Source organism: Abramis brama (assembly GCF_963993115.1).
Source record: "Abramis brama genome assembly, chromosome: 13".
Lineage (NCBI taxonomy): Eukaryota > Metazoa > Chordata > Actinopteri > Cypriniformes > Leuciscidae > Abramis > Abramis brama.
Window position 1 is genome coordinate 6,759,117 of NC_139975.1, and position 65,138 is coordinate 6,824,254.

Here is a 65,138-nt window from a genome sequence, read left to right on the forward strand (position 1 = left end):
TATAACGTGTATTTTATCAAAGTCACTTTCAAGCTAGTTTTTGGAGATATTTCACTCAGCGGCCATCTTTGAAACGCCTTTTGAGTTGGGCGGCCAAATCAGTCATGCAAGTACAGCTTCTATCTCTTTGAATGGGGAAATTCTCCAATGCTGTTCACCACGATTACAATTAAACATCATATCTGAAATCACCAATTAATTCTGACAACAACTGTCTCATAAATGTTGTTTCTAAACACTCAAATCATGTTAGCTTGACGGCAGCTGCAGTGATGCAAGGACGATTGTCGACTGTCTCTTATATCTAGAAGAATACACCATTATTCCGCCATAACTTTCTCCAATTCATAGTAATATGATTGCACTGTCTTTGTATACCTGAAGTCTTTACTTGTATGTAGCTAGTTATTGCCGTGTAGCTTGTTTGTATAATAGTTTCTCTACAGCATTTTCAGCTAAGTTTGAGCACATTTTTCTGTAGGCTAGTGTGTAACTTCTACATATATTACAATACATTTGTCCAGCCTGTTTTAACGAACGAAAACTATATGTATAGGCTAAATAAATATAAAATGCTACTGAATAATTACTTTATATATGAATATTTACATGGTAGCTACTCCAACCCTTTTCTGATAATACCATGGTGCCGGTACTAAGTGAAAATTTCTTTAAATTTATTCTAGGCCGTACTTTAAATTTTTGTCCTTTCTTGAATGATGCATTGAGGCAGTTTGATATGATTGACACCTGTTAAAGGCCTTAAGTTAAGGCAACCTTGCACTGAAATACCTGTCCTTTTTCAAAAAGTGTCCTCCCATGCTGCCTCAAACCTTATAAAACAGTTTGACAAGTCATACTGACGACACCTTTCCTCCTCATTCATCTCACTGTGAAGTGTGATTGCTATTCTACAGAAACAGCGGTGTAGCACCGCCACCGCAGCAAGTTGTCTCACCCCAGCCCGTAATTTAACTGCGAACGGGTGGGTGTTGGGGGCCAGCGGCATGCAGCGGCCTCTCTGATCGGCTTGTCTTCATTCCCCTCACACCACCAAGGGAAAAGCAAGTCTGTGATAAAGTGCTGTCATTTGCTGCTGCCAGTCACTGTTCAGCTTTCTATACACACCTCTTCATGCCCTGAGATTTCTCTTGCTCTTCAGTGTTTATTTATTGAAAGCTATTGGTACAATTAGTTTGAGCTGCTTCAAAAAAATTATTGCGCTGAATAATTACTGTGTTATAAGAGCCACTAGGACACACAGTAAACCGCTCAAGACGGAACTAGATTTTTGCCTTTTCTGAAAAAATGTGAGTGATCTTTACCCATGCAAAGCTTTTCAACACAATGCTAGGTTGGTGTGGATTGCCTGGGCATTTCTATGCAGTTGCTAGTGTGTTCTGAGTGGTTACTAGTCGTGTAAAGCCACCTTTATTTATATAGCGCTTTATACAATACAGATTGCAGACAGAGGTTATACAGCAGCTCTAAAAGAAAATGGTGTCATTGTTCAACTGAAATCAGTTCAGTGTTGATTCAGTTTTGTTTTAAAGATCATCAATTATTAAATTAGTAAATTTTATCTATAAAGTAGTTCTGCAGAAAACAGTGATGCCATCGCTCATCTCAGTTCAGATATCTAATAGTGTCAGTGCAGTCAAATCAATAATATTGTTGAATATGAAGGGTGTTGCTTACTGGACTGAGTGAAAAGCTATATTTGTTTTATTGTTATTCAGCAGCAGTATTATTATACTATTATTGTATAATACTATACGGAGCCCCTAAGGGACATGGTGAAGGAAAAAAATACGTGATGGAGGAAAAAATGCTTCTCTAGCAAATGTTTTGCTTTCCCCCAAGAAACTTTGCATTCCCTCGCAAAAAAAAAAATTGTGTTCCGCCGAGAAACTCCGCCGAAAAACGTTTTGCAAGTGAATGCAAAGTTTCTCGGGGGAACAAAAAGGTTTTGCGAGCAAGCACAAAATTTCTCAGGGGAACGCAAAACATTTGCAAGAGAACTCAAAAGCATTGACTTTTTATTTTTCCTCCCATATCATATTTCTTTCCCCACCACTATGTTAGTGTTAGGCATTTGATATTGTGTAACCATGTCTAACTGTGAGTGACTTCATATGTTTGTGTTTGGTTGCATTTGATTGATGAGAATTGTTAAAATTCTGAATTTGTAGTCGGCATCATATTAAATATGTTGTGCTGTCAAAAAAAAGAAAAGAAATTATATTTCACTCTCAGCACTGAAAACACATTTTTAAAAGAGACCAGATCAGGAAAACGTCATTATTCAAGCACATCTTCATATAAATGTGCGGTGGTGGTGCTCTTCCTCTGGTTGATAAAGCACTACATGCTGAATATGACATTGAGTGTGTCATTCACATGTACTGTGCTGCATAGTTAACAGGTGCTTTACATCATAAGTGTTTATTTGAGAGGGAAGGTCAATGTCACTTCTGTGCCATCCACCATAAAATCAGCCATGCATGCTGCTATAAATGGCTGATGAACAGCTCTGTGTGCAGGTCTGGCTGCTGTCTATCTGAGTGTAATCAAGGAGGGGAGTGTGGCCGTGGAGTCTCAGTGGAGTGCGATGGGCTGATGGAGTCGGAATAAAAAAAAAGAGGATGGACGGTGTCATGGAGCGACACTGAGTCACTTGACAGGAAGGTGAAGAGGTGAAGTCACACAAGGAGAGACATTTTCTGAAGAAAAGGTGAGTGGTTGCCAGGGTGATTCTATGCAGTTGCTAAAGTGTTCTGAGTTTTTTTTTTTTACATGTTGCTATGTGGTTGCTAGGGTGTTTTGGATGGTTGCTTACTGAACCAAGTCAAAAGGGCACATCCTCAAGTTTCTATGATGTTCTGGCCTCTAGATAGATGGCTCGGTGTAACTTGCATCTCAATGCAAGTCTGTGTGTTTTTTTTTTAGTCTGTGTGTTTGCCTATTTTATCATCCGCCAAACCTGATTGGTGTCATATTGTGAATTGTCATAATGAAAAGCCATAGTGATGCTTGCCTTAGCCAACAAAATACTGAGCATTTTCCAAAGAAACAAAGATGAAAAGGCAGATTGAGGAAGATAAATAGGAAAATCATGTGTAATATCTACTGTTATTCCCACTTTCAGTGTTTTTTTTGTTGTTGTTGTTGTTTTTTAAACCTGTGATTTCCAGCTTACTATACAATTACACAGATAGAGGCAAGCTGCAGCATTATAATTTACACCACCATGCCGCAATTACACCATCCTTCATCCTCTTTGTCTGTGTACAGGTAAATATCTCCCCATACACTGTCAGAAGTACACCTTACATGGGAATCACATGCAAATGCTAAAAAAAAATGACTGCAGATCAATTGGTCCATTCATCAACAGCAGGTAGTGTTTAGACACCGCCGAGGATGCAGTCCTCAGGATCACAGTAATTACTCATTGTCAGCTCTCAGCAAGGTGATTAGCACCAAGAAACAATGGCCCTGCTTTTCAGTTTATCCCTTGAGGAAGCCTATTGTTCCTCAGGAGGGACAGTTTTTCCAGAATGACAGTGATAAATAGTACGGCACTGACATTATCGTCATCCAGATCTCCTAAAAGTCTTGTGTGCTGCTGTCCTTCTAGAAAGTGTCACCTCATGCTGGATGGGTTGCTTTCGAGTCTTCTGACTCATTTAGAACTTTGGTGCTGCAACCCTTTAATGACCATATTGTGGTTAAAAATTTTACTTTTCTTCCAAATTGTCATTGAATCTGAGTCTCTAACCAACCAATAAAAATAAATATCTTATTCCCCTTAAATGTCACATTTCAAGTTTCAGGAGTTGAATAATGTGGAGTAGCTGTTGGTATTTGGATATACTATGCACTGGTGAAGAAAGATAATTTTTTTAGATTATTTGTATGACTAATAAAAAAAGAAGATGACTGTGTCCCCCTTTACGTTAACCACATTACAAGCTAGTTGTAACTGCACCCATAATGCATTGTGATTGGATCGCTGAAAATGCAATTGTGATTTTAACTGCCCTTACAACTTCATATAATGGAATCTCCTTTCTCTCCTCAAAGAAAGTGCTTTAAAACCTTTTTCTCTTTTCATCCACTTCCAATCATTATTAATTTCTTTGAGCAAGAAAAAACAGAAGGCATGTTGAATTATCCGTCAGTGTTTTACAAATTCTCTAAATGATGGAAATGTGTCAGTTAACAGAACCTCTCAGCTAATTTGTAAAATCAAGATTTGCATTTTGTGGGGATAAGTGCAATCTGATCTCTATCCAATTACAATAGACATTGGAATGAAGGTGTAAAATGCATTCTGCTAAAAAAAACAACAATGTACCATGTGCATAGGGGTGTAAAGGTAAGAGGTCGCCACCATTTGGAATATTTTCTATTTGCTAGTTAAGTTTAGATTGTCTGACCTGGTTGACAGTCTGAATCATACTAATCTGAGGAACAGAGTATGAATCACTGATAACCAAATGCAATGAGGAAAATTCTGAATTATGTTCAAAAAAAGTTAATAAATTTAGCATTTCTATCAAGATTTTACTACAAAATATTACCAAGTAACCTTTAAAAATTGATCATTAAAAAACTCACTCTGAATTGCAATCTGTTGTTTATTCAGGAATACAAACCAATTTAATTTGAAAAAGAATTGGATATTGTTTTACTTTTTCACTTTCAATGACAAACCTGACTGACTGTACATTGATATGGCCTCTAGGTGGCGATATAGTCTTCTGGGTGATTAACATAGTGCTTCTCTCTCTGGCTCTCTCTTTCTCCCTCCGTTTTAATGGTTTGGCAGAGATAATGTGAGAATTACAGCTAATCTGTGTTTATTCCCATGTGACAATCACATTGTGTGCCTGTTCATTATCCACTGTGCCACAACATGCAGACATTGGAGTCCAACTCAATTACACCAGATAGTCATTTAGAGAAACCATTATTCCACACAACAGCATACATATGCACATAGCTGAAAGAACAAACCAAAATCTTTTATATTTTTATATGGGTTTATACCATATTCTTGATCATATCCTTTGATGGTAATTAATATTCTTGCTCTTTTAGTATGTGAATTATTGTGCAGCTGTCTCTTTAAAAGGCAGGACCGTGTGGTTACACCTCCACTCCCTCTCTCACTCTGTAGATGATGTCACTGTGGCTTCCCTTAGACCTTGGACAAATGATGTGGGTCTCTGTTTGGCGTTCCTCCTCTTTCCCACCTCCTCTCTCTCACTCTCTCTCCCCCACCTCAGTGTCTCCATCTCGCACTCCACTGCTCTCTTCATCAACAGAGGGACAGCAGCTGAGGAAACTTGATAGCACTCCATCCCCTTCTCTTCTCCTCTTCCCTTTTTCTTAATATCCCTCTTCTTCTCTCTATCCCTCTCTCATTCTCCAGCAGCGATGTAGTCCTTTCTCAAACTTTAACAACTGTTTGGCAGTGAAGCCTTGACTGACATCCATCATTCCTGGACCTCTATGGATTCGTTGCCTGCTTCTTTTTGAGATCTTTCCAGAGTCGCCTCTCTTCATTCGTCTTGTGTTTACCTTGTCGCTTTGGTGTGTTTGGATCATGGCCATGAAGGAAACTATACTCCCTATCAGCGAGGTGTCAAGTCCGTACCCGGAGGTCGTGGAACTCAATGTGGGCGGCCAGGTGTATGTCACCAAGCGCTCCACTCTGGTCAGCATACCTGACACCACCCTTCACACCATGTTCACACGGTGCAACCCGCACGAGTTGCCCCGCGACAGCAGAGGACGCTTCTTCATCGACCGCGATGGCTTCTTGTTCCGATACGTGCTGGACTTTCTACGGGACCGCCAGCTAGTGCTACCTGATCACTTCCCGGAGCGGGAACGTCTTCAACGAGAGGCCGAGCACTTCCAGTTGGGGGAACTTCTGAGACTTCTGAGCCCGCGTGTAGCCAAGCAAGGCTCGCTCAACGACGAAGGCTGCCAGAGTGACATTGAGGAAAGTTCACAGAGTAGCGAGTTGGTGACTCGAACTGGAAACAGCGCCACCAACTATGCAACTTCCTCTTCCACCCTGGACAAGAGGTCAGGGTTCATTACGATTGGTTATCGGGGATCCTACACGATGGTGAGGGATAACCAAGCCGATGCTAAGTTTAGGCGTGTGGCACGGATCATGGTCTGTGGGCGTATCGCTTTGGCGAAGGAGGTGTTCGGGGACACTCTAAATGAAAGTCGGGATCCTGACCGTCCACCAGAGAAATACACCTCGCGCTTCTACCTGAAGTTCACCTACCTTGAGCAAGCGTTCGACAGATTGAGCGAGGCTGGGTTCCAGATGGTGGCCTGCAACTCAACCGGAACAGCTGCGTTTGTTAACCAGTACAGAGACGACAAGATCTGGAGCAGCTATACGGAGTACATTTTCTTCAGTAAGTGACAGAGCAGCTCTTGCAAACCTGCCTTCGCTGCACTCTAATTTCCTTTTCATGTATCCGAGTGTTCCCAACCTTATTCCCAAGAGATAGAAGGACATATTTCACAGCTCAATCCTCAGCCCTCACCCCCCAACCACCAAAAAAAAAAAGGAAAACATGCACTTCATTTTATGTGTGCATGCAAGAATGCATTTTTATTTATTTCTTTATTGTTTTTAAATCAAACCTTTGTAAAAACAGGTGTGACTTGGGTGCATTTCTCTTTCTGCTCACGGCATGCAAAGTAAATCTAAGTGTACTTGAAGATAAATTTGAAGTACTTGGCATCTGTGCACAGTTTGTTTATTATTTTTTATCTTTATTGAAGAAATGCAGACCTTGTAGGGTCCTCAAGAAGGAATGATTCCAGTCTTTTGCATGGCTTCATTTTAATCAATTTCCAAGATTTTTTTTTTAAAGCTATTTAGTTTTGACAGATATTGACCCTGTCATTTTTTATTATTTTTTTTACTGCAGCAAGAAAGATAACGGCTTTAAAATCAAGTATACTTGATGACCCCCAGGTTGGGAAATCTTTCTTTCTTTTCTTTCCCACTCTTTCCTTCTCTTTCGCTGCTCTTCTGCAATCTGCACTCTGCAATCCAATGTCGTTCCTTTAGCTTGTCTCACAATCACATGCTTTTTTTCTCTCTCTCGCTCTCTTTCAAACACCTAACTACCCATACACACACTCTTTCTCCTGCTCGCTCCTCTTCAATATGTAGTGACTTTGATGCTGTAATTCATTACAGTTCATGTAAATGTGTGTCATAACTGGGACAGCAAGAGCCTCGGGCCTGAAGTACTGAATAGAGAGGATAGTACACACTATGCAATCCCACGCACCACTTGTGTCCAATCATAAAGAAGCCAAGCAGATCAAAGCTTCCTCATTAGCCAATGTAAATCAGAGTTGGATTAAATGATTGCTGATTAGTTCATTCTTATTGGCCACCTCAGGTTTGTCATTCTTAAGTTGTACGGACAAGCGCTAATCCACTGCAGGCTGATGCTTTCACACTGCAGTAGCTGCGAGTTCACTCTTACAAGGTCTTAACATGCAGGGCAGTCTCTCACTGAGCTGATGTGATTGTGGTCGGGCCACATCGCTGGCAAGCTGGTTTGATTGATTTGTGATTGATTGGTAGCTGATTAATGGTGTTTCTTTTAAACTGTCTTTTATTGAATTTGTACGGTCCATATAACTGCTTGAAACATTTAAGCATGTTGTAACGGGTTTTGTGCTTGTGCACATTTAAGCTGAGATAAGGCAAAGCTGCGTGGACAGGTATAGAAGTGTGAAAACACGGTGATAAGGAAAAGGACCGTCTAGGTAGGAGGAAGAAAAATCTCACTTTGGTAGACTTAAGTGAGGTAATGGAACTTCAAGAGCTAATCCTACCGCTGCATGTCGCAGATAATGAGGCTGTGTGTGTGAGAGAGTGAGAGAGAGAGAGAGAGAGAGAGAGACAGTGAGTGAGTGAGTGAGTGAGTGAGTGAGTGAGTGAGTGAGTGAGTGTGAGTGAGTGAGTGAGTGAGTGAGTGAGTGAGTGAGTGAGTGTGAGTGTGTGTGTGTGTGTGTGTGTGTGTGTGTGTGTGTGTGTGTGTGTGTCTTTCAATGTGTGTCCGGTTAGGTTTTTAGAAGATACTTGAAGATAATGTCTAGATGTCCTAGAAGAGATGTCCACTCTGTGAAGCTGCCATATACTTTATTTAAGGTTTAAAGGTGATGTGTGTCAGTGTTTCAATGTTAAATACATTATCCTACTCCAGCTTAATATAAAGACACTGCAGGAGACACATTTCTAATATTTAAGTGGGTTTTTTTCCGTGACCAATTCTTAAATTCTTAAACTTTACATTCACTCCCCTCTCATCTTGAATATATGGTTACATTATATTATACAGAGACCAATATAAGTAATAGTTTCTTAGACTTGGGTTGCTTGAGCACTTCAGAGGCGCTGAGAAGCTGTTGTAGTCAATATGTGGATTGTCCTCCAAAACAATGGGTGGCACTGTGGAGAAAATATCAGTTGAATCAGCTAGAAACAGAAGTGAAAAGTAGTTTGCTGAACCAGAGACTGGCTGCATCCAAAATCTCTCTTGAGTATAGTACTTATTTTGAATTACTTCACGACTGCTAAAAAAGTGTGCTCTATATAGTATGAACGTGGGTAGTATAAATGTAATCTGGACGTACTACTGTAATACTGTTTTTCGCCTGCTATATAATAGGGAAGTATGCAATTTTGGATGCAGCCATTGAGTGGTGCAAGTATGACACTTGTCAAGTCACTTGTCAAGTATGACAGCGCATAAGTGAGTTAGCATTTTAGCACGTCCGGTTCTATCGTCCTGAGGTCAATGGGTTTTTGAATGGGGTTTTGGTTAAATGGCTGAAATAAGGTCTGTGGTGAAAACAAGCTCAAGACACTTTCACGTTTTATTCTACGACATAAAATACATCAATATTACCCCACTCTGGATTTTTTGAAGCTGTTACGTGTCTTGAAAAAGAGGTTGCTAACAAGTGTCTAAATGGGACTAAAGAGGCTGTCGGGGACATCCCAGTAAACAATTACCGTCTTTCAACGTTGAAATATGGTTGAAAATCAGTCGTTTCACCTTGGACTGGTTTACGACAGTAGTTTCGGCCGGACTGTTTGACTACGTGTTATCAACTGATCATCTAAGACAGGATAAGTCTGTCTTAGCAACAAACTACCAGACCAAGTCTGTCTGGTAACAAACTACCAAACCATGTTCATTATTATCTCAAATAAATTTAAAGAGTTTTACATATTCCATCAAGACGTTGAAGATTGACCTGTTTTCAACGTTGAAAAGTTGTAATTAGACGTTGAAGATTTATGTATTCAACGTCTAATAGACGACTTTTTGCTAGCTGGGAATAAACGTCATTAGCCGAACAGCTAAACTCAGTCCGATTCTACAGCCTCATTATGCTTATAATTGTGCTCTTCTGGGAATTTTTTTTTTAGATAAAAACTGAAAGAGTTGTCGGAAGCTTAGTGATGGTGACGTTGAATTCGTGGGACCGTGCTGTAGTTCGTTTATGGTCTACCTTTAGCTTTTTACTCCTGGCGACTGCATTTAGGCTTCAAAATTCATAAAAGTTGTGTTCATCTGTGATAATTATCTTGATAGACAAAACGTGCAAGTATCATAAACTTTTGTTGATCACAGTGCTTGTTTTTAGCGATAATCAAAAAGCCTATGGGGAAATCCTTGTATCACGTGTGCCTTGATAACCAATCACGTTACAGCCTTGACATCACTGAATTTCATTCAGAGTTGTGCAACAGTCAGTCAATGTTTGCGGATACCATAGAAGTTAATGAGAAGTGCCGCAACCTCCTACCTGTCGCGCAATTGTCTGTGACTTCTCTTATAAAACAGCATTTTTTTCAGTGTAAATTTATTCAGTTTATTCAGCGTAGTGAAGCCTTTCTTCCATTGAGATCCTTTTTTCAAAAGACCTCTGATCTCCTTCCCTGAGTAGCGAAGCGTTAGCAGGCATTTAGCTTTTTTCGGCTAAAATTGCAGGCTTTGCCTTCAAGTGACTTTAGCTGAACTTTACTTTTACTCTTCTCTACTTCATGTATAATATATTGTTCATTGGGTATTGGTGGACTAAACAACAAAAACACCAGTCATCTAGTATCCAGACTGACTGTGTATCTCTAGTATACTACATGTAGTATACTAAACTGTGCACAAGAACTTAAACCTTATTGATTTTTAGGACTTTGAGACTTTATGGGTTGACTTATGTTAAAAATCATTTATAACTGCAATTACATGCACATTTGGAAAAATGTATTCATTTTATCATCAAACTTTAGTATAGATAGATTTAATAGATAGATTTTTTTAAGTATTTATCTCATTTTATTTTTATTTCAAATGTATTTAGTATAGCAATGGAGAAAGTGTGCCTTTCTCTCTCTGTCTATCTGTCTCTCTTTTTAAATTTTGGACACACTCCTGTCAATTTATAATTTGCGTATATGATTGCAGAGGGAGAAGTGATGGAGAGCCAGAGGAAAGAAGGCGAGAAGTAATAAGTGCGAGAGAATGAGGGTGAGGGGGTGGAACGGTCACCGACGATCCCGACTGTAGCGGGGCTGTCGTTCAAGCTTAGCGTGATGTGTGTCCGCCCCGCAGGAGCATCAACGCCGGCTCCTTATCTCTGTCAGGATGCTAATCACAGCTCTGGAGTCTCCGATGAAGGATGCGGACATGCATCAACGTGCCAGAGGGGCTTACAGTACAATGGTTGCAGTTAACAATATAGCAGACCCCCCACAATTATACATGAGTCTAACACTTGTCATCCAGGGACAATAACACATGATTAGTAATATTTACACAGATAAGCATCACTTTTATTATTGCTCATAGTAGGGGATTTGAACAACCCATTAACCACACACTCTCAGGAAAAAAGGTACAAAAGCTGTCACTGTGGCGGTACCTTTTCAAAAGGTACATCTTTGTACCTAAAGACAAGAGTGCATATAAGTCCCTCAAAGGTACATATTGGTACCAAACGTGTACATATTAGTACTTAAATGGTACATATTAGAACCCTTTTGAAGGGTACTGTCCCAGTGACAGCTTTTGTACCTTTTTTTCTGAGAGTGTAAGTATTAATCTTTGGTGTATAACTTGTGCTGATATGAAGGATTCCTGTGTCTTGTTGAGGAGAGGAGTACTCTTACTTTACTAAATGATCAGACTTAAGATCTTACTTATTTTACTCTTAGACTTTCATTGAACGAAGGTCCAGAGTCATATATTCAGACCAGAAAATTATAGAGGCTTATTTTTTTACAAAATAGTGTATATATAAATAAAATGGTTTTTACTTGTTGGGTATAGAAAAGTTGTTTCAGAGCAAGTTATTGCATTTTGATGAAAGATTATAAAGACATTTTTTTCTTTAATAAAATGCACCAGGACCATGAATATGTAGGAAAGTAAACAGTGTCGATTTTGATTTCAAGTTGACTTTAAGTGAAAGACTTTTACTGTGTTTGTGGACACTGGTACGATTGTGATGATCCATGGTTTAATATAGACCAGTGTTCAGATTAGCTGTGGGCTGAATTTGATCATGCATGTTTGCGCTTGTCAGTATGTTTATGTGTGGGTGTGTTGTGAATGTGTGTGTGTGTTTCTCCACACATCCTAATTCGCTGCTGTTGTGATGCGAGTGTGCGGGTGGTTCACACTCTGTCGAAGGACAAATCAAACCTCTGATTGCATGCCATGATGGCCTTAACTCACTCAGAGGACACAAATAAATCTCTGTCATCTGTCTGCCGTCGATCTCTTGGTGTCCTCCATACCTCTGGATGAAGGAACTAAAGCCAGTCACTCTTCCCATGAACCGCTGCACTCAAGCAAAGTAAACAAGCTCGAAAGAAAATTGCTTGGTCTGTTTTCATCTTTCTCTTTGATTTTTCATTATGGCCAAACTCCCCAGGCCGTCAAAACAAACTGAAATGTAAAATTTTCTTCTGAGTCTTGTAATCTGGTGCCTCCACACAGGAAATTGTGGTAATTTTGACAGTGTTGTGGATGCTGAGTTACATCTCAGGCTCAGACTGGCATCCATGGATGTTTTTTTAAAACTCAGAACAGCGTAACATGGTTAGATCAATGCCTTGTCTGTGTTAGTGAGGGAAGCAAAGAGAAGGGAGAATGAGCAGGTCAAGGTTGAGTATATGGATCTGACACGCATGAATATTTATGCAAATCGATTCACATGTTCAGCAATTATTAACAAGAGTTTAAACAGAGATTGTGAGAGACATATACAGTGAAACCAGAGATGGATACAATAACCAGGGACGTATCTTTACAGTCTGGTGCTCAACACCTCCATAACACGTTGATAGCCTGAATTGCATGAACAGACCACAGACATTTGACACTTAAAGGGTTAGTCACCCAAAAATTTAAATTCTGTCATTAATTACTCCCCCTCATGTCGTTCCAAACCCGTAAAGGTGATGCTACACGGGGCAACTGTTTTGAGCAATTTTGCAGAGCGATGTTGCTTGGGCACTTTCCCTAACATTTTGAATATGCTTCCGAAATAATTTGTTTATAATCGAAATGTGCAAGATCTGAAGTTTAGTTTGGTATAAATGAAATGCACATGTAAACAAATATGTGAATTGGATTGCAATGTTTAGGCTTCATAACCAAATCTTTCAGAATCTGAAATCGGACTGGATTAATTCCATTTGATAAATTAATGCATGTTTTCATATTAGTGTCCAAAAAAGTCCCCACTGACTTTCCTTGTTATGGACAAAAAAAAGACATTTTCCAAATTACTTTTTTTTTGTATTCCACAGAAGAAATAACATCATACAGTTTTAAAAGGATGAGGGTGAGTAAATGACAGAATATTCATTTTGGTGATATATTATCTGTTCGCCCACAGGGAAATGGTATAACAAGCGATTACTCATGTGAGGAAGGAATCTAGATAGGAGACACATAAAAAAATTGCAAAGTGAATTTATCTTAATCTTTTTAATTTTTCAGTTGTTTCTCCAAAAGCAACGAGACTACACTTTAAAAAAGCAAATGGAGGGTTTTGCTTGAGTTTCTTGCAGCTTAGGTTTTTTCTCCTGAGACACATGTATGTTTCTTCTCTGTTGTTTTAGAGGAGATCTAAACAATATCTCTCAGTGCACAAAGACAGCAAAGGTAAGAGTCTGCAATATAAACTCAAATATTTTTCATTCAGTTCTTTAGAGACCAAATGATCTGAGCTAGGTTATCTACATTTAAAGTATTTTGTATTCCTATAATTGTCTCATTTCTTTTGTCTCTGTCTTTTTATTTCAGGTTATTTTAGGTTTTAGGTTTTTTCCCTATCTATCCATTCCAACTCATCCATTACAAAATATTAATACGTTTTGTAAAGACATTCACAAAATTTGTATTTGTGCACTAAAGTAATTTCACACACTTAAGCCTATGCCTTTAGATCTTAAGGTCATGAAAACATAAAATCACTGTGCAATTTTTTTATGTCTCTGAACTAGACTGCTTCCTTACATGATTAATCGCTTATGATATACCATTGCTCACTTACAGTAATAGGTTGATTTGGATAAATTCATCTGCCAAATACATAAATAAATGTAAATGTGAACTTGTCAAACAGACTTGTCTTACAAAATAATCATTCATAATCCCAAACCTGATGTTCACATTTAAAAACCATTTAAAAAAACAGCAGTCACAATGTCCGTCTTGATTTATAGGCAAATAATATAATGTAATTAGAAACCAAGAAAGCTTACCAAAGCTCCATTACGGCTGCTCATTTGTCTTTGTCACAGCACAGGGTTGTTGTGGTGTGTAAACACTGATGATGTTCTGTCAGTGTGTTTGGATGGTTTGAATGGTTTGTCACATTATGTAAACAAATTACTGCTGGGGATGAGAGATTACACTCACTAAATTACTTGAGTATGAATTCATACTGTGAAAGGATGACAAAAGTAAGGAGAACAATAGCTACATTTTCATTATCAGGATGCGACACATCTTTTGATGGGTTCAAGAGCTTAGCGCTGAAATCCTATTGTAATTATTAGGATTTTTGGTTACACTTTATTTTACAGTGCGTGTACTTACAGTGTACTTACCCAAGAAATTACTGGTAATAAAAGGTAAGTAGGGTTAAGGGTAGGTTTAGAGGTTGGTTCAGGGTTAGTAACTAGTTATAACCCAGTTATTGTAATTGCTATAATAAGTACATAGTATGTGCATGCAGAATAGGACTGTAAAATAAAGTGCTACCAGATTTTCAAAGATCAACTTTCTGCCCTAAAAGTGATTGGGCAGGCCAAACCGTAAGTCATAAAGGCTTGAAACTTTGAATGATGGTAGTAGTAGTAGTAGTAGTACCCGCCCCCCACCCCCCCCCCCAAAACGTTCAAAGTGGGTATGGCCACTTTTCCTAAAATGGCTATTACTCTTGAACGGAATGAGATAATTTCACCAAACTCGATACACCAATGTACGGGCTTAGTCTGCGGTCACGTGAATAAGGACGAAGAGACTGGCCACTTGGTGGCATTATAAAATAAAAAATAAAAAAACGAAAACTGCTATAGCTACGCAACAATCATTCTGATTGACTTGAAAACTGATATGTGGTGTCTTGGTACAAGGTGCCGTGAATGTTTATGAGGACATTAGCGTATCTCGATAAACACGGTGGTCGCCGGACAATGAAGTTTGAGCACCTGTCGGACAAGGTTAATGGAGGCCAATCAGAATGAAACTCGCTAGGCCCGTTTGACTCATGGCCCTAGAGGCCTGTAAGAAACTTGAAAGAAATCAATCACCGGGTGGCGCTAATGAGTTTTATGCCTCACGCTAATTTTCACACATACACATGATATTCATATCATATGTTCGATCTCCTCATTCTGAACCACGTTGGCTCAAGAACTACTGCTGTCAATCAAATTGTTCGTTAAATATTTTTGATTATTTTAAAAACCTACTTTTGTGAACAAGTCTGTTTAGGTCTTGACTCTTTAGGTCAATAATTGTCAAAAAAAAAAATGTTACTTTACCCTTTGGACAGCTATAACAGGGTCCTTTAAAAATGGGCTTAGCAAAATATACCCTAAACTAAAGGCTATAAATCCTAAACGAAAATGCAACTTCACGACATCAGGTGAGCATATACAACTTATGATTCTAAACAAGCATGCAGACTTTTATAGAGATCGGACCATAGCTGGCGCTAAAACTGTTAAAAAGCTTTAAAAACCCATATATATTAAATTGCCTGCATTGGCTGTAAATAGTCTTTTCCATCTATGATCTTGGTGGTTACAGACTTGTTAAAGAAAACATTATGCCTTTTTATGCATCTGCTTAAAGGCCTTAAAGCACTTGAACTCCGATAATTGCTGTTTGCAGCTTATTGTTGTTCTTATCTTTATTGCTTGCTTTATTGGTTTTATTGTGTTGCTCTAAGAACTATGAAAGCCATTTTCTGCCTCAAAGTAAAACTGTATACATATATAGCCTATATATATATATATATATATATATATATATATTGTGACTTTATATATCACCATTATGTCTTTTATATATATCACAATTTTAACTATTTCTGTGTAATTGATTTCTCGTAATTGTACTTTTTTATTTTTTTTAATATATTTATATCTTCATATTTCACAACTGTGACTTTTTTGTTATAATTGTGACTTTCATAATTATGACTGTATTTCTTGTAGTTGCAACTTTATATTTTATAATAGGACTTCATAATTTTTAGTTAGTTTCTCATAATTGCCAATTTATTTATCATAATTGCAATGTATATTTCACAATGTATATTTTTATTTTAAATTAAATTTAAATTGTATCTCTCATTAACATTTTATTTTTTACTCTGAGACTAAATCAGGCTTCAATAGAAAATAGACTTCCAGTAAAGTTTTTACAGTTCAAACCTCTGAACCTACAGATAACTGTGACTTTTCATCTAGCAGTTTGAGAAAACCCACTCAAGTTTCATCTATCTGCTGGTGAACTTATAAAAGCTCTCTCCATTTCTAATCCTCAGGGTGAATAAGAATATTCAGAATGAAAGAAATGGAAAAAGAAAGCTCTTTGACAAAATGCAGATGATAAGGTACACCCTGCCGCCCTGCAGGTGATGAACCGTGTTCTTCTCTCAATGGAGGAGCCATAAATGGCCTAAAAAGAACATTGTGCTGTAAAATTCAGCGCTTTCTTAATATATAGTAGGTTTTTCTCACAGTGTGTGTCTGTAGTAATTCTGCTGTACTTCAGAACTGAGTTATGATAATATTTCTGTATTATGATGTTATTAGGTGCATGCGGAGCACTATACGGCTTTAGAAACTGTGTACTGTAAGTAAGGAGAAATGCATTGATGTTGTGTTGATGCATTCTTCAAAAAAATAATAATTAAGAATCCACACCTTTTTGTAAAAAATACAAAACGAATTTTAACACAGACAAAAATTGTTTTTAACATTATTTTTTTAATCATAATGCTGTTGCTGGAATTGTATTAAAGAAAATGTTTTACCACTATGCATCATGCCTAAAATGTTCACTTCCTTTTCTACTTTATTTACTGATTATTTCACATTTAACAGCCACTTAATAAAAACAGCACACACAATATCCACCTTGATTTATAGGCATAAAATAATGTAATAAGAAACTGAGAAAAACCAGCAAAGCTCCATTACAGCTTCTTTGCAAGCATTGATATTTAATTCTGATTATGTAAAAATCTTGATATTTATGTCTTGTTTATATTATATTTCGGCACAACAAAAGTAATGAATGTTTTCCAGACTGGTTTTTCATGCACTTCCCCTTATTCGGACAAAATATTTTACCACTATGCATCATGCCTAACAATAACGCACAACCTTTTGTACTTTACATTAGTGTGGTTCATAGGGACGCAGGTTCGTGTCATGTCCTGATCTCATGCCCCACATCCTCTACTTTCCTGTCTAACTCTACTACCCTTTCAATTATAGGCATAGCCCATAAATTACAATGAGAAAAAGGTTTTATAATAAAGGCAGTCGAGCTCCTCCCGCTGGTTCTAATTAACAGAACAGAGATAAGAAGCACCGCCTCTCTTTCAACCCGCTGGCTAAATTGTAAAAAGCTTCTGGGCAGCAATAAATTTGCTCAATTGAAGTCATTTGGGAAAGAAAAGGAACCTCACACAGAAAAAAGGACAGTCTGCTCCTACCGTTTAGCTCTAATCTGTTTTGTATGTCCACTCCATGAAACATTCACAATCACTTGGTCAGAATGTAAAAACTTTCTCAAAACGATAATGGAATGTCATTCCAGTGGAAGTTACTGCTGCAAATCTCACAAAGGAACATTTTCCCTCGGGGTAGAAGATATGGCAGGACCATCACTCATTTATCTGACTACCGCAGGCCGTTATCTCGTCTCTAAGTAAAGAAGAACCAGGCTGCTGAAACATATGTAATGCTTTCCATTAGATAGGGCCGCACTATCTTTTTCCCTGGAAATGCTCAATCGTTGTATGTTCTTGCCAAGGTGAAGAATGAGATGGAGAGAATCTGCTGCTCCTGCTGTGTATTACTGACTCAACCAGGCCTTGACTTGTTTTGGGTAGTTTGTGGATTTTGCTGGCTATCGAAGGAGGTATCAGGTATGCAAGGTAAAATTTTGCACAGATATTGATCTAAATATATATATACATCTGCGATAATTTTATTTTAAAATGTTTACCTGTTTGAAATCTAGTCTTGTATGCACACTGTCTTGTCAGTTGAGAGAGCAGTAATGAAATGGCTAGAGAGTGAAAGAGTGCAAAAAAACAATAAATAAAAAACATCAAACTGCTCTGCACATTTCCCCAAGCACAGTCTCATCTATGTTTTTCTTTTTTCTCCCTATTCTCTGTGAATCTGTATAAACACGGCTGCAAGCTCTTTGACATGTCAAGAATAAACTCCTCTGTTTCTGTGTGCATGAGTGTGCGTGAGAATGAATTCTGGAATTGTAGCTTCCATCGAGGGTGGCGTTGTTATGAAGTGTTTGCGCTCCGACATGCCACAAAACAAGCCACTGTGAGTCTGAAAGTGACGAGTTTCTGTCTTGTAGAGTTCGCTTGGCTTTAGTGATCATTTCTCAGCCTGGAACTTCAACACAGTTTATATGAAACAAAGTGCTATTATTGCTCAACACTTCCTAATCCCTATCCTCTAACTAACCTGGTTGTGGTCTGCTTGCTCGATTCGAGGCAATTTAAAACAGCGTTTGCTGGCATTTTCACATATTAAATGTTTAAGTATTCATACATTGGGGTCCGAAAGTCTGAAAACACATTGAATCTAATTTAAACCTGGAAATAATACAACAAATGAAATTATATTGGAGAAGACGAAATGGTCTCAAATTGCTGGACTCCCTGTATATGTTGGTAAATTATGTAATTAGGGTTTTCACGGTACTAAATTTCAGTCAGCATCAATACAGTCAAATTTTGTGGTTCTCACTCTAGGTAACTCAAAATAAACAAAAATCGGCACACTGCTACTTCTGCTCCCAAAGATTTATTAAAAAGAGCAACGTTTCGACCCAAAGGGTCTTCGTCAGATTAAATGCCCGTGTGGTTTAGCATACATAGGTAAAACTCAGCGTTGTTTGAAAATGTGCATTGCAGAACATAGAAGCAATATACGTTTGAATGACCAAAATAATCCCATTGCTGTCCATTTCAATGCCTTTAAACACAATCTGTCGACTCTTCACTATTTTGGTATAGAACTAGTAAGAGTACCCAGAAGGGGTGGTGACATTAATAAGATCTTACTACAGAGGGAAGCTTTTTATATACATACACTTAATACTCTTTCTCCAAAAGGTTTAAAGCAACACAAAGGAACTTTTCCTCTTCGGTCGCCCTACAGGTTGGAAGCGGAATTGTCCATTACCGCTGTCGTAAATAATTTCGCCACCCGCAGTCTACTGTCGCACACACGCTCGCTGTTTATCCAGCACCGGCTTTGAATGAATGATGTCCACTGACAAGGTAGAGTATGTTGCATGATTTCATGAAAGTATGATGTATTGCGACATCAGAAACGAAGGAAAACTAAATAATGATTATTGTAACGCTTGCCGTAAAGCAAGTCAAATTTGTAGTTTTCTTATGTCTCATTCGAACTACAGAAACGCGACCTGGTTTGGCAAACTTGCATAGTGTGGTTATAGCAGATATAGGGCTGCAAAGCGAATCCAGAAGTGCCTTTCACCCTGTTACGACTTGATGAACCACTGATACGATTTTGGAAACATTATTTTAAGGTAAAAAATTTTCCTTAGTGTTGCTTTAAATATGGAGTTTGACTTGAAAATTTTCTTGTGAATATCTTTTGTGGGTTTTTTTTTTGTCTGTTTTTTCCTCTTTCTTTCAATATCATGTTGGTTCATGATCATGTATCAAGTGGTTATCTGTGTGTGATTAAGTTGTTACTGCACGGAATGATTGAGTAATTAGTTGGTATGATGGTTCACACTGATATAAATTGTATCTGTCTGTGATTGTTGCTTGCCTGACGAAGACCCTTTGGGTCGAAACGTTGCTCTTTTTAATAAATCTTTGGGAGCAGAAGTAGCAGTGTGCCGATTTTTGTTTATTTTGAGTTTGATGATTCATTTTGATCGAGCACCTGCCAATAAGTGTCTGGATGTGCACACTATCTCTTTATTGATCTCACTCTAGGTAACAAGAACGCTAGGGCAGAACCTGATTACGCAGTTACCTGACTAACGCAATTAGTGAAACAACAATATACCACTACTTGCTCCACACACATAGTCTTAGTTTTTTTCCAGTTTTCTTTTCAAGAGAAGCCATGATCAAAATTAACGCTAGAGATTGTTTTTGTTTGCTAGCCACCATTTCTATACCACATGTAAATGCAGCTGCACATCACTGAATGTGTCGCGGATTGATGATATAATACTCCAGTTGAGTCTTCTTGATTGTGTCCGTTTTTAATGCATTTTGACTGCCATGCAGTCTGACATTGATGACAACATGCTGTAAATAGAAACCTTTGATGCCCAGAGAGTGCTCAAACAAACACGAACAAGCAGTGTCTATTAGCGGGTACCAAATATATCCGGTTCTCTGTACTACCAGGACTGCAGAAATGCTTCTTTTTTTCTTTTTTTTTGTTTGGTAGTACCGATACGTTTGACAACACTAAATGTAATCTGTGTATGTAAAAGTAAAATGTAATGTAAATCTGTTCATTTTATGAAACAGAGTTGAAAAAACTATTGCTTTATTTTGTATCTTGCAGTCTGAGTTTACTTGATAACAATGGTTGTTTGGTCAAAATGATCCTCTGATTAAAAAAAACAACTAATTTTCAAAAACCATTTCAGAGCAAATTCATGATAAATTCCAAGATATATATTGAATGAGATATTGATTATTTTATAGCTCTGTTGCCAAACTCAAACAGGCAAGGAGTGTCTGCTATGGAGTGTTTGCACTTTTTCAATACGTTTCTGGTCTTATTGTGCACAATTATACCAGACAATTATACCAGACATCCCCAACAGCAATTTCAAAGTCCTTCTGTTTCATTTCTTTACTTTCATTAATTGTTGATAGTAAATTTGCTTTACAGACTCTGTAATGTTGTCCAGATGGCTGTCAATTAAATTTGAGTCCTTGTAAATTCCCTCTTCATTTCCGTGCGAAGGCATGGGACGGATCAGATGGATGAGTTGTGTTTCCTGTTTTTCATCTTTCTTGTTTAAGTCTTGCTTGAAGCTGGCATTAAATGATGTTGGCTGCAATCCTTACAATAAGAAAAATGCTTAGGTTATATTTAATGGTTTTGAAAAAGTTAATTTAAATCGGTTTATTGTGGGAACAAGGCATAATATGCCTCATATGCATAATATATATTATTATTAGTCATGTTTACATTAACATTTACGCATTTGCAAAACTGTTGTATCCACAGCGGCTTAGAGAGATGAAAACACTTTTGAATGTGTGTTTCAAACTTTCTCTTGCACTGAATCTAATGTAGTGAATTTTGTGGGGAAATCAGCAGAATTCTGTGGAATGTATTTCAGTATAGCAAAATGTTAAATAACATTGCTTGGTTTAGGGGATTTTTCTGTATTTCTACCAAGTGTTATGAATTTGCACAAAAATATAGTTTGATTGGATGCATTGCCTTTGACATCAACAAAATATATGGAGAGGATTTTTTTTTCTTCCCTTAAAGTTAATGACCATATTTATTCTGGTCTCTTCTCTGTGTACAGTCATATAGTTATCTGCTTTTTATTATTTGCATTTAGCATTGTTTTTTCCCTGCTGACTGATCAGAACCTACAGTATCTGTGTGAGTGAACTCAAACTTCATCATATTATATTCATTTTCAGGCATTAGAGTCGTTGCAATGTCCTGTTATAAAAAGAAAGTGAAAACCAGACGCCATAGTTGTATTATTTACAGTTTGTTCCATCATGCTTAGCGAGTCAAATGAAACTGAAAACCGTAAATCATGGGCATCTGTGTCAACCAAAATATCTCATCAGAAATAAACGCTTCTCTCCTTTGAGGTTTGCAAGAGAAAATGAGAGTAAATGTACAGAGAGGATGTGATTTCTATGACAGTGATTGTGGTGGAAAAATGAGCACACACAATATGTTTACAATGGTTTTATGCTAATTGTTTCAAGGACATGGTTTGGTCCCCAGAGACATTGCATGTGAGGACATCTGCTGCTTCTCAGTGCAGGTTATAATGTAACTTGTAGTGATGTTTGAAAGTACATTTGCATAGAGTTTTTTAATGGGTAACTTTTGGGTAACTTTGTAGCTTATAAATGCATTCAAATTAATCTAAAGTATAGTGTGTGTCCGTGCAAAAGTCACTTCCATGAAGCTAGAATGTTTTGGATGGTTGCCAGGGTGTTACTAAGCAGTTTTTAAAGTGTTCTAAATGGTTTTTAGCCTGTTGCTATTTCAGGAGGTTGCTATGGCATTGTAAAGTTGGTTACAGTCCAATATGTAGTTTTAGAGGGTTGTTTAAATCCCCTATACCCCTTATTACTTTTATATAGTAAATGTGATAGTGATGTTTGCCTTGCCATTATAGTAGAAGAAATTGAGCATTTTATTGCATGGAATTTTAATTACCATATATTTTGTCCCAGTCCCTCTAACATTATCAGCTTCACAATGACATCAAGATAAAGCACAATCTGTTTCCTGCTTCCAGTGGAACAGAGTCTGATTGGATCGTTTTATCATAGTCATCACGATTATATCATAACATACGCCAATCTATTGCATTATCACCACCTAAACATACTTTTATCTGTGTGAGTCATTCCTGAAGGTCACTTTCTGTAGTTCTCATGCCCTGCTGTTTGGCCGTGCAGCTGACGGCTAGACTCCTGTGATCTTGTGTTTCCCCAGTAGGATTATGGCCTTATTGAAATCCCTATCAGATTTTTGCTTCTTTTCAATCCTTCTCTATTCCTTCTGCAGAAATGCTTTGTGCATATCAATGATATATCAGCCATGTGTTCAACTTGTCTGTTTTTTCCCCCTTGTCTCTCTCTCTCTTTCCAATAATCCATTCTCCTCAGGCAAAGGTCAGGGTGCGTTCAGTTGTGGCGTCCGGGTACCGACGAGAAATGCTAAACAGATGCATACAGGGAGGGGTAGAGTTTCATTCCTCGAGTCTGAAATCTTCCAGCAATTGCTAAAAGTTTGTCTGGCATTCCTGGAATGCCTAATAAATGCCTCAGACTAATGAATGCACATTTTCTGTGTGAGTAAACCTCACTCCCATGATCTCAAATGGCGCTTTAGCAATCTTTAGCCTCCTTGTTAGAGCGCCAGCCTCCCACGCCGGAGACCCGGGTTTGAGGCCCGCACAGAGTGGGGCGATTAGGAACCGGAGGGGTGACATTGGTGCCGTGACCCGGATTTGAGTGAGGTTAAGGGGGGTGAGTGTAACGGAGGCTAGCTAGTAAGAGCTGTGCGAGTAAACCTCACTCCCCTGATCTCAGGAGGCGCTCTAGCAACTGATGCTAGAGAATGCGGTCTTTAGCCTTCTTGTTAGAGCACCCGCCTCCCATAATTGAATAATTTAATTGAATACTCGCCAAGATGGGTATTTTGACATAATTCTCTGTGTATTTGACCTTTTAGGCACAATAAGATCCGAGAAAGAACTCAATTCTGTTCACGTGAGCTGTTTGAGAACCAGCTTTATGTACGAAAATCATCTCTCAGAGAGAGATTTCTGAACTGAATTCTCTTTCGCCCAGTAATTCAAGAATGCAACTTCACTCATATTGGAATAACTGTCTATTATGAGAGCTGAATGAGTCGTTAGAATCCTTCTAAAAAGAAAGGATCCTTCTAAAGCGTCTCTGCCAGAGCTAATTGGTCTTTATTTCATGAGGGCAGAATGAGGGATAAACCTGTGTCTCTCTGCCAACAGCATTCTGACAGCTGAGAGGATAATTAACATTTTCAGCAGTCATTATCCAACCTTACTGTGTGTTTTTTTTTACATTAGTACTAGGAGCATTTGGTGTATTTGTTTAGTTTTTAATGATTATTATGTTATTTATATTTATTATGTTATTTATATTTATATGAGTTACGGAGTGACCGAGGCAGGTTGTCATACTTTTTATTCCAATGAATATCCCTCAGAGTTTGTTTACTTTTGAAAGTCAGTTTCTGTATAGACAGAAGTCTTGGCTACAAAAATGAATTAAAATTATTAAAAAATAATAATAATAATAATACATGATGACCTATTGTGGGGCAATTTATAAGACCAGTCACAGGTGAAGTGAAGCGAATATCGTTGATCATCTCCTAACAAGACCACATATATTAGATGGGAGATTAGATGGTAAGCAAACAATCATCTCTGTTACAACATGTTGGATGCAGGAGAAATGGGCAGAAATGAAGATCTGAGCAACTTTGACATAGCCCAAATTTTTAGGGCAAGGCGACCGGACCAGAGTATCTCTGAAACGCCAAGGCTTGTGTGTTGCTTTCGTTCAGCAGTAGTGAGAATTTACCAACTGTGGTCCGAAGAGGGACAAACCACAAACCGGTGAAAGGGTTTTTGGCGCCCAAGGCTCATTGATAGGCTATTTATTATTCGAATTGGCTGCCATACCAAATCACGCATACAGTATGCTTGCTTTTCTGTTTAAAATAGGCTAGTCATGGTTTGTGAACATATTCACTTTAATAACAAATAATTTACCGGGAGCGTTTGTGCTGGGTTGTGTAGGTTGTTGCTAGGCAACACATAAATTGAAACTATTTCATGACATTCTATTTAACACTTTAAAGAGGAAGCACATCTCATTGTAGCCTTAAAGGGGCATTCACACTAAACTTTATGTTCCATTGACTTCCATTCATATGCAAACGAATGTGTCAGACCGCAAACAATGTCCTATCACAACCACTGCAGTGTCCGAAGAAATTTTGCATGCAAGACCGCGGCTTTTACCCTTTTACCCTATTCCATAGTGTGCTATTCCAAATCCAGTGTGTTTGAAGATACTGGGTCTACTGGGTATGCTGGGTATACTGAAAATGAAAAATAATAGGTTTTAAATAAAGTTAGCGATTTCAAACTTAGAAGTTGCATTCTTGAATGCCGGAACTGTTTGTTATGGGTTTTAGTACTTTAACTTCCATTATTTGTAGGTCTGACCTCCATGTGTCACATCTCACTGCCTAGTTTGGAGATGTTTTATGATAGGACGTTTTCCCGCCTGTAGTGCCAGCACAGGTATCACCTCTTATTTAAGTGTTTTTATGCATTTCATTAACCCAATGACAATTTGATATAGACTGTATTTACTCAAAGGAGAGAAGCTATTACTGTTTTCCTTCGAGCCGCACATGTGCTAGACACACCAGTAAGAGCTAATCTGTGGATCTACATGTGTAATTGTTTTGTAAGAGAGATGGGAAGTGTGTGTGCATTTTGAAGCCATTCATTAGCCCGACTAGCTCATTTGCTGGAGGCCCTGATGGTTATTGCTGTTGTAGAGATTATGAAGCAACAGGAGAAATAGGATGAACAGACTGTTAAAATGCCTCCAACTCGCCACATGTGCCTTAATGATCAACTCACCATATGTTATTTAATAGCAGGATATTCTTTTTAAAACCATCCAATCACACAGAATGAGTTCACAAAGGCCGGTGAAACCCGGAATGGCGAAAATTGGAGGACGTTCCAGAACGTTCCAGCACTCAAGCTAATTCAGAACGGCAGGAGAGTGTAGAGGGAACATCTGTTGGGTTTAATAAGGTCATGCTGAGCTCTCTACAGCTGCATCTGAGGCCCCTTGACCTCAGCTAATGGATACGCTGCTGCTTCAGATACGCAGCTATGCAATTTACAGCATGAAGGTTGTATGTGGTCCTCTGACAGTCGATTATTGAGTGGGCTTACTCAACAATTTCAGGTTTTTAACATATCTTTGAAACTTAATCCTATCACCTAAAAAAGTCTAATCACCTACTATAGTAAAGCAATAGCACACGTCTTGACAATCATTCATGCGTTTAGAACAATTGGTGGAGGATGCTTTTTATTTTTCATACTTTACTTGTTTTTAAACTCTACTTAACTCTAAAGCCCCATTCACACCCAGAACCATGACTATAAAGATAACCATAACGATATCTATATTAGCATCCACATCAGCGCAAGATTTCATTCTGTTTATTATAAGTGCGTGCTGCAGTTTTGTTATCTGCCGCTTTAAATGCTTGAGCTCTATAAAGCAGGATGGCTTCTGATTGGCTGTCAATGTTTTCATCGTTCATGAGGGCCTACAAAAGTAAGAGTAATGCTTGGCTTAGATTGCTGGTGATTTACTGTTTTGTTTTGGTTTTTGCCTCCTGTTTCTCACTGTCTCACACTTTTTTTCCTTATGTCTAAAATTTGGTGGGGTTTTATATTAACAAAGTCGCTATTAAAATTGGATATACTTTACAAAAGGCTAGTAAAAAATAGTTAGAAAAGGTTAATAAGCAATTTTGTAAATGTCGATGTTGTTGATTACACTTGAATATTTGCTATTTTAACTATTTTTATTTTTGTCAGTGTGAAATACATACAGTAGTGTATACATTTTAGTTTAACTGTGGTGTGTGTTTAGTTCCCTTTCAAGGGAACTCGCGTTGCGTCGAGTTTGACGCTATGGGAACGCTTTGCGTGATGACGTCTTGAAGCACATGTAAAATCAGTCCAATGGTGTGGCGGAACGTCAGAGGCGGGTGACGTCACGTACCAGGAAGCTATAAAAGCCGGCCCGAAACAGAAAACGAAAGCTTTCTGAGTCTTCAGTTGCGCTCTGTGTGAAATCTGTCTGTATATTTGGTGTTGTCTGTCTATATCATATATATTTATATTCAGTATGGCGAGCGAGCAGCAGTTTAGAGTGTGTGTCCATCCCTGCCCGCGTTATTTAACGGGAGGTGACACACACACTCTTTGTGTTGTTTGTTTGGGAGAGGAGCATGCCCAGTCAGCACTCGAGGGTGGTGACTGTGTGCATTGCTGTGCGCTTCCATTGCGGACGCTCCGATCCCGCTTGGCTCGGTTCAATCCCGACCACGTTCCCCAGGGCTCGGGTCCCGCCGCGGCTGAGGCTCGGCGGCGATCTCAGACCTGGGGTTCGCAAATGGATCTGTCAGTGGATGTTGAGACGGGCTCTGCCTTATCTCAGCCTCTTACTGACAGATCCAGTGCCTCTCATCAGGGTGTGGAAGCACGCGCGGCGGTTTCTTCCCCCCCGATAGAGGCACCAGTACTGCAACTATCCAGCTCTGAGGAGTTGGATGTTGTGAGTATTGAAGCTGAGTCTGAGGATTCGCCACCTCAGTCTCATGCGTTTGAGGAACTGCTCGATGTCATTACTAGAGCTGTTGACAGACTGTCTATTGAGTGGCCAGAAGATAGGCAGGACGTTCGTTCGAAAAGTAAGCTCGACGAACGCTTCCTGCCATCTCGTGCGCAGCCCCAGCGCAGGAGCCTGCCGTTTTTCCCCGATCTCCACACCGAGGTGTCGAGATCGTGGGCGAAACCAGTGTCTCACAGAGTTTATACACCACAAACATCTCACTACTCCTCAATATCTAAATATAAAGAGTATGGTTATGGGGAGATGCCGAAGGTGGAAGAGACGCTTGCGGGCTATCTCTCTCCAGCAACGGCATCTTCTCTGAAAGCTCCTACACTTCCCTCTAAGCCAGTTAAAGTAACATCTTCCCTGGTTCATAAATCGTATGCAGCCGCTGGTCAAGCTGCAGCGTGTCTGCATACGATGTCCATTTTACAAGCCTATCAGGCTGAATTATTGGGGGATTTGGAGGAGGACGGGGGAATTGGACCTGACACTGTGGCCGAACTTCGCAGAGCCACAGATTTGTCTCTCAGGGCCACCAAGGAGACCGCTAAATCTATCGGGCGGTCTATGGCAGCCCTGGTGGCCACTGAGAGGCATCTGTGGCTCAATCTAAGTGATATCAAGGATAAAGAAAAGCATGTTCTCTTAGATGCTCCGGTCTCCACTGTTGGTCTGTTTGGTGATGCAGTTAGTGTTGCGGTAGCAAAATCACAAGAAGCCGCTAAGCAAGCTGCTGCTCTCCAGAAACTTCTCCCCCGCCGTTCTTTCTATGAGGCTGCTGAGCGGGAGCAGCCTCACTCCTCTAGAAAGAGCGCTGAGCACCGCGCCACTCAGAAACAGAGCGTTTCCTCCCGTGCTCCCCCACAAAAATCTCGGGGACACGGAGGGCGCTCTCAAACCCAGCAGTCTTCGAGGGGTAAAACGGATCTGCGGACCGTTATTACCGCCAAGAAGGCTGCTGGGAAAAAGTCCTGATGTCTGAGGGCTCAGGACAAATGAGGGTAGTCCCCCCGAAGCAGAGCGGTTAACACCTCTTTTCACGGTGCCCGTCTCTCTTCGGTGCCCTCAGGGGACCGTTCTGCCAACCCTGCCGCCTCCGGCGTTACAGGGCGCAGCGGTCTCCGGCGAGCACATATCTCAAGGTCCACCCGGAAACGTAGTGGCCTCGGGATGCCCGCCCCCTCTGAGGAGGGTGCTAGAGCAGTCTGTTTGGTCGTTCCCTGCCGGTGCGCCGTTACAGGGCGACGAACCGACTGCTCAACAGCAGGAGAAAAATACGGTGCCGTCTCTCTTCGGTGCCCTCAGGGGACCGTTCTGCTAACCCTGCCGCCTCCGGTGTTACAGGGCGCAGCGGTCTCCGGCGAGCACATATCTCAAGGTCCACCCGGAAACGTAGTGGCCTCGGGATGCCCGCCCCCTCTGAGGAGGGTGCTAGAGCAGTCTGTTTGGTCGTTCCCTGCCGGTGCGCCGTTACAGGGCGACGAACCGACTACTCAACAGCAACAAAATCCAGAAACCAGTCTCGAGAGACTGGTACCTCTAGTAGAATCTTTGACAGCGTGGAAGCTACTGTCAAATGTTTCTCGTTGGGTCCTGCAGACCGTGGAAAAAGGGTATTAGATACAATTCTAGTAATGCCCACCGCGGTTTATGGGGGTCCTGCCCACAATGGTGGGCCCCGAGCAGGTTCTGGTTATGGAACAGGAAGTAAACACTCTGTTAGAGAAAGGGGCCATAGAATATGTACCTCCCTCCAACAGGGAAACCGGGTTTTACAGCCGGTACTTCATAGTTCCAAAGTAGGACGGGGGATTGCGTCCCATTTTAGGTCTTCGAGTTGTCATGCAGCTCAAGTTCAAAATGTTAACATTGAGACAATCGTGCCACAGATTAGTCCGAGGACTGGTTTGTCACGATAGACCTCAAGGACGCATATTTCCATCCGTCCGTGTCATTGGAAGTTCCTGAGGTTTGCTTTCGGGGGCAAAGCATACCAATATCGAGTTCTTCCATTCGGCCTGGCTTTATCACCCCGCACTTTCACCAAATGCGTGGATGCAGCTCTGGCGCCTCTGCGCCTCCGGGGTATTCGCATCACGAACTACATCGACGATTGGTTGATTTTAGCTCAGTCGCATTAGATGGCGGTTCAACATCGAGATGTTGTTCTCGCCCATATGAAAGAGTTGGGGTTACGGCTGAACGCCAAGAAGAGTGTGCTTCTCTATTTTGAGGACCACTTTTTTAGGCGTGGTTTGGGATTCAGTGTCGATGCAGGCGCGCCTGTCATCGCCACGCTTCGATCCTGGCAGCTGTGAGAAGTGTAAAGCTAGGCCAGCTACTCACTGTCAAACAGTTCCAGAGACTGTTGGGTCTCATGGCAGCAGCTTCCAACGGGATACCTTTTGGACTGCTGCACATGAGGCCCCTGCAGTGGTGGCTCAGGACCAGAGGGTTTTTCCCCGAGGGGCAACCCATTTCGCACAATCAAGGTCACGCGGTGATGCCTACGTGCCTTGGTTATGTGGAAGAAACCTTGGTTCCTGTCCCAGGGCCCAGTGCTGGGAGCTCCTTGTCGTCGCAAACTGCTAACGACGGATGCTTCCCTCACGGGTTGGGGAGCGATCCTGAGGGTCGCTCATCTCAAGGTCTGTGGGAAGACCATCATCGTTCCTGGCATTCTATAGCCTAGAGATGTTAGCTGTCTTCCGGGCTCTGAGGAGCTTTATCACAGGTCTCAGGGGACACCATGTGTAGTACATACGGACAACACGTCGGTAGTCGCCTATATCAAGGGGGTTTGCGCTGGCACGCCATATCCTCTTGTGGTCCCAGGGGAAGTTGCTGTCACTCAAGGCAGCCTACATCCCCGGGGTCCAGAATATAGGAGCAGACACTCTGTCGAGACAGGGGCCGAGGCCCGGGGAATGGTGGCTCCACCCCCGAGGTGGTGGAGCTGATATGGAAATTATAAGTGGGTCTGTTTGCGTCTCGAGAGACGTCTCACTGTCCACTTTGGTTCTCCCTCACGCATCCAGCTCCTCTGGGACTGGATGCTATGGTGCAGACGTGGCCGAGGCTACGTCTGTACGCTTTTCCCCCAGTTGCTCTGCTCCCGGGAGTTCTGGAGAGAGTTCGCAGGGACCGGGTTTGCCTGCTTCTTTTAGCCCCGCGCTGGCCGGGCAGAGTATGGTTTCCCGATCTTGTGTCGCTCCTCGACGGGCCTCCTCTGGAGCTACCCGTCAGGAGGGACCTTCTGTCCCAGGCGGAGGGCTCGATATTTCACCCCCGCCCAGAACTGTGGAACCTGTGGGCTTGGCCTCTGAGGGGGCCCAGCTCATAGAGTCAGGTCTCTCAACTGAGGTTGTTGAGACCATTCTACAGTCCAGAGCTCCCTCCACGAGGAAACTTTATGCCCTGAACTGGAGAGTATTCACCTCTTTGTGTAGTGACCGTCGGTTGGATCCAGTCAACTGCCCAATTGGTACAGTTCTGGAGTTCCTGCAGGACCGGTTCACTGCAGGTCTGACCCCGTCCACTTTAAAGGTTTATGTGGCGGCCGTAGGTGCTTACCACAGTCCTTTGGGTGGAATGTCTGTGGGGAAAGACCCCTTTGGTATCTCGTTTCCCTCGTGGCACTTGGAGGTCCTCCTCCCTTTCGAAATCGGACCAGGAGGCTAATAATTTGCTTTGCCCTGTTCGGGCGTTAGACGCGTATGTCCACAGAGCTGCCCTGTGGCGTAAAAGTGACATTTGCTCCCCTAACAAGGGAGGTCCAGTGTCTAAGCAAAGGATGAGCAGTGGGTGGTTGAGACTATCTCACTTGCTTATGAGGCGGCTGGACAGCCTTCTCCTTTGGCTGTCCGGTCGCACTCTACGAGGAGTATGGCGGCCTCTAAGGCCCTTATATCAGGAGTTTCGTTACAGGACGTTTGTGATGCGGCAGGCTGGTCCTCACCGCACACTTTCGTCAGGTTCTACTCTCTGGATCTAGACTCTGCTCCAGGGTCTCATGTTTTGTCTTCCTAGTGCTGCTCACCAGATTTCACACAGGACAGACATTTGTAGCTATGGAGGCGTTGGTATAGACGTTCCCATAGCGTCAAACTCGACGCAACGCGAGTTCCCTTGAAAGGGAACGCCTCGGTTACGACTGTAACCTCGGTTCCCTGAAGAGGGAACGAGCGTTGCGTCACCTTGCCATATCTCCTTCATGCCTGTCAACACGACTTCAGACTTTACGAAGCTTTCGTTTTCTGTTTCGGGCCGGCTTTTATAGCTTCCTGGTACGTGACGTCACCCGCCTCTGACGTTCCGCCACACCATTGGACTGATTTTACATGTGCTTCAAGACGTCATCACGCAAAGCGTTCCCATAGCGTCAAACTCGACGCAACGCTCGTTCCCTCTTCAGGGAACCGAGGTTACAGTCGTAACCGAGGCGTTTTGTGCCTCCTTGTCCCAAAGCTCTGATGGTTAGGGATCTGTGTCCAACCAATGTGTCAGGTGTCCTGTTCTCAGTGGGTCTCCTTCAATGATCTGTGTCCTGAACAGAAACTGATGAAGTCTGTTTTCAGCTACGCCTGCATATCCACGTTTAATCACCAATTAGCAACTCCTCTGCATCACATTAAGAGACTTGCTGAAGCGTGCAGTTACAGCTGGCTCCTGATTCTCTGAAAAAAAACTATTATTTCATCATTATGAGACAATACAGAGATAATAGACAAAAGGTTAGATGTAGTTAGTTGAGTTAGCTGTGTTGGCCAGTTATAAAGCTTCATTTTCAATTTCAATTTTATTTTGCAGAACCAGAAAATCAAAAGCTGTCTCAAAGAACTTTGAAGCCTGGACAGCAAAGACTTCCTATACTTTAAGACTTGTCTTAATCTGTACAGTGTAAAGAACTTTCATATCCTCTGAACATATTTCTTATGCGTGTAATCATCACCGAGGCCTTGATATTGCATTGAAGTGCAGTCAGTTGCCATTTATGGAGCACATTTCCATGTTTTTGACCCAAGTGCTTTGGTGTTTGCTTGAGGCTGAATTATGTAACTGAGAACCCCTCTATCTCAATACATGCATGCCATCCGCTCACAGGCTTTTTAAATCTGTGGTTAAGAGGGAATGCAGCAAGGCTGTGTTGTGAATTACAACATATATCCATATTGAATGACTCAATTTTTGTGGGATGATAAGACATAATGCTTTGAAAAACGAGCCTTTAACAACATTGTATTGAAATGCTACACATTTCCGTAAGAGGATAGCAATCTATTTTTAAAAAGAGTCATATTCTTTTCTGTTTACATATTCTGAGCTGCATTCCTAGACAACATGCCATGGCATCATAATCACAATCCCAACCGTGTGTTTCAAAAAGGAGGCAGCAACGTTTTAAGATATCTTGTTTGGCCGAAGGTAACATCTCATGTATTCTTGTATGGGGAAGGAAAAATCTCAGTGGAAAAAGATAACAAATGAAGCAAAAGCAATGTACATACTTTTAATTCGAATAAAAAATTAAACTGATCAGTCCGTATTGAAACATTAATAAAATCAGTTTAATTTTATCTAATTAAAATGTACCCTTTTTTGTGCGTAGTGTATTTTATGCTTTGTGCATCATGCCATACCTTGCAGCACGTTACATTTCATTTAGTGTGTAGGCAGCTAAGCTTCTCACTAGATTTTGGAACAGAACCATTCGTTCTTTAATTAATTTGAGTAATGGTGCCTTTCTGCTCAAATTTGTACATTTGTTGTTTTACTTGTTTTCCAGAATAAGAGAAAATGTAGATAGACAGACAGATTTTATAGAAAAGATAGATTTTATAGAAAATAGATTTTAAGTTTATTTTTATCCCATTGCCAAACTGTTCCCCCCCCCCCCCCCCCCTGGTTTTAGCCCTAAATCTAACTAAATAATATATATATAATATAAGTCCTTATGCAATTTTTGCTTGTCAAGTAAACATACCTTGTTTTAAGGATGCTTGGATATCTTTACTGCATAAGACATTTTTTAGCAGTGTATGTACAGTATACCAAAACCAATGTAAAGAGTAGAAGCAATGAAACTAGTGTGATTTATTGCATACGCTAACACAAAAGAGCTTAGCATATCATCAATTCAGACTGTGAGACTTTGCCATTGGCCTCTAGAGGTTTCGATTGTTTAATCAGCTAATATTTTTCCTTTATCTATCCACCAGGACCTGCCTGCAAGTCAGCATCCCCCAAACTGGAGCGCGAGGAGCCCAAGTCTGAGAAACTGCTGGATAAGGCTAGTGAGAGCGGGGCCTCGTTGAACGAGCTCTCCACATCCAGCTCTGAGACCCACTCAGAGGCCACGTCTCCCCAGGATGGGGGCCCCATCCTGGTGTCACGTGGTGAGGTCGTGGGGGGCTCCCTGGCCCCATGTGGCGCCCTGCACTCCGTATCTCGGCCTCCAAGCACTCTTACTCTCGGCCGACCGCCCAAGAAAGGTTCCTCCGTGCAGTGGATGGAGCTGCCGGATAAGAGGAGAAACAGTGAGCTGTTTCAGTCCCTCACCAGTGGAGTGGGTCCGCGGGAAGGTGGGGGAAGCGGTCTAACCCGGAGAAAGAATCTGGAGAGGCCCAATGCAGAGGAGGAAATGAAAGAGTGTATCCGAGATTTCCGAAAGATCAAGATCCCCCCGGCGTTCCCAGAGCGCAAACGGCAGTGGCAGTCAGAACTACTTCAAAAATACGGCCTATAAGGGAAATTCAGGATAGGGAACTGTTTTAAACCATCCAACCTATTCTCAATCTCACACAGTAGATTGTCCATCAGACTTTGAAGTCCTTAAAGGTCTTGATTCACATTGAGAAACCAAACAACCGAGTATCGGAAAACTTGAGCCAACAAAACATGTTCCACTTTGTTCCATTTTTGTTCAGATTGACAGCACCATTGATATCTTTGAACTAGACCTTATCAACTTTCCAAAAAATGGTGATGGAGAACTTTTTGACAAAGAGCCATTCCATCTACAGTCATTTAAATAAACCTTTCCATTATCCAGAAGGTCTGCAAACAGGGCTCAACAGTATATCTCTTTAAACTACTGAACTGACCGACTATCTTTGGTGATCTAGCCAAACTGGAAGTACAAATAAATCCTTGTGGTGTTCAAAAGAGAGAAGCGTCACTGTGCATTAACTAGTTGTTCAGTTTGGTTAAAAGCAATGCAGATTTAATGTAAATGCAGTTGTCTCTACCTACCTTTGTTTCAGAGGGGAATCTAGATGTAGGTGAAATGGTCTTTTATATACACATATTAGGGCTATCAAACAATTAAAAATTGTAATCAAACGATCATATGCTGATTAATTCATCAAATTGCAGTTACATATATCAGTATTTGCTAAGAAAAGCCCCCAGGCCGTTCACATAGGACACTTGTGTTGCGTATGCGCCATTACTTATCGTTTGGTTTATGTAAACTTGTTCTAGATTGATGTCCTTGGGCTTTGCATTATGGTCTTTATCTGTCATATCTTTTTTCAGCATATCACAAAACCGTTTTATGTGTATTTCATTCGCTTCAATTCAGTTGCTCCATCTTGAAGGCAAAAAACACGACTTTGTGAGCGGCTCTTTACTCATTCTGTGCTGCTTGCTCTTTGGTAATTGTGGTGATTACTAAATGATTGTTAAATTGACAGACATAATATATATATATATACATATATTGAAATATTTAAAATATAACCTTATATTTGCTAAAATATATATACAGTACACAATCTAAAATCCTAACTGAAATATCAGAGTAAAATGAGTAACAGATATACAAGATAATAGATACATTTTCTTCTCATTCCATCCCTTTAAATGAACTAATTGTTGCATTTGTATGATGGGCCACTATAAACATCATCTCTGCACTGGTTCTTCTGTATGTGAGGTTTCTCAGAATGATGCATAGAAATTGTCTGGGCCACTTTTGCTATGATATTTTGTTATGTGCCATTCATTTTCTAAAGTGTTTTTGTGTGTGTGCTTATGTCTGTATGTTTGCACACACTCTTTTCTTTCATGTACATTTCTATAGAGCAATTTGTGAAGGACATTTTGATTTGGAATCAAAAAAAGAAGGAAAAACAAGGAAGTGTGTTGCTACAAATTATTCATAAAAACATCCAGGGCCAAAGGAGATGAAGAGGAACACCAGGGCCCTTAATTAATACAGTGCAGATTGACCTTCCAAAGATGATCCGGCACTCGTACAAATGTTTGCAAAACATTAATGTGAAATCATCTTTAAGAATTGATCCTCGTGACACAAATTAATTGTAGTTTAAGTTTGAGCCAAGCAAGATTTATTTTAAAAATGGAAATAGCCATGGCGTTAAGCCAGCAGTTTAATCCACGTGCTGAAAACGGTTCCAAGATATTGTTTATGGCAGAGCGTCATCCCAGACTCGGGGAATGATCTTTCCATCTGCCGTAGGCTGTGTATCAAATGTCAGTGAGCATTGTGCATTTCCATCTCCATAAACACTTGTATTTGAGAGATGTTTGATGATCGCCCTCCAATTGATGTGTACGGTGTTCTGCATATGTTTAAAGCACAATTTTCTGTAAATGCCGGTTTGAGACATGACATGGTCTCAATCCAGGACACAGGTTTGAAAAGCACAGTCGACTCTGTCATCCTAGAAATATAATGTTTAATGGGTTTAAATCAGGGCTTAGTGTTAGTCTGCTGTGAAATCTGAAATGCTCCAAAATTTGTAAAGTTGTTATTTGTTGATTTGCCTCAGTGTCCTGTAATAAAAGTATCATGTTATGAATGGGTGATTTAATGTGCATTTTTTTCCCCTCATTTCATTTGAACTGATTTTTTTTTTTTTCTTCTTCTTTCTTTTCAACCTCTTGGTAATTTACCTTTCAGCGCTTTTATTCTCTCTCTTTTTTACTGAAGAAAATGTCAATACCAGCCTGTTCCAGGCACTTAAACATTAAAAATCTGTTCACTATATATATATATATATATTTCAGACAACAAAGCATGTCCCCGCTATTCATCCTGACAGAAAAGTGTTGCCATCTGCTCTTATTATTTTGGGCTTGTTTTTTCATCAAGACAGAAGCGTTTAATTTGCTTATTTTCAGAATAGTCACACATTTGGGATTGCTGGTCCTTGATGGCTGTCAAACCTCCACACTCTACATAATGTAAAGTTTGTTTCTCCTTTCGTCCCATGTTTCTGCCTCTTCTAGTGCCTCCTCACTCCAATGGTGCATAAATGCATGCTTTTTCTTTCCTGAGAGATTTATTCATTGATCTAGAGAGCCAGTTGTATATATTTTGTATATAACATTTTAATGCTATTTGTAAAAGGATGTCATTTTTGAAAATTCTTTGCAACAAATTATAGTTTAGCTTTTTATCAATATGTTTTTCTTGCAAGATCTGGCAACACTGTGTGGTAAGAAGGGGCTGAAATGCATCTCTTTTATAAGTCGTCTCCTTACCAAGTCAGATATGTTTGAAAACATTTATAAAATCAGGCAATATCAAGGGCAGCCATGATCCAAAAGGTCTTCTTTCCATATTTCTCCAGCAACAAGGCTACACAAACTTGTTGTGAGTTTTGTAGTTTGTTTTTTAAGTAATCATGCTAGCACATATTTTCTGTCACAACTGAATGTCAACATGTTTTAGATACTTTCTCAATTCTTAAATCCTAGGTTTGTCAGTGTTTATGGGAAATATTGTATTTGACAGGTAACACATATTGTCTAAGGTGGTTGCATCAATAAAAATGGTTTGGACCAGCTAGAAACCAGCTGCCATCTGTCAAAACACACCTACCACCTTAAGCTGGTTTTGGCAGGGAATAGGGATTCCTTAAAGACTTCATGGCACTTCACCTGTCTTAGATGTCTGGTAAGTCTTCAAGAGCATAATTATTTTGAGTCAGAAGGATGTTTTATTATTCATTTGAGTAGAGACTTCATTTACGTTGAGTCTTAACTTTGTCATCCGAGACTTTTCTCTTCAGCTTGGTGTAATCATTTCAGACATCTGAAGTGACGCTTGTAATAGAAGCGCTTATAGTTTTAGTCATGTAATCAGTCAGGCAGATCTCACATACCGGTAGTTTATTCATACCTGTCAAAATGACATCTGTCTTGTATTTGAGATACAATATGTAATCAGTTATATGAGTCATCATTTTTGTCCTTCCAAAGCTCTTTCCTTAAAGTGTTTTTGCAGTTTGGTTTGAGTGGTTTATCATTGATTTAGGTGAAAACAAAAATGTTGATGTGTAGTTCGGCTATTTACTGGTTATTTATGACACCATAGACCCAAAATGTGTCTTTCTACATTGACATCCATTCAAAAGTAGCAGCCTATTCTGACTCTGGAAATGAAATGGACATACTAATTCTTAGCTTTCAAAGATTTCAAACAATCAAAAGTTTGACTAACGGAAATGTGTTAATGGAGAAACTAAATGTTATGCCAAATGGAAATTAAAAAGACAGATTACAAAACTCTCACTGAGTCTTGCATTAGAAAGTTAAGGTTAGAGAAACAGTTAATGGAAAGGCTGAGCGCTCCTGCTTCCATTAAATACCGCCACTGAGAGAATGAATATGATGTTCTATATGTGAATTAAAGCCGTGACACACATCAGTAGTATATCCCATTTTCATGAATATCACCCGTATAGAAGCGCACACCCACACCAATCTAAATGCAAACACTCAACGTTTAAAATGCTGCCGTCCTGTTCTCTCAGATCAAATATGCTGATATGTTCTCCAAGAACCCCTCGAGAAGGAACATTTTCGCCGCTAAGCAAGCCCTCTCTCGCTGTCCTCTTTCCTCACAAAAGGAAAGCACTTATTGATGGAAAATTTAAATTTGTTTGAATAGAAAACGAAGAATTAGCATCATTGTGCTCTAATATCTCCATGGCAACTTCAGAATAAGTGGCTTCCCCTCACCTGTTTTAGAAAGCCGTTGTCCGAGCTTTCTCAGGGAGACGCATACATTATGTTTCACATTAAAGTGCTTGCATCAGCATTGCCGCCTGTCATGCGTCTACGGTAGGGTATAGAGAGAAAATGACAACCGCAATTACGAGGCACTCAACAATCCATCACAGCACGGTTGAAAAATTTCAAGCGGCCTTTTACACTGTTCACTATCTGACTGCGCATGCGCCACTTGATATTGTAATTTATAAAAACATAAGTGGCTTTCACTATGAGAATTACATCTAACCCTATATAGTAGGGATGTGCAAAAGTACATATTTTCAAAACTGAGTTGTCGATCAATTGTTTTTAGGAAAGCCCGGCATAATAAGGTTGGTTTCCAGAACAGAGCTTGTGACTTCCGGTGACGTGAGCAAACATGCTGTAGTGTAGTGTGTTCTGACAAAATTGAGTAAAGTTTAACTTTATGCAGAGCGAATTGATGTGAGGACTACCAATGGTAGTGATGACAGTGGAGCTCACGTGATCCATTTCCTTTCAGATACTGTAGTTGAGTGTTCACAAGATGAATTTAAATCTTGTCCTGAGCAATTTCCAGAGTATGTCACTTATTAATTAAAAAAAAAATTGTGTGCCCCTTGTCAGAACTGAGCTTGGTAAAACTTCCTTCAAATATGCCGCCACCTCAGATTGGAATCTTCTCCAGACGGAGATGACTTACTACAAAACTTGCGGTGCGTCCGAAATCACGTAGGCTACTGTACTACATTTGAATTTGAACTTACTTCGGGACCGTTTAAAAAAAGTTCTACTGTATATATGAATGTGTGTAGTATGAATGTAATCTGGACATACTACATCAGCCATGTTGTCTTTATCATGTAACCTACCAGTGTCAGTTGCGTCGCTTCACATCCATTCATAAATCCTCTCCCGTGGCCTCATGGGATAGTAAAGTGTCCATCGAATGTGCACTTCAGAATCTCGCTGGAAGTATGTCATCCAGCTAGGTCATACATTATGCACTTAAACTCTATTTACTTAAACTCTATTTACTTATGCACTATATACTCATCCGTGTAGTGTGTGAATTTTACAAGGTTATTTTGTCATTGAACTTCGGAGTCTGATCCCCCTCCCCCTTCTGCAACAGTGGAGTGCATGAAGTTTTAGTGCATCATGTGATCTGGGTATTTAAAGTGCACTTTTTCTTTTTGAAATTTTCAGTGAGAACAGACGACTCGCACTATTTATCCTTAAAAACGTCATAGAATAGTGCATAAATACGCAAATTGGGACACACCTTATGTATTCGGACATATTGGCATACTCCTTTTCGCATACTATAGTAGGGAAGTATTCGATTTCGGACGCAGTGCTGGTGTCTTAGTCATTTGAAAATTTTACTATAGAGAGTGAACTAATGATGTGTAAATGTTTTTAACTGGTTGTATGTTTTATGTTGGATTTAGTATTGTATGTTGCATCTTTGTTGTATAATTGTATATGCAAACTCCTGTAAAAGAGTTTTTAATCTCAGTGAGTCTTTTCTCCTAGTTAAATAAAGGTAAATAAATAAATGATTATATAATAGGCTAAATATTATAATGGCTATATTACATTTTAGATTTTAAAAAAACAGTCAGTTTATAATTAAATAATTAGTTTTTTATATTAAAAGTAACATGTCTGAGATCATGTTGCATATTATATTATAATAAAAATATATTTAATAATAATTTGTGAAATATTCTTAAATGTTATAAATACATGTGGAACACAATGTGTCTGAGATCATGTGTTGATTCATTCTGTGTGTAAACCCAGCATTTGCACTCTCACCACAGACAAACGGCATGCTTTGATTCATTTTTGATATGATGCATGATGTGCAGGTGCAATTTATAAACCCTTTTCCCTCTGGAATGTTCATTTTTAGCATCTTTAGGCTGATTGATGTCAACAAGAAATGACATGGAAAGATATTTTAGCTGGAGTGACGTTATGCAATGACTGTAGCAACCAGAGCTGGGAACACCTAAGTGAGCAGTGGTGTGAACATGGTGACAGTCTTTTACAGGAGATCCTTTCTTGTGTTTAAAAAATGAGCACAAAAGGTCTTAACAGAATATAAGAATCTTGAAACACCTACCCTATAGTAGATAAGACTAGAAAAACGCCTAGGCTGCCTTACAGCTACAACTGTCCATGAATACTTTTCAGGAACTGTTCTCTCATTTTCATGAATATTTTATCCATTGTGTCAAGGATCATTCAAAACCACCTTGAGCACCTGCCATGTTTGAACAATGTACAGAAACATTATGAAGACAAGTGTTTGTGTGTGTGTCCCTCAGAGAAATGATTGTTCTGCACCATGTTTTTTAATTGCGGTATTTATTATGCTCAAGGACAGAGATGTCACTATTCTGCTGTTTAACATGGAGTTTGGGAATACAGGGATCATAAGAGCTTTTCAATCAAGAAAATAATTGACAGATTTTAGGCTTGCAGCATGCTCACGGATTCATCTCGGTCTCAGGCCTTCGTCGCATGGGACGGCGATAGCTTGCAGGCGATTGTCAGCTGTGTTTAGTGCAAGGGATGTTACTGATAGAGCTATGATTGGAATGACAATGGAGCTGCTGAAAAATCATCAATAGCTTCCGTGCCTTCTGATTGGCTGACGTTTTCCCGGCTGATGCTCTAGTAATGGTGCAGAGATGCAACAGCGAGAAGACACATCTGTCTTCAAAGTAAACGCAGGATTTAAAGCTTTCTTTGATTGCAGCTGCTGTCGAACACTTCAAAATGGCATGCTTGCACCTGCTAGAGGTAGATCATTCAATTGGACTTGCTGATTGGTGCATTTCTGCCTTACAGACTTGCATATGGTAATATGTGCAAATTAAGCACATATGCTTTGTCCAGCACTTTTGACTGCACTTCCCAGGAACTAGATCTTAACAAAACAAATCTTTTTATTACAGTCAAGCCTGCTGAAATACAATTGATGTTGTTTTGCAACACTCCCTCACACATAACAGTTTTAAACTCGCTAAACTCGCTCTCTAGGGAAGAGTGATATCTCAGATCTGAAGTCCCAGTTCTTAGCGATTTAGCCTCAGATAAAACACTCCTACAGCCAAATATCCCAGATTGCTTAGCATGGTTTGTAGCGGTTTCTGTTCTGACAGAATATAAGATTAATTAATAATAAATCTCTGGCCTATTTATTCCAGTCTGATGTTTACTTTGGAATTTATAAAAAGCTGAGCAACTTGCGAGTTGTGAATCACTTGATCTGGAGGTGAAAACGCGGTAAATGTGTCCTCTAAACATACTGTAAATCTTGGAAGGGGGAGTTTTGAAGTAAAACAACCTCAGCAGTTTTGAGTATTCTGCATCAGTAAGCAATAAAGGCCAGGAAGAAAAAAACATGAGTCTTGCTGAATTGATATCCCTCTGCTCAACGATACTTTAATCAAGAGCTTTTAGGTGTGAGAGTCAGCGCTGTTATCCTGAAATGATGTTTGTTTCATAGGGCCTGTTTATATGGAAATCTAAATGAGAGTTTTGTGGCTTGTCTCTTTGAGGTCATTTACACTAGTGTACTCCTAAAAGTTGACACAATATTTATATTTGAGCAGATCCTTACATGCAGGTACAATTGACTTGATCTTTGGCCCATTCACTCCAAGGACAATAACTATAACAATAAAGATATAGTTCTAAAAGTAATTCTAAATATAAAATAATAGCACAGTCCACACCACAACTATAACAATAACGACATAGAGGAACAATATCGTTGGATTCACTTTCAGAATGATTTTTTCCATCTGATTAATGATAAAAACATTTACAGCCAATCAGAAGCCATCCTGCTTTATAGAGCTCGAGCATTTAAAGCGGCAGACGACAAAACTGCTGTGCACTTATAATAAACAGAACGATATTGTGCATTGCTGTGATAATATAGTTATCGTTATAGTTTTCTTTTTAGTTATTGTTCTGGGTGTGTTCTTGGCCTTTTTCTCTTCCAGGAAAATAAACCAAAAATATTGGTGACATCATCTCCTGCTCAGGGGTGTATACAAATTATTCTCCCATCAAATCTTTCTAGAATGAGAAAATCCCTCCACCTTCCACTGACTAACAGTAATAATTAGTAAATCATGTTCATGGCTTATTTGGCTTCTTTATTAAGAAACAGCTGCATAATTTCCAATAATGTTCTGTGGCATAATAATAAAATACATGTTTAGATATTTTATCAAAACTGTCTGGAATAAACCAGCTGAATAATAACACATTATTGTCTTCTTGCTTATAACTGAATTGACCTCGTTCATTGATGATCTTTACAGTTATTAAACTGAACTGAATCAACACTGAACTGACTTGAGCTGAACAATTACACTGCTTTACATCAGAATATGAATTTGCCTCATATTCGATGAAGCTTGCATCATTGATTCTGTTGTTTTCCTGTTTATTAGTGTGATGCTGCTTTGAAAATATGTATTGAATAAAACGCTATAAATTAAGATTACAATAAGTGGGGAAAGAATGTAACGTTAAATTGTCTAACGTGTCTATTTTATTTTAACCAAAATAATCTCAAAAGGCGCATTGTAATCCTTGCTTTCCGACCCCGTGAGTAAGATCTTCCTGGGAGGACTTGTAGGCAGCAATAACTGGTAAAGTGTAAAACTCTTGTTTTGAAGCAGTGAATATGTGTTATAGGCGAGTAGCCGGCCTAGTGACTCACCAGGATGCATTAGTGGGATGTTACCATATGCATCACTAAATTGCTCCAAAAGGGGTTTGCATTGGACCCCAATTCTATCTGTTTTTATAGCTAATCACTTGTGATTGGATGACTAGAGACAGATGTTAATACTAGGTGTAAATGGGGCCATACTATTGCATTTTTGGAAAAAGGGAGTTACTGTATATGAATGAGTGCAACAAATTTTTCAGATTATTGAGGGTCAAAAGTTAATATTTGAAAAAGACAAACATAATTTACCACATTATTTAAAAAAAAAAAAATCTCCAATGTGCATTCACATAACAACTGCTGGAGATGAATATTTGGAAAATTATGTTTATTTGCGCAAAACAAAGCACTCGCGTCGCTTCATAAAACTGAGTTTAAACCACTGAAGTCACATGGATTGTGGAGGGTGAGTAAGTAATGACAGAATTTTCATTTCTGAGTGTAGGCTACTTACCTTTTAACTTCTGTAAACAAATCAGTGAGTCAGTGAGTTGAACTCAAGAAATGGATCAGTTTAATTTTTGAATGAATCATTCAGGCCAATTTGTGAATTGGATCAGTTGATTCATTGAAAAGAATGATTAGTTCACAAAACAGACATCTCTAGTTCTCCCATGAACGTGTTAACCATGAGAGCTTTCATACGATTCATAGAGTAACGATTAAAATTGTATTGTTTCTCACATATTGCAGCGTTCAGTAGTTTTTCATTAGTGAAAGCATTTAGCAACTGTGATTAAGTTAGTGCTTCAGTTTGAGCTGAGTATGTTTGTGAGAGAAACAGTGGGAGATGGAAAGAGACAAATTGCGAAAATGTTTCTTGCACTCTGCAAGATGTCCAAGCGATTATGATATCACGCTTTAAAAATGAAGTCCACTGCTGGAAACCATCCGCCGTTCGCTTCCTAGAGCGCTGTAGTGTTTGCCAGTATTTAGCCCGACCATTTACTCAACCAGTCAGTAATTATGCTTACATAACTAATTATCGCCTGAATGTCGCTCCCCTGGAAGGCCTTTTCTTTCAGCAGATTGTTTAGGGAAAATGAAGAGACAGCTGATTAGATTCACTACGCTATACTTCAAAGCCACAATCCATTATTTCACCATGGCAGCGCTGCTTCTGTGCGAGGAAGGACCTGTTAAAGGGCAATCATCCTGATATTCATAAAATCAGGGGCTGTAAGATCACCATGAATGCATATTTGGTTCTATTTTGTGGCTTTTGAAGCAGAAACACGAGCATTGGTTGCAGTGATGTGCCCACACCTGGACTGCTGAATCCTCTTCACTTGATTAGTGCTGCTGATGATGGGGTTTGGTGTGAAAAGAATCTTTGTGTCATTTTGCATCCATTGAACTGATGTGTGAAAAATACGCCTCTACAAATATGAACATTTGGTTATCACAGTGTTCCCACACTGATGTGCATTTATTCTGCCATCAGAAAAGAGAGAGAGAGAGAGAGAGAGAGAGAGAGAGAGAGAGAGAGAGAGAGAGAGAGAGAGAGAGAGAGAGAGAGAGAGAGAGAGAGAGAGGTTCGATAGGCCTGTTTCACACATACTGCGTCTGGAACTACAGATTTATTTAAAAGGGGTCATGAACTGCATTTTTAAAAAATGTTATAATATTCTTTGTCCACTTATAATGTTAGCAAGATTTTACATTAAAAAACCCATCCTAATTTAGAAGCAATAGGCTTTTTTCTATCATGTTTTTGACCCCCTCTTTAAAACACTTTTTTGTTTGAGACAGAGTCTAATCCACAATCAGAAGATAAACCTACACCTCAAAAACCAAAGATGCTCCAGTCTGCGACAGCTTGGTAATTATTCATCTTTATTTTTATTAATATTATTTATATTTATTCCTTATGTATTTGTGAGGTAGTATTGTATTTTATTACATTATATTAGTGTTGAAACAAACACACTATTGAACACTATTGTTTATCTCGTTGCATATTTGAAACATTTGCAAACTGTGAAACTTTTATCTGCATTACATATGCTTTATAAATCTTAGTTGTGGCAAATAAAGTTGAATTACTTAGAGTTGCCACAGTTATAGTTGACAGGATAAATTTCCATCAGAAATCATTCTAATATGCTGATTTGCTGCTGAAGAAACATTTGAAACATGTTGAAAAGAGTTGTGCTGCTTCATATTTTTGTGGAAGCCATGATGCATATTTTTTCAGGATTCTTTGATGAATTAAATATACATTTTTCATTTTTTCTGTCACTTTTGATCAATTTAATGCGTCCTTGCTGAATAAAAGTAATATTTTTATTTATTTATTTTTTATTTAATGGTATTATATACAAATACAAAGCACATGCAAATATATTTAAATGAAATTCATTATAAAATGCGGTTTTAATGAGAAATTTTGTTTTCCGTGGATGATAGTCAACAAGATTTTGACCAACATGAAGATGAGTAAATAAAGCAGAACTTTTAGTTTTCGGTGAACTGTTCCTTTAAAATTGTCTTATTTTTGGAAATAATCTGCATCAAGCTGGTATTTATTTTGGGCACAGACATTCGAGGTATATCACGTGAACATTACCCATGAGTCATGGCACCTCGCATGTAATAGGCCTACTATTTCGGTAGAGAAAGATGGCAAGATATTCGGCCCATCTGTACTAGGTAAACAACAACATGACAAAGACACTAATAGAAGAAATCATAAATCATGAGACATGAGTATTTTTCAGATCATTCACTGCAGTAGCTTGAAACAGCATGACATAATGGATGCATTTCACTTATTGCCTCAAGCATTCACAAGTACACAAACCCCCACACACAGCTTCCCATTCCCTCCCCATTTCATTTCCTCTGTTTTTTATCAGTCTACATTATTTCTTTACGCCTTGTGCCTTGAGAAAATCCCTCGCCTGCGAGCTGCGGGACATCCACCATGTGGAACGGCATCCAGAGACACAGCGAGAATCAAACATCTGCTGTTGCGTTCGGCTTCTCTTCTCAGTGTGAGCCTGTGGCGTCTTGAGTAATGACTGTACCGTTATCATTGTCTGACAGAGCGACATATACCCTCAAACTGCTTTCCCCGCTCCTGTGGAGGAGATGCAGAACATACCTAACCACACAGACAGGTGTGTAAGGCCCTCCTTTACAGTCAACAACTGATTCACATTAACACGTTTTTTAAGACCACCACCATGCATTTATATATATATATGAATGCATGAAAATTTTAGCTCAAAATAGTGTATTTTAACTCAATATTTTAGTGAAATTTTAGCTCAAAATACCCCACAGATAATTTTTTATAGCATGTTAACATATATATATATATATATATATATATATATATATATAATAACGTATAATATATATAATAACGTATAATATATATATATATATATATATATATATATATATATATATATATATATATATATTATACGTTATTAGAACTCTTATAATATAGCTCCATATTTTTGCCATGTCCATGTAGATCTATTAGATAATTGTTGTAAACTATAGTTTTGTAAACAACTTAAGGTTATTGATTCATAATTATAAGTCTAAAGTTGAGTGAACTTAAATTTGGAAGTTTACTTGTTACCTTTGTTTGCTTGAATAAGTTAAGTGCAATATTTATTACATGAATTTTTATAGTGTATTGTTCAGAGAGTTCATATATATCTTCAGGTTAATTGAGAAACTTTTTTCATAGGCAAAATCAGCATTCTAATATGCTTATTTGCTGCTCAAGAAACTTTTGAAAACAGTTGTGCTGCTTAATATTTTTGAGGAAACTCTGATACTTTTTTGTTTCAGGATCCTCTGATGAATATACAGTTCAAAAGAATAGCATTTTTTTTAATAGAAATCTTTCATAAAATGTTTTACTCTCATCTTTACTGTCACTTTTGATCAGTCTAATGCATCCTTGCTGAATAAAAGTATTAATTTCTTTCAAAAAAAGAAATAGATCCCAAATTCAAATATATATATATATTTTTTTTATTTTATTTATGGTATACAGTATATAATAGCCACATAAATGCAAGCATGTTTCGTGAATTCTGCTGTCAGTTCAGACTCTACTGCTACAGGCAACATGCTTCATCAAACCACTGAGAGCAGACGGAGCCATTCACATTCACACATGACGCGCTCATGCATTAAAAAAAAAGCTGGACAGAGTGCAACACAATGGAACAGACTGCAAGATGCATTTTTCAAAACTGAACCGCTTAGCTTGACATGGCATCTTAAAAACATGGCATTTATGATGCAAGACGCTGAATAAACAGTGAAGCGTGACGCAACAACCAAAGATGTCCATCTGGTGCAAGAAGCAAACTATGAAAAACAGCCCAGATGGAAAGCAAGAATAAGTCTTGTGTGAACGGCCCTTAAAACTGCTTTTGGCAGGCTGACCAACTTGATTGTAAATATACTGTTTATTGAGACTCAATTGTGCTTTTCTTTTAATATCAGCATGAGACTGAATAGTCATACTAATATTCAGTGCAACATATTCCTTAATTAGCAGCATATATTTAAATCTCAGTTTGTTGTATTCTATTTGTGTTTGTTTGCTAGAATTCCTGACCCTGCAGTTCTGCCTTCGCATAAGCTGAATCATAAATAACCCTAAGCGGCTCAGGTGAGAGACCGAAGCTTTTTATATATATTTTTTTGACTCACTGCTACAGAACAATGGACAAAACTACTTCTTTTTTTTTGTGTGTGTGTTTTCACAAAATAAGCTGCTTATATTTGATGTTAATATGTTCCTCAGGGAGAATCATTGGATTAGTGTATGATTTTGTAGACAACAATTTAGGAAACAAATGGTTTAAAAAAAAAGAAAGAAAAAAAGATACATTTCTGATTTTCCAGTATATCTAAACATTCTTAAATCATAAAGTAAAATGTAAAAATATTACATCTTGTTTTCTGAAAATTTATTTAAAAAATATATATTAAAGAGGGCCTAATATGTTTTTTTTAATTTATTTTTTTTAACTTTCTTTAGGGTGTAATGTTGCTGTATGAGCATGAAAAAGGTCTACAAAGTTACAAAGCACAAAGTCACTCCAAAGCGAGTTATTCTCTATATCAGTGCGCACTGTTTCTGAACTCCCTGAAACACCTTGACTGTAGTCTTGAGTTTTCTTCCGGGAATGAACACGTCACAATATCCCTCATTTAAATAATTCCAGCCGAAGGCATATGCAAAATAAAGGGGCGGGGCCTGGTTGAGTTGAGTTAGTAGTGTGTTGAAACTCACAGTTATGGTAAGGGGTGTGACATTTCCAAAACACGCTTGATGCAGTTGACCAATCACAACACACTGGTCCAGCCAACCAATCAGAGGACACATTGTGCTTTTCAGAGGGAGGGGCTTCATAGAGACAGGAACTAAACAGAGCTTTACTGACAGACTGGGATGAGAAAAATAAGGCGTTCAAGCATGAACATTCTTCTAGTAAACTCTGCAGGACAGCGGCCCTCCAGGACCGAGATTGGTGAACCCTGTTCTAGTAGACGCCAAAAACAAAATCAAGATTTTGGAAAAGGGGCATAATATGTCCTCTTTAAAGGGGTGATATAATACCCCGTTTTACAAGATGTAAAATAAGTCTCTGATGTCCCCAGATTTTGTATGTGTGCTTTTATAGCATGTTAAAATTGTCCCTTTTTGAGGGTGATCAAAAACACGTCGTTTTGTGTGTGTCCCTTTAAATGCAGATGAGCTGCTGCTCCCGGCACAGAGGGCGGAGCTTCAAAAGCTTGTGTGTTGAAGCTCCTATTACCTCTTCTCGACATGGACTCACCCCCTTTGTTGAGTGTTCTCGGGGGCGGGGTCTATGTAAATTTTAGGGTTAGTGATGTCACTAACCCGGGAAGCTTGTGCAGTCCCTATCAGTTGTTTGTTGTAGTCCTTAAAAAACAATTTCAGATTTCTCCCTTTGCTTTAAACATGTCGTAACTTTGCAGATGTTGTTTATGCTCAAACAGCAACATTACACACTAACTTTAGTTAGAAAAGTGAAATCATAATCAACCACCCCTTTAAAACAAGAAAGAAAAAAAAATGTTTTCCCTTTGAAATAAATACATTTTTCTGACCCAATTGGCAGATATTTTTTCTTGTTTTAACACTTTTGTCAGCTTCATCTTGTGCCCCCAGCGCTTATAATGCATCATAAGCTGTCTCACCTGTACAGAAACACATTAGAGTCATTCACATAATTGAAAATAGCATAATTAGTGCAGAAATTGCACTAATTATGTGCACTAATTATTGCACTAATTATTGTCTGCTCGTTGACCAGATGTTTTCTAGGTTTGGCATACTACCGTTTTCAGGCACTCTGGATTACGTCAACCAGAAGCCCCAGACACAGAATGTTTTTATAGTGGCACTCTTGGGTTTAGCCAGAACACTGACTCCATTAGTCATGAGCATCATTGACTGGCTTTATTAACCGGAGCTTAGCCGTAGCTTACGGCACGCTACGTTTTGAAGAGAGAATCTCTGTTTGGCTAAAGCTCTGAAGCTTTGAAGGCAAAGTCTCACTGAAGGGCAAAGAGTTGGTATAGATCTGTTGTTTCTGATGTCTTAGAGTTTGAAGTCTCTCACAGTAATTGGTTAATGATCTCTTAAATAAAGTGAGCATGAAGAATTTTAATCATTTTTGGGCAACTGAGGCTCAAATGATCTATTGATCTACGTTGTGTCAATACTTAGAGACAACACACAATTGAGACGACACCTCAATACCATGGTTCTAATGGCTCGTTCACACATACAGCACCTTTAGCGATTAAACATTTACATTCTGGAAGACGTATATCAATTGCTGCAGTAGGCAATATATGAATGATTATCACTGCATGAATCAAACTCTTTTTTCCATGCATCGATTTCAATATTTATACCTGTCTGTATTTAGAACAGTAAAATTGCTCACAGTGTCTTCTCCATCACAAGATGGATCACATGAGATCCAGTGTCTTCACTCCCATTGGTAATCACAGTATTGCAGTGATGCTCATTTGCATAAATATATATTTTTTCATATTATTTGACAGGTCTCTCATGTCACCAGAAATTGCATGGAATCAACAAAGCCAGCTTTATTTCTTGTATTGATATATTTCCTTTTGAAACAGGAAGTTTTGGAAGGAACATTTTGAAGGGCTTTTCTGTTTTTTTTTTACATAGCAAATAAAAATATCAGTTAGCCGATGTCAAAGCAATGATTTTCAACTTACTAGTCAGGTCATCACTAGAGAGCGTATGATTGGACAACAATCTGTGTGGTGCAGGATGAGTCATGAATATTTTGCTAAATTTTCTTGGAAGACAAAGTCGGTCAATATTAATTTTAAATGTGTTTTTGTGCATAAAGTGAATTTTGGCAACGTTTAGGAGTATTATATAAACTACTGCTCAAATGTTTGTGGTCAGTAAGATTTTTTTTTTATATTTCTGCATTTATTTTGTGATTAATAGTAAGATAATATTGTAAAATAATAAATAACGTTTTTCTATTTGTATATATTTTAAAATGTAATTTATTCCTGTGATCAAAGCTGAATTTAAGCATCATTACTCCAGTCTTCAGTGTCACATGATCCTTCAGAAATCATTCTAATATGCTGATTTGATGCTCAAGAAACATATCTATTATTATCAGTGATGAAAACAGTTGAGCTGCTTTATATTTTTACTGGAAAACAAGATACTTTATTTTCAGGATCCTTTGATAAATATAAATCTCAAAAGAACAGCATTTATTTGAAATAGAATTCTTTATAACTAAAAAAAAAAGAAGAAAAACGTATGAACGGTAGTGTATAGATGAGATTAAAAAAGATGAATGTTGCAAAATTGGTAGACATGATAAGTATCAAATTACCATCAGTTCTATGTGCTATATGGTTCATATAAAGTTTAAAGATCTGAAAAGTGAATTAGATATTCAAGCAGAAATGATCTTAACACTTCAATCAACCCACAAACCCTGACTGCAATTCAACAGATTTCACTTTGACAAAATCACTATGACCTGCTCTTTAAAAAGGATTGTTCAAGTCAACAAAGCTCTTTAGATTTCTTCTTAAGTCTTGCTCAAACTCTCTGCATCTTAAGCATTCAGTTGTAGAAACTCAAATATCTCTTTACATGGCAGTGCATTTCATTTAGTCTTTCTCGCAGGATGCTCAGACGCGGATGCTGTTCTCCAGCGCCTGGATGGCATGTTGAAATCCTGCAAAGTATTAGTGTCACATCCTCTGCTCAGGATGCAGAGCGTGTTGGTATAATCTGACGGTGAGTAGTGGTTCTCTCTCCGGAGATGAGCACACTCATCGCACTGAACCACACAAGCAAACAGCCTCATATCAAACGACAAGAGTCTCATCTGCATTAATCACCATCCTCTTTTAAACCCATTCGTGTTTCTGTTTGATGACAAATGGCAAGAAGTCTGAAAATTCTCAATTCAATTCATTATGTGTAAAATCTCTGCGGTACAGTGACAGTATCCATCCATGTACATTGATTGATTATCAATCTCATATGCATAAACACTACCGTCCAAAAGTTTGGGGTCGGTAAGATTTTTTTATGTTCTACAAAGAAGTCTTCTGCTCACCAAGGCTGGATTTATTTGATCAAAAATACAGTAAAAACTTTTGTGAAATATTATTATTATTGTAATATATTTTAAAATGTAATTTATTCCTGTGACCAAAGCTGAATTTTCAGCATCATTACTCCAGTCTTCAGTGTCACATGATCCTTCAGTAATCATTCTAATATGATGATTTGCTGCTCAGGAAACATTTATTATTATCAATGTTGAAAACTGCTTCATATTTTTTTTTGGAAACCATGATATATTTTTCAGGATCCTTATTTAACAGGAAGAACAGCATCAATTAGAAATGGAAATCTTTTGTAACATTATAGATGTCTTTACTGTCACTTTTGATACATTTAATGAGACTTGAATTGTTTTGTGGAGTAACCGATAAGGAGAGACTGAATATGCAAGGAACACTCAAAAAAATAATTTTTGCCTCTTGTTAAATTTAATGAATTAAAATAAGCTAAAGTAACACGATTGTTTATATTTTGTCACAACTTAATTTAATTGTTCAATCAACCTAATATATTTAAAACTGAAGTTTACTTAATTAATTTGTGTGAAAACTACATGAATCATTTTTGTTGACAACTAACTGGGCAGTGGATCTGTAGTTCCCAGCATGCTTTGCAAGGGACCGCATTAGGAGGGTAAATTTAGGGATTAAAGTGTTATTTTATGTGTTTTTCTGTAAATGGAAAGATATTGTTAGTTAATGTTAGTGTTTAATATTCAGTTATATTAGAAACTTAGAGGACTTTCTGTAATGTTTTGTGGTTACCATTATGCAGAAGAGTGGCTCAAGGCTGTGTTTAGCTTAGGGCTGTGGACACTCAGTTTAAACTATACATGCATTAAACCTCTTTTGCAAAGTGGTTTTAATTTAAGTGAACAAAAATTAATTAATTAATTAATTAATTAATTAATTAATTTTGAACACTCAAAAGCTATTCTTTGAATTAATGTAATTAAATCATGGAAATGATTTCCACGTGATTAAATGGCTTTCTTTCAGCATTAAGCACATTTGTTAGGCTAACTTAAATTGCATAGATTGGATCAACTTTATTAACTAGTGTAATTGTACTACTGTTAAATAAGTTGGATTCAACTATATTTAATTAAGTTGAATGCAAATTAAGTAAATTAGTTGGTCCAAAACATTGCAAATTAGTTGGGCTGTCACTATTAAATTAAGCTGTGCCCAACCATAGTAAATAAGTTGAATCAACCTTAATAAATTAAGTTGACCCAACGTAAGTACATTAAATTGGAATAACAGAATTGCAAACATTGAAAAGTTAATCATGTGGAAATCCTTTCCATGATTTTTTTATGTTCATTCAAAGAGTTATTTTTTTGAGTGAGTAATTGAGGACAGGCCACCCGAGGTGGTAATGTGTCGTCTTGGCCGTTACACCTCTGGTATGCATTATTTTCTAATAATTCGAGTCGATTATTCCGCCTCACACCTCAAGACATTGTTCATATGTTATATTTCAAGACATTTGTCAGGTTTCTGTCCTTAAAACGCTCTTGTGTGTAGTGTAGGACTAATTTCTTACACATCTCATCCCATGCCTCAGAGTCCGTTGCTAATTCCAAAATAGTATTTTAGAGCTAATAATGGAGACTTGATCCATTGATAGCAGTCTAATGCAGTTATTAATGCAACTACTGTATGAGAGAGAGAGAGAGAGAGAGAGAGAGAGGCTGTGCGTCTCTCAACAGTGTTCGGCAGCAGCGTCTCTACTAATAGCGAAACTGTAAGTTTATCTGCTTCAAGAACAGCGGCGTTATTTCCTCGCCAGTAAGAAATATCATGTGGCTTTTAAGTTGCTAAAATATTTTACTGTTAAAACCATCCGAGCAGCGCTGACAACACGTTTCTGTGCGTGAGTGTGTGTCCGTACTGTATGTGTGTGTGTTTTAAGTCGGAGAAAAAGAGTACTTGCTTTCCGTACATAATTAAATCATAATTTTGTTGCAAAAAACATGGAAGTAATTTATCGTTTTTATCCTATTGTTTACTATATTTATTTGCTTGAACGGTGTCGTTGTGGGTTTGGTTATTTTGCTGTTCACGGCTGTAAGGACATTTAAAGGACAATTCCAGTGAAAAATGAACCTAGGGGTATTTAACACATGGTTACCGAGTCGATCGTTCCCTGCGATGCGTTTTCATGAAAATCGAATGTATAGAGTTTTATCTTTAAAAACAGATTAGCTCATAACAGTAGTATATGGGGCATAGAGTAAGTAAAATTAAATCGCTAGTTAATACCACTAACAAGGCTCAAAATAGCCTCACACTAACACGGTAACATAATGAGGGTCCTTACATACAAACCGAAGCATTGAGAACTTTGTAAGTGTACAGACAGTTTAATAAGAAGATACTTTATAAAGACAGTACATTACGCGTTGACATGCAGGATCCATCTTGGAAAACAGTCTCGACTAATCGAGCCACGAACGCCGTCGATAGGATAGCTGGTCGATAGGAGTTACGTTTGTGAAATCTAACGTAGCAAGGCGTTCGTGGCTCGATTAGTCGAGACTGTTTTCCAAGATGGATCCTGGATGTAAACGCGTAATGTTCTGTCTTTATAAAGTATCTTCTTATTAAACTGTCTGTACACTTACAAAGTTCTCAATGCTTCGGTTTGTATGTAAGGACCCTTCATTATGCTACCGTGTTAGTGTGAGGCTATTTTGAGCCTTGTTAGTGGTATTAACTAGCGATTTAATTTTACTTACTCTATGCCCCATATACTACTGCTATGAGCTAATCTGTTTTTAAAGATAAAACTCTATACATTCGATTTTCATGAAAACGCATCGCAGGGAACGATCGACTCGGTAACCATGTGTTAAATACCCCTAGGTTCATTTTTCACTGGATTTGTCCTTTAAGGTATTTTCCCTGAAAATAATTGTACAGTAACGTTTGTCAACCAATCAGATTCAAGCATTCTACATCCCTATAGTGTAACTGTAGATAACCCATTGCCACTGGAAAGGACGGAAGAGAAGAAAACTGTTACACCCAATGTTGAAAAGACACTGTTGGCAAAATGGCTAAAATGGCTCTCTCACTCAATCATATTCTGTTTTGCCTCTCTAGCAAAAGTTCATGATTAGCAAATGATTCATTGCTCTCACTGAACCTTCACCAAACTCAGCCAACCTGACTGAAGAGAGAGCAAATGAAAATTTTATTGTCACTAGCGGTCATCCTTCACAGCTTTATTAGATTATGTGGTTGATACAGGGTATATGATGGTTGTTCATCTTCTCAAACAATACTCAGGTGGACAGATTTGAATGGTTCTGAGAAAACATCTCGCCGAGTCAGTCGATCCTTAGCCCTCTGATGTAGATTGAAACTTCAGCTCTGAAAAGTTACGATTTCAGAGTTGTGTTTATCAAGAAGGCTGATTAGATGGAGGTATCATTGGATTTAAAGCTTATCCCAGTCTGAGACCATACTGAATATTTATTATTATTTTTTAAATATTTCTGTATAACTTTGTTTTATTTCAGGTATTAGTAATTTTAGTACTTCAACTTGAACCTGTTTATTTCAATTTATTTTTAAAGCAACATTTCAAAGTTTTTCTTAAAATTTATTGTATTTCAGTTAACGAAAATTATGTTTAATAGTTTGAGTTGACAATAACAACACGTTTAAACCTGAAAAAAAAAACTGGAAATTTAAATGAATAAAATAAATATTTAATATTCTGCATTATTCATTGGTAACTAATCAAATGCAAGAAAATTAGTGACACTGAGCATGTGAATTCATTTGTACAGACAGTCAGATTTTTAATTCGACTGCAGCTTTCACTAAAACAAAATGTTCCAAATGATCTATTTCTTATCAGCTTTTCACTTAAATTGCTCTGAAAAAAAACTATTAAAGAATAGAGTCATTTTTAGAGATCGCAGACTTTTTGTGCCCCACTGTATATACATTTATTTATTGTAAATCAAAGCCTTTGAAATGTTTTCAGTAAACTATCTTCATTTTGAGGGAACACTCTCAAACTTCCTACAGACATTACCTTAATTTCTATGACACAGATTGAGAGTTATACTTTTATCTGCCGCAGTAATTGGCAGAAAATTGCATATGCCGTGGCCGTAGTTTTCTCACCCCCCTCAAAGAAAAAAGGAATAGCAATTATGGTTTGCCTTATCGAGCTCCTCCCTGGTGTAGGGCCAGCGCTTAACAGAAGAGAAGAACATTTCTTTTTTCTCTTTCCATGAAATTGGCCACATATAGGGCCAAATGGGCTCTTTCTACATACGGAGAGGCTTGTGTGTTCGTTTCTCGCTTCTTCTCTCTTATTTTAACTTAGATTTGAGCCACATCTTCCTGAAAGCCTGTGCACCAAATGCAATATTTAACTAAGTGTGTGTGTCTTTCTAAGGCGTATGCATGTTGAGCATTCTTCAGATAACGACCCTTTCTTTGTGCTTTCATTCCAAGAATACAAAAGCAATCACAAGTTACCATGGTTACCCATGTAAGTCTTCTCAAAGTAACAATGCATTTGCGGATATGGCATAATATCAAACATTCATGACTTAATTTGTGACTGAAGCAAATTTAATATCACACAATTGAATCTTATGCCTTAATATGTGCCGTATCCATCGCCTCGCAGGACGTGTCTTGAATCTTCAGAAGCTGAGAGCTTTGCCTGACAGGGTGCATATATAAAGGTCTGTCCTGTGTGGCGTATGAGATTAAGGTGTCGGGATTATGAGCTGTTTCACGGCTAAAGGGAGATGGCTAATCTCTCCTCCGCAGGCTCAAGAAAATCTGTTCTAGACTGCTAGACGGGATCGTGTTCTTTTCTGCTGCAAAAAATCAGACTCTTCTGCCGTTCTCACCAGAGGCTTCAGTGTGAGAAATACAAATAATTGTTGTTTTTTTAACATTAGTTTCAGTTAGTTACATGCAATATTATACAATAAACTACTACTTCTAAGTCATCTATATACATTTATGATTCAAAAACATACTTTCCATAAAACAAGCCTGACTAGCATGCACAGATGAGTATTTTCTGAATCACAGACGATGGGAAATGTGACTTATTTTGGTCTTATTTAACATTAGTTCAGAGGTTGTCAAACTTGGGGTTGCCAGAGATGCAGATGAAGGAATTTCTGTTAACTCTGTTGTATTTATTATACTTAAATAATTATTTTTATAGTATTTTTTAAAATATTTTTCTAGGATGTGGCGTGACCCAGATGCAAAAGTGAACCAAACGTCTACACTCCTGTGAATCAAAAGATTACTCTGAGTGCCCTAAAACTGTTGGTCCCATTTTACACTCTTAAAAATAAAGGTTATTTTAAAGGCATCTGTGGTTGCATAAAGAACTTAAACATTCATGGAACCTTTCCATTGCACAAAGAGTTCTTTATAGTGAAAAAAAATGGTTCTTATGGGATCGTTGTGAAAACTCCCTTATGGAAACTTTATTTTTAAAAGGGTAGCACTTATGTGTGTAAAGCATTATTGAGCATTCTGCTCTCAGTTGTATCAACACCGAGCACCAATTGAATTTGGATATAGCAGCAGCGATGCATGAAACACAAGGCCAGCTCTCATTATACCTGGTGAGTGCCAGTGAAGCGCGGCACAATGTGCTGTTATACTTAAGGATGTAAATTGCCAGTTATAATTATGCCTGATTCTCAAATGTGTGATGTGCTTTGTAAAAAAAAAAATCTTAAAGTCGGCATGAAATGGAAGTTGTGATATCTTTCATCCCTTTTGTGACGTATATCCAAGTGAAACAGCTTCTCAAAGAAGAAAAAATATAGGGCGGATTTTATCCATAGGGAATTGATTGCATTGTTGAATGGTTGTGGTTTGCTATTGGTTGATCTCATGTGAGTGACAGGTTGTCCCGCCCTCGCGTCGGTAAACACGTCATCAGAGAAGAGAAGAGATGTCGCTGCAAATGGGAGGGGAAGTTATTTTGATTAAAGATTATGAGGCACATGAATGAAAAAAAGAAAAGAAAAGATGTGAATGGATAAATAAATAATTCATAATAAATACTGCAATATTTCATGAAAAGAAAAACAAGAATTATCGATTTTGATCTCATGGTGACTAATATTACAGGTAAATTCAGCACTCGGCAATAATGCTGATTACCACAAAAAATCTTAATGGATGTACTGTAAGTGCTTTTATAATAATAATAAAAAAAATAAGCATCTAATTTGTTTTTAAAATCTCCAAAAGTTGTTCTCATTTACTTCCATTGTAAGTGACTTGATTTTTAAAGGACAAAATTATAATTTTAAGTCAAAACAATTTTTTATGGTAATCAACATTACACTCCTGTGCAAAGAAAAAAATGGGCCAAGCCATAAATGGCAAAATATTTAGTGGTCATTTAATGGCCTTAACTCTTAACCATTTTAATCACAAATCACAAAATCACAGGAAATTATGACCTTCCCCTTTATTTTCTTTAAACGTTTAAGCCGTGTGGTAAACTTGCAGACAGCTTTTTACAGGAAGAAGAGTCAGTGTTGTTCCACTCAATGTCGATGGCTTCAAATAGTTCATAAGCAGTTGAAAAATGTCTCCCGGTTAGGGTTAGGGTTAGGGTTAGGATTAGGGTTAGGATTAGGCTCTTCCTCTATGCTTCACTGTGCTAGAGATGGATTTATTATCATATTTTTCACCATATTTTTGAAGACACGGCTCTGAAGCATTACCATTGATTCATCATTCATTGATATTCATCACTCCACACACAACTTTCCATATTCTTCCAAACACTTAGTTCTGTCTTTGATGTTTTTCTGAGACAGCAATGGCTTTTTAAGTTGTGCATTTGCTGAAATGTTGCTAATTTCCTGACCAATAATCTGTGGTTAAAGGTGCACTGTGTAATTTTTTGCGGTATCTAGTGGTGAGGTTGCGAATTGCAACCAACAGAAGTTACGGTGGCCGACAGGAAAAGATGTCGTTGTCTGAGACAGCAGAGAGTAGCCAGTTAAGCAATGAGGTTTCTTTACAAAGCTAAATTAAGAAATTATTAATTAAATTAATTATTCAGTAAAACGAAATGTTGTATTCGCTGACTTCAATGTAAGGGGACCCGTAGTGTTCATTAAGTAAGGTCTTTATACACCACTGAAAACAGTTATGTCTATGATATTGCATTTCTTTCAACAGATCCTCCTGAATATTACACAATGCACCTTTAAGCCAAGTAAAAGCTTAGCGTTTAACCGTTTTGGGCATGGCCCATTTTTTTGCCCATGAATGCTGTCAATTGAGCTTATTTGTGTAATATTCCTTTAAATAGCATTTTCATGCAAGATGCATCCTTCAGAAGCAAGCATGAGTCTTTCATAATGCCGCCTCTTTCATTGTGTCTGTGCATGTGGATAAATCAACAGGACAAATCCTCCAAAAGTTTCCTTTAAATGCTAATTGGGAATTGGCTGAATAAGAACAGGCTGAAGGGGACCTTTTACATTTAGGGCACAAACAAAAATAAATAGTCTGAGGACAATTGCTGAGTGACTTCAGTGCATCATGTTGATGTGATGTTTTTGTTTTCTCAACTTCCCATTGCATGTTTGAGCTGCTGTCCCCTTCCTCCAAAACACACCACACAATTTAGTATTCTTTTCAGACCGAGAACAAGGTGAGACAACTTGCCATTATAATGAACCCTTTTAACACATTTTGGCAGGTTGCTCTTGGCAAATGTGTTTTGAATTACAAATAGTCCTAATTATGCACATCACAAGTTTACAAGCCACAACACACGCTCATTTGAACAAATAAGCACGCTATATAATCACTTTAATTATATTACAGATATTTGTTTCCCATTGTTATCATTAATCTGGGCACATACAGTATATATCTCAGGCAGGCCAGCAATACAGGTTTCACTATGCTTTACGTAACTGGAGCGAGTGATTAAATATTTGATATGGCTGCTGTGCTAACATCCATATCCTCATCTTCACCACAGGGGAACAAGATGACTCTGGGAATCAGTACTTCTGAAGGGCATGACGGGAATTAATCACGAAACACCTGCTCTGCCTTGATAACACTTTACTTTGTCTGCCAGAAGAACATCCTGGAACACGTTGTGATGTCACAATTGAACACTGAATGTTCCTCCCTAATACAAACGTATAATTAGAATGAGTAGAACAGGCATTGACGGCCAAACATGGTCGCTGCATCATTTTAGTGTGCCAGATATGTTACTGCGAATACCAATCGTGGTCTAAATGGTCTAAGGTGTGCTGTGTGTGTGTAGGCTAATCTACATGTGGGATGATATACAAGTGATCTTACCAAAGGATGTGCAGTGGCAATGAATGTGGCGAGTGGTGCTTGGCGGGGTGTTACTGCAGTTTGTGAAAGTCCTGACTAGCCATACTAATACAGTGGACGGACACATGCAATAAAACTTCAGTGCATTTTGGACATTCCTGATAGGTTCATGATGAAGTTCTTAAACACATCACTTTACAAACAATTCTATATGTAGCTAAAGTTTATGTTGCAGAGGTGGACAGTAACAAAGTACATTTACTGGAGTACTGTATTTAAGTGCACTTTTTGAGTATCTGTACTTTACTTGAGTATTATTTTTTCTGGAAACTTTTTACTTTAACTTCACTACATTTGAAAGACAAATATCGTACTTTTTACTCCACTACATTTCTGTCAAGGTCCTTGAGTAGAAAGTAACATCAGTCAGTGGATGATTTTGGTTGCAGGGGTTGCATTTTGGTTGGAAATGAAAGTCGGATTGACGTCAGAACCCGACGTTGGATTGACGTCAACATCCGACGTCAGACAGACGTTGGATTTTGGTTGGAAATGAAAGTCGGATTGACGTCAGAACCTTTTTACTTTTGATACTTAAGTACTTTTAAAAACGAGTACTTCTGTACTTTTACTTTAGTAAAAATCGGTCTTTACAACTTTTACTTGTAACGGAGTAATATTTGACCAGTAGTATCTGTACTTTCACTCAAGTAAGGAAGTTGTGTACTTTGTCCACCTCTGGTATGTTGTGATTTGGGAGAAAGGCTGGACTGACATTTTGTGTCAAACTGCTGTGCTAATTTGTTCCTCTTTACCAAACTCATTTATGTTAATAAACACTGAACTACCTCTTGAAATTACCATTGCGGTCTTCACTAAATTACTTTTAGAAATGTTAATGTTCAGAATGAATAGACGTTTCAATATTCTGATGTTGCCGGGTTTATTATGGTTAATTAAAAATGAAACAGTGTTTTTATTTTCTTCACAAGCCTCCTGTTTAGAGTCCTTAAGTAATTTTTCCCCATCTGTCATTTTGTGGACATTAGCAGAAGTCAGGGACTATTTACAGAACCGTCAAATATGCTTTTGTCAGTCTCACAAATCACAGTGTTTGTTACAGTACATCATAATTGGACTTCACAGACCCATTCAGGTATTGAACATCTGAGGTGAAAATGTTTCTTTTTTCCCCGATGGCACGTTTCAGTAGTTGAATTGAACTCTATGGAGAGTCTTCTGAACCTGATTCTAGTGAGTGGTGCTCTTTGAGACAATGTTTAGATCTTAACCAAAGAGAGGAGACACACTTGAGATTACTACACTCTCTATTTAATGATTGATATATTACTGTGATTCTCGTTGGAACGATTCTCATTCCAGTGGGGGGTTAAAGAAGATCACTGGGGCGAACTATCCTCCAAGCAGTTGTAGGTTTTGATATTTTGGGAATTGTGGTCTAGTTAATTATGAACTGCTATACAGTTTATATTTCTAAAATTTTAAAGACCCCCTGTGGTGAAAATCAAGATTTTAATGTTGTTTATATGTCTTTGTGGTGTTTTTAATATGCTTTGAGACAAACCATGTGCAAATTCATAAATTGCTGAGTATTTTCTCCTGATCATTTAAGTGAGTGGAGGCGGGACTCATTTGCATATTCATAGAACCGCGAATACTAAATGAGGCAATGGTGTTACAGTACATTCAAGATATTTTAAAGCATTTTTTTCAAGGAAAATTTTTTTAAATATGTAATTTTGGTGATCAAAGATAAGTTTTAAGGGATACAATTACAGGGGGACTTTAAATATATATTTTTTTGTTTTATTTATTTATTAAACTTATGACAATCAATTCAGAACCAATTGAATTAAATGTGCATAATGTCATGTGGTCATGTTTTGACAGCTTATTCATCAACAACAACAAAAATAATTTGTTTGCATTTTATAATCTGACCTTCTAAACTTTTAAACTTTTCACTCTTCTCTCTCTCTCTCTCTCTCTCTCTCTCTCTCTCTCTCTCTCTCTCTCTGGAAGTTTTGACCCAGCAAGGGGTGAGTAAATACATGTATTCCCAAAGTGATTTCACAGGCCTGTGGTCCAAAGAGAGCTCAGTATGTGCTCAGGATTAGGAAGTCATGATTGACAGCAGCTTGAGTGCTGGACAACACTTTTGGCATGAAAGTGAGGATTTCTCAAAATGTGCTCCAAGACTGTCTTCTTCTTTCCTCCTTACTTCCTCTTCTTCTCATCTCATTTACTGGTTCTTTACCTTTACCAATTATCCTGCCAGATTCAAGTTCTCTCTTTTAAACTTGCGTTTTATTTTTTTTATTGAAATTATAAAAGGATGTAGAAATACCACGAAATATGGTGAAAAAATTGGACAGTGTGTTTACTGTAATAGTCAAAAATGATGGTTTTGTTATATATATATACACACACATATATATTATAAAAAGGATGTTTTTGGGAGTTTAAAATTAGTCAGCTGGTGATGTATGGTGAAAAACTGAAAAAGGACATTCCCAAAGTTCACATAATTGATTATGCTTCATTTTTATTTCATTATTTACATTAGGTTGTTTTATGCTTGTTTTAAGTTAATGTTAGTGTCTTTAAAATTTGTTGTCGCCATGTTTTTTACAGTGATTTCTGACAAACACAGGCCAGTTGAATACTGTAAATCTAACAGAATTTTTTTTTTACAGTGTATATTCTTTCTTGCTTTTTTTGATCACTAGACAGACTCTTGCATTACTTTCTCTGAAATCTGTCATGTTTTCCAGAGGGCCGGTTGTCTTTCTTTCTGTACTTGATGCTCATGTTGCAGGTAATTCATTTATAGTTCAGTTTGCGACTGCTGCATTGAAGTCTCCTCTCAAAATTAGATCTGAGTCTAAAACATACGTTTACTGTGAAAATGGCTGTATTTTACCGCACAACCACACAAAGTCAACAATTGCAGACTGTTACAATATGACGAGAAAGCTGTGCTGGGAAAAAAAATGTATCTTCTGCACTCAGCAGCCTGACTATTCTTGCTTCGCAAAGACAACTAGATGCTTTCTGCTGTCTATTTTCTCTCTCTATTCTATTTTTTGTTCTATCTCTCCTGAGTCTCATTGATCATTGCGCAAACAGAGCAATTTCTCACCATCCATCATTTTATGGTCAATAACAATAGAACACAAGGCAGCGAAATGGAAAATGGTGTCTCAAAATCACGCCTACTGCATGGCCCGGCGCATTCTGTAATAACTCAGTCAATCATTAACTCCCCATAAGCATAACACATGCAGACACACACACACACACATACACATGTCAGTGTTGATCCCTATAGCAGCAACGCAGCGCTCAACTATCACTCACATTTGATGTTTCAATGATATGAGACGGCCACTCTTCCACATGTCCTGTCACTCTGGTTTCAGCTCTTCTGCATTGTCTCTCCATTCTGTTACAGCCTCTAGGAAAGCTGAAATCTTTGTGCTTTTGTATATAGTTTTCTTAGAATAAAAAATAATGATATAAAATGGATTATGCTGTAGCTATACTTTGGTGAAGATGTGAAGATTAGTACAATAATTGGGTAACACTTTACAATATGGGTGCACTAACCCATAAATGGCATATTACTTAACAATTAGTTAATAGTCATGTGCCTCAACAAGTAAAGTCATAACATAATGATACATTTGCAAATAATTTTCTAAAGCAGACAATTCGAAGTTGAAGTACGACTTCAACCCATTGTGGTAATTAATCCATTAATTGACACTATTAGTTAATAAAATATGTTATTAAGAAATGAATACATTATGACACATTTAATTAATAACAATTCATATAATACTTAATATATTAACCATATTGAATCTTTATTAGTTGCTGATGCAGTAATCATTAATTAATGGTTTAGTTCTTCATGAGTCATAGATTAACACATGATTATCTGTGCATTAGTTAAGCATGAATTAATGCATATTAGTGCAACCGTATTGTAAAATGTTACCAATAATTGTACTAATTACACCTACAATAATTGTATATATTTTGTACAATGAATGTGTGTGTGTGTGTGTGTGTGTGTGTGTGTGTGTGTGTGTGTGTGTGTGTGTGTGTGTGTGTGTGTGTGTGTGTGTGTGTGTGTGTGTGTGTCTTGACCCTTAAATGTCCCCACAAAGATGGCAATATCCTAAATCCTTGTCCTTGTGCGGACATTTTTGTTCCTCGTGCGGAAAACCGCTTACCGCCCCTGATTTACATGAAACTCTAACGGCAACTTTTGGAAACGCAAGCGCAGAATGTGGAAACAAGAGCAAAGGAGAAAAGAGCACAGGCATACAAAAAATTAAAATAAGAGCAGAAAACATGCGATTCAGATCATTTTGAATGCATGTTTCAGTTTTGAGCAATATCATTTTAAACTTGTTTAAATGTTTGATTCACGCTTATTATTTTTATTTCCGTAACCGCGTTGTTTGAGATTCTGGTTAACTTTGCATTTATTTTTAATTTTTTTGCGTTATATTTTCACATGTGTTTTTAAAATTTTGATTGACGCTTATTATTTTTTGATATGTGACCGCTATATATTTGGCGGGAATTTGATCCCATAGTGATGCTTTTGGAAAATGTAAAAATGCAGAAAGTTTTGTGTGATGGGTAGGTTTAGGGGTATGGTTAGTGTAAGGGGACAGAATATACAGTTTGTACAGAAAGTCCCCATAAATCATAAAAACACAACATGTTGTGATCAACATATTCTCAAATGAGAATTTTCTCCATTGCTTTCTGAACTTCTTCAGGCCTGAAGTATCTTTTCAGCCTTTCATCTTGAAAGAAGTGAGACATGAACAGGTTCATTTCCTATACGGGCAAGCTGCCATTCCTGCTCTGGCCTGACTCCAGCGAGAGAGAGAGAGAGTCAAAGAGAGAGAGAGGGGAGAGAGAGAGAGTAGGGAGGACACTGCTGAGTGTTCAAGGGCACTAGCAGAGATGCACTTCTTTCACCTTATTGCGTATATATAGATACATCAGCTCAGCTAAAAAATAAGGTATAATAAAAGTTCACAACTTTCTGAATTGCTGCCTATGGACATTATAGGCATGCTAACTTATTCAAAACCCTTTTCAAATTGAAATTCCAAACTGTAATAATTACTTTAAATTCTTTCTTATTGACTCTTTTCAGTACTGAATGAGTATAACTTCTCTCACATTTATGAGAGAGATTTATAGAAGTCAAAATGAGGTATCTTAGAAGGCAGCATAATTAAGTTGCATA

At 38.3% G+C, this 65,138-nt stretch overlaps 1 protein-coding gene across 1 annotated transcript; it reads left to right on the forward strand.

Moving 5' to 3' along the window:
- The first annotated feature begins 5,469 nt into the window (after nt 1–5,469).
- Nucleotides 5,470–34,229, forward strand: kctd8 (potassium channel tetramerization domain containing 8). The gene is made up of 2 exons (XM_084133222.1): nt 5,470–6,449; nt 33,288–34,229. The coding sequence occupies exons 1-2, from the start codon at nt 5,615–5,617 to the stop codon at nt 33,812–33,814; spliced, it is 1,362 nt and encodes a 453-aa protein (XP_083989348.1). The 5' UTR covers nt 5,470–5,614; the 3' UTR covers nt 33,815–34,229.
- The last annotated feature ends 30,909 nt before the right edge of the window (nt 34,230–65,138 follow it).

Excerpts from the sequence above, each read along its gene's own strand:
- kctd8 (XM_084133222.1), top strand. The coding sequence starts at position 5,615 with ATGGCCATGAAGGAAACTATACTCCCTATCAGCGAGGTGTCAAGTCCG. Across the intron at positions 6,450-33,287 it reads TACGGAGTACATTTTCTTCA|GACCTGCCTGCAAGTCAGCA; the intron begins GTAAGTGACAGA and ends TCTATCCACCAG.